This window comes from Hirundo rustica, chromosome 6 (genome assembly GCF_015227805.2).
Source record: "Hirundo rustica isolate bHirRus1 chromosome 6, bHirRus1.pri.v3, whole genome shotgun sequence".
Taxonomy (NCBI): domain Eukaryota; kingdom Metazoa; phylum Chordata; class Aves; order Passeriformes; family Hirundinidae; genus Hirundo; species Hirundo rustica.
The window spans coordinates 16,396,584-16,457,954 of record NC_053455.1 but is presented as its reverse complement, the minus strand read 5'-3'; the positions used below and the strand labels follow the sequence as shown (position 1 = coordinate 16,457,954).

The 61,371-nt window shown below is 38.2% G+C and overlaps 1 protein-coding gene across 1 annotated transcript; it reads right to left on the bottom strand.

The window, feature by feature from the left end:
* Positions 1 to 784: 784 nt before the first annotated feature.
* Positions 785 to 43,234, bottom strand: PPP4R3A (protein phosphatase 4 regulatory subunit 3A). Its single transcript, XM_040068819.2, has 15 exons — positions 42,078 to 43,234; positions 34,824 to 34,879; positions 24,526 to 24,624; positions 21,506 to 22,123; positions 12,656 to 12,733; positions 12,425 to 12,541; positions 11,820 to 11,936; positions 11,414 to 11,545; positions 11,223 to 11,325; positions 10,142 to 10,300; positions 8,800 to 8,969; positions 7,142 to 7,284; positions 4,481 to 4,671; positions 3,756 to 3,982; positions 785 to 1,671 (listed from the first exon to the last, which is right to left on the bottom strand). Exons 1-15 carry the CDS (start codon positions 42,217 to 42,219, stop codon positions 1,558 to 1,560), a joined length of 2,466 nt encoding a protein of 821 aa, XP_039924753.1. The 5' UTR covers positions 42,220 to 43,234; the 3' UTR covers positions 785 to 1,557.
* Positions 43,235 to 61,371: the final 18,137 nt, after the last annotated feature.

Genomic DNA, 61,371 nt, shown 5'->3' with positions numbered 1-61,371 from the left:
GTTGCAACACAACATGAATGCCCCAAAGCATGAATGCTTTGAATGCCCCAAAGGAAACCAGCTCTTGAAAACAGATGTCAGAAAGGGTCTCTCTCTTTTGCAAAGGAACCAAACAAACGCCCCTTCAAAGGAAGCACTGCTGTGCAAAGCCATCTTCTGTGAGGAAGCAGGATATAATGCCTAATTTCAAATTAGTATTATTTAGACTTTTGGGAAAAAGGGAGAGAAGGTGATCATTGATTTAGACCAAGTTAATTGCTGTTTTTCAACTGAGTATTAGAATAAAATTCAAAAGATGGTGTCCTTATAAAGAGTTTATCCTACAACCATCTTTTATTCATGAAAACTGATATTCCAAAGGGAGAGATTTTTTAAAAATACCACTAATGATACTTTCCTTCAGCTTAAATAATTTCTTTTTTATTTTTCTACGTCAAATGAGTCAGTATATTGGTATTCCTAATTAATCCATCTTGCATTTTGATGAGTTAGTTACCATCACTGTTCTGCATTATGAAATTTCAGACTCTTTGGAGTACTAATTTCCTATCTATAGGTTTAATTTTTTTAATCCAATTTCCCTGATTTTTCTCTCCAGAGTTGCTGCTGAAAATTTAATATAAAATATTAAGTCACAAAATAGTATTGCTTTTATGCACATTGTTGAAAGATTTTTTTCTCCAATAAAAACTATACCATCTTCCATAAAATTCTCAACACATTAAGAACTGTGATGCAGAACAAAATTACACAGTGTGAAACAGGTACCAGCACAACAGTGAGATTATATTACATCAAAAAATTTTAATGGTCCCAAATATATACTCAACAACTAAGCATACACTCAGGGGGGGCAAAAAAAATTATGACACAAAAGTGACCACATCTAGAATTCCACTCAATCTTTAATCAAGAAGGGACAAACAAATCCCCCACCTCAAAAAAAATTTCTGCAGTTTAAAGGGCAAAGGGAACAGATTTAAAAAAAAAGAGGAAACTTTATATTCAGCCCTCCCCCGCAGAGGTTTTTAAAACCTGTTGTAGCTTGAGTAAAATGTTCAGAATGTAGATTTCAAAGGCAGGTCTCTTTTATACAAAGAAACTGCTGGCATTCTTAACTAGTGAAGAATTATGGCAAAACCCGCCTTTTCTTCAGAAGTCTCATACATGGTCCAAGAAAGCATATTCTGATTGTAGCAACTGACCAGCCAATCCAGAGTTCCACTAACAAAACTCCTGCCCTGTTGGCTTTTTCTTTTTTTTTCTTTTTTTTTTTTTCTTTTTCTTTTTTTGTTTTGTTTTCCATTTCCTTCCCTGAGAAAAGGGCAACATGTGGTCCAAGCTGGAGAGCTCAAAGGCATAAGTCTTTCCCCTAAATGAAGTATTTCTCCTTCTTCTGCTCCTTTGAATTGGCACTTGATTGGCAGAAATCCATTTGTATAGGTTGATCTGTGTCATACACAGTAATTCACAAAAGATTGCTGCTTTGCTGTGGGTTTGTTGTGTTTTTGGAAAAAAAATCCTTCCCCAACTGGTAATGTTCTTCAGCAGTTGCCATTATGATGACTCAAGCTTTGCTTTCTTCGACAAAGGTAAAGTTTCCTCTTTATCTTCATCTTCATCATCCTCTTCATCATCATCAGGATAATCTACAAGCCCAACGAGACCTCCCTACAAAGACAGACCCAATTATTATAATTTAGAGAATATTTGTACATCAGTAATTCACAACAATTGTAACATGATGTTTGCAAAGAATATTGCCGTAAGCACACTGGTTCAGAAGGTTTAGAAAAAAGTGATGCAGAACAAAAATAAATCCTTCAGTATGAATGAAAATGACATTATCTGAGAAATGTTTAAATGAATAAATCCAAAATGGGGTTTTACCTGTCCAACTGGAAATATTTCCAGTTGAAATTTAAGTAAAAATCTACACGATTTTGCTAAGTGTCATTGCAGCTCCATGTGTAAAGACACAGTTTATTTTTACTGTGCACAGCTGACTGCACTGAGCAATCTGGAAGAACTTCAAAACCAAATGCAGAATACCCTTCAATTTGAATTTTTGAATTATGATACTTTTAGAACACAGTTTGTCTTCACAAAAGTTAAAGTGTGTAGGGACGAAGAATTTTTTTGAATAATATAACTGAATGATCTGTACAGGTTAGAAAGTTTAAATAACTTGTCAGCTGAAAATGAAAATGTATCTAGAATTGTTAGAAACTCTCTTGTATTGCAAATAGCCACAAATCTAAGATCAGGCAGCTCCGGACCCTTGAAGAAGCAGCATGAACTTCTGAAACTTCCTCTAATGACATTGCAATTTTTGAAACTTAACCAGCATTTGACTACAACAGCAATTTAGTCAAATACTTTACTCAAAGTATTTAGTATTTACTATTACTTATTCAGGTGCCTAATAATGGACACCCAAACCAGAATATTTCAGTCAACTGTATACCAAAACAACTTGAAAAACGATTACACATATTCTGTACAGTCACATGCACATAACAGTGAGTATACTACACCTAAAGCAACAACATCAGGTAATTAATGAAAAACCCAATTTCAACACTGTTTCTAGTTTGTGACAGCGGCACGTTTTACTCTGAAAGAAGATAAAAACCTTCTGCCTGAATCCACGAGTGTTTTTCAGTGCACTGCATGTTCCCCTTTGTAACCCGAACATTTTTCTTTTGTCACCACTACTTGAATTTGTGGAGTCAATACTGTATCCAGTATGTTCCATATGTAAAGACTCCATTTCAGACTCAAGGAATTACTGTCTGGGAGAGAAAAATAGACTCTGATAGACCGAATGGATTTGCAAGCCAATTCCATCCCTTTTAAAAAACACTTGACTAACTCTTGGGTTATGCAAGGAGTTTCCTCCACAGAGGGATTTAGAGGAAGTGTCCTTAAGGTTCTTCCATCAGCCAAACTCTTTTGATCCAGGTGTTTTCAAGAGAATGCAATCCAAATACAAACTCTTAAGCCATGCTAAGTAGGAAAAAAACCCCCAAACCCTAAACCCCCATTTACCTTCACCAGAAGTTGGGTGAACAAGCAGTATGGTAGCATTACAAAACAAGGATAAATCGGTGTTATAGCAAGACTATCTGAAAACTGACATACATACCTCACCTTTCAGAAATGGAAACACTTGTTATGAAAATAAATTCTCCTTACCTGAACTGCACTGTATCAACATTACCTTATCTGCCCATCAGTGCTGGGAAAACAGCAGTCACTCTCCTGACTCAGTTCAAACATTTTTATTAAAAAATCTGATAAAATCCAACGGTGTCCTAAAATGTATTTTAAAATGCTAGTTTTGAATATTCACTCCAAGTTACAACACTCTTTTTAAAGTGGCCTTCTTCTTCTTCTTCTATTTCAGAATGTTCCAAATTTGGCTAAGTTTCCAAAATACTTATTTTTCCCTGTCAAATATCCCAGTGCAATTTAGCTAAGTACAGTGTTGTCTGTATTTCACCCTAAATATCACTGCTAAGAGCAACTAGTGGCATGCTTCCTACCTGACCAGTCTGGGCATTAAAAGAGCTTTTATTTCTTTCATATACAGCAGATCTTGTTGAAAATGCTGAAGGCCAGACAAGAAGTACACACAAACCAAACAGTCTATTACCGCTCAACTTGTCAGGACTTACACAAAATTCAGATTGATGCAAAAGCAAATTCCTACTCTGCAACAATGAAGTCAACCTACAACCAGGCAAAATTACCTTAGTTGTAATAGCTGCCATCTGAGATGTGCTTTTAGAAACTGATCCAGGTGAGCCAGGGGACCCTGGAGAGCCAGGGGATCCAGGGGATCCAGGCAGATTACTTGCAGATGACTGGCTGGTAAGGTTTGATTTTGTACCACTGGAAAAAGAAAGCTTGAAACTCGGGCTCTGACGACCTGAAAGGTTAGTTTTCAGAAGAACTTCCTTTTCTTCACTCTCTTTCACTGGAAAAAAAAAACAACAACAAAAAAACCCACCAGTATTATTGAGTGAGACACTTAATTACAAATCACTTCACTGTTTGGGAAAAGGCTCAATACTTCAGATATAATTCAGTTAAGTGAATCTGTTTTCCACACTACTGTATCATGTACCAGTGGTTGTTACTGGCCAGTAATGAACACTTTTGTTCTACCAATGGTATCACCTGAACATTTATGTAGAAAATTTTGAGTTATAAATATTATATATATTCAATACATAACACTGAATTATGACCCAAATAAAACACAGAAAAACTCGACGATCAGCTAAGATTTAAATTCAAATGCTTTAAGAAATCTATAACACATTTTGTATCATTCTGCTTTTAAAGACAACAAAATTTTTTGAAGTGTGGTCTTCCAAATTAATGTTGCAATTCCAAAATAAATACATGCAAATTCTTCACTGCAGTACGAATAAATAATACAAGTTACACCATTCATCTTCTCATCACTTACATTTTTTTCTTTCCATGAATTTACTGATAGGGTCCATAATATCCTCATCATTTTTAGGCTTGTCAGAAGGGGGCACCACTGCCTCTCCATCCTCCATATCATCCTCATCAGTATTAAACCACATTTCCTCCTCATCCTCCAGGGTTCTTGCATCCCTTCTGTACCTGTGGTTTCTCAAAATGGAGCGCATGCTGCAGAATAGTCAATTTTAAAAGCTTAGATTCAGAAATCAACTTACACTAATAATTAAACTTCTACCTGACATTCAATGACAGCTTACAGATCGATACATTGCAGAGCAATAAAAATACCAGCAAATCATTCCCTAATGTGAACCTTTGTATATAATGTAAATACCATTAAATCTTCTCTGTATAAAGAATCAAAGTACAACTCTGCTAATAGCACATTCAGACTATTCGATCAGTACAAAATTCTGTAGCATATAAACAGCACTATTAAAAGTAATTTTAATAAATCTCACTAAAGTGTTGCATCCAGGCTTGGTTTACCAGTTTGCACTGGTAAATAAAAAGTTGTAAAACAAAGAGTTTAGAAATATAGACTTATTCTCTGAAAATACTTTGCAACCTGTTAGTATTCAGGGTCCAACAAGTTAAAAAAAATTAATAAAAATCTAACTTAAATATGACTCCTGTTTTAAGCAGATACATTTAAGATAAAGCTCAGCTCTCTCTGCCACATCCACCTGTTACAACATTTAGTCATTTATCAGTATTTTCCATTTTTCAGAGCCTTGGATATGAACTGCTACCTCTCTCGCCCTATTTGATCTATTATCAATGTTGGTTTATCTCAGCTCCACCTTCCTTTTCTCTTTTATCACAGAAGCAGTATTACGTCTTGGAGCAGAGGCACAGGGATGTGGCCCTTGAAGAATGAGGAAACTGGAAGAAACACTGAAAACATTTTCATTGCTAGATGTTGATTTTAACAGTAAGTTTCCAACAGCAGCATGAAACTCTTGATGAAGCACTTCACAATTTACTGGATGAAATTTCATGTTTTTCCTGAAGTGTCTGTTACTGGGATCAAAATGTTAATAATACAACCTAGACATTTGCATTACTGAGTGCAGGAAAAAGCCAGAAGGGAAAAATTAGAACACTACAAGCTATTGAGTAAAAATTCTAAGTGTACTTTTAATAATAAATCTAGTTATAAGTAAGTTGCTTGCCATCATTATCATACATCTATATAGTGCATCATGACTTAAGTGGAACTCTAACGAATACTTTTGTGGCCTGTGTAAACAACGTGTTGGGCTCATTCCTTACTGAACTTTGCTAAAATATGTAAATAGATTCTTGGTTTTTGTGCTTATTATCATTTCTGGATTTTCACTTTAAAAATTACATGCACTGTGACAGGACTTGTGCAGCCATTATATAAGATGTTGGAAGAAGGTTGAGCTACAGACCTCCTGAAGCTCTATTTTCTGTTGGATAAACTCATGCACCACAACCACTTAGCTCAACTTATGCCAAGAAAAAAACCTACAACTTTACTTGCTATACTGGATGGAAATTAGTGAAGAAAGCAGCTAGGTGTTCTTCCCCACAGATGCATTAATGTAAGTAAGAATCACAGCCTTGGATTTCACAGCTGTTTAAGTGACAAACTTAGCTGACTTAAGCCAAAATAACAACATCTCACTTTTAACACCTTAGTACTCAAAACTGCAGATCCTGCACATGCTCTTGAAAATGCTTCAATGTTTTAAAATAAATCTACACTCACAGTCTCATTTTAATTGTACAACTCTCAAATTTAAGTATTAAGAAACCTTGTGGCAGGAAATAAAAGTCTGAAGTTTCAAGATATCCCAGTAGGACTAATCAGAATTAATTTCAATGTGTTTTCAAACTAATTCAAGACAGCAAAACAAGAACAGATCTTGCTAACGATTCTTAAGAGTCATCTGTTCACACAAGCAGTCATTTTGTTTTAATGAAACATAAAACAAAAAATAAATGGAGCAAAAAGGCCAAAACTTCCTATTTTTATACATCTCAACCTTGTAACCCTGGCCAACTCTGTACTACGGAAGGAAACTTTTGCTCTGGCAAATGGAAGGAGTAATTCAAGCTTTGCATCAGATTGCTATTTACTTCATCAGCAAATCTAACAGGCACAAAAAAGCATTCTCCGAAAATTTCTTGTTATGTTCTATTCCTCAGGCATTGTGATAAAGCTTATCTAAATATCTATTCCCACAGCTAAGATAAAAGGAAATCTGACGTGCAAATTTTTGAAGGAAAAATCCACAGAATGGTAATTCACAACTGAACAGTCTTTCAAATCAACAGTGGAAATCTGTTATTTAAACAAATCAACTCAGTAGAGATACCTGGTAAGCTTCCAGCCTTATTAAAGTACTGCACATAAGTTTAAGATATTATAAATCAGCATTATGACTGGGGGTCCAGCAACTAACATTTGCTGAAAGTTGTAGTCTGCTACAACTGTAGCAACATATTTGAAAATCAAACCTTTATTTAAGTAAATTCAGCAAGGCTTGAGATGCAAGCAGGAGTCAAAATTATCTATATTTCCCAGTATAAGAGAACAACCCACCAAAAGTCTGCTAAGAGAATTAATGCATCTATATGCTATTAAGACCATTTAAGTGTATTTTACCTGTCAAGTTTTGGATTATCTTGTCTTTCCCTTTGTTGTTCAAATCGTAGTTTCAGTCCTTTGAATGTCTGCACATAATCTACGTCTTCCAGTGCCTTCCAGTAATTTTCAATTACATGTGCTGTTAATGATTTTATATCTTCCTATAGGAAGAAACAAACATAAAGTGACTTATTTTCATTCAATTTAGTTTATTTAATACAAGATAAAATGTATCTGAAATGAGAATGCTGTATTTATTAATTCATGAAAAGATGATTATCATTCATGTAAGTGTAATTACAAAAAAAATCTAGAGCTTCAAGTACTTGATTAGCAAACCAACATCAATTTTCTAGCAGTATCTCCTTCAAAACACTACAGAACCTAAAGCCCGATAAAAACTATACCAAACCCAATCCTAGACTGTCTATCCACTGTAACTGAGAGATATTTTTATACTGATAGCACAGTACGCAGTCCTTCAGGAACAGGCTGCTCCAGCAAGGGTTCACAAGTCCTGTCAGTGAACCTGCTCCAGTGTGGGCTCCTCGTTCCACTGGGCCACAGATCCTGCCAGGAGCCTGTGCCAGCACAGGCTTCCCCAGGGTCAGAGCCTCCTTCTTCAGGCATCCACCTGCCCTGGCCTGGGGTCTGCCAGAGGCTGCAGGTGGATCTCTGCTCCACCACGGACCTCCAGTGGGCTACAGGGGGACAGCTGCCTCATCATGGACATCACCATCACCATGGACATCACCACAGGCTGCAGGAGAATCTCTGCTCCGACCTGAGCCAGTGGCAAATTCATCTTGGAGGCAGCTGGCATTGGCTCTATTCAACACAGGGGAAGCTTCCAGCAGCTTCTACAGAAGCTTTAGCCACTGCCCACCACTGCCACTGCAAAACCAGATACCATTGTACAAGTCATAACCACCTATATAGATGAACTTTTTTCATAGCTTCAAAATCAGTTTTCAATCAACTCCTTCATGATGATCAGGACATCTTCTTCCGGAATTACCTTGAGTCCCAACTCAAAGAAAAAAGAGTTGATCAACACTAAAGATTTCAAGAGGTGACAAAGCATGGTGACTTACTCCTCCACAACTGTCTGCACCCTAACTTGGCCTCATTTACCGCACTTACAGTCAGTACAGCATCCTGTCAGAATCTCAATGCAAACAACAGCAAGGAAATAGTACTGTGCAGACAGCCAAACTGGCTTGAATATTTAAGAGACTCCCCATGGAAGGAACTTGGTAGCACTCCATTAAAATAATCAAAAGAGATTGGTATCTCTCCTGTATAATTCCATATTCCATTGAATTGACATTACAGAGCACAGCCTAAATTTGATGGGTTTGCAGCAGTCGCTTTTAATTGCATTCCTGTCATAACAAGCCCATCCAATCTGCATGATGAAATTTGATTAGTGCTGCCTTTGCAAATCTGGGTACTGTGAGTACAGTGAATTTAATCTTCAAGTAATGGTACTGTTTGAATGTAAGAAAGAACATGTACAAATACGTAACAGCGATATAAAACAAGGTTCATATGAATACTGTATTATATGGTCCCATTATGATAGCATAATTTAGGGCAAAAGCAAAAAGAAAAGTAATCTTGAATTACAAGACTAAACAATACAGTAATTATCTTCAGCATATAATAGCACTCACCACTCTGATAAATTCGAACATCTCTATTATGGCAGAGTTCATCAGATTATAACGGGAACCATTATTTAGAAATGCTTTGACCACGGGTTCAAACAAAAAACTTTTCATTATGTAGCGGTTGTAGAATTCATCCTTTAGCCCAATTATCTTTCTCTTGAAACGAAGGGCACCTGGAACACGTGTTGTCAAAAGAGTTTTTAAATTTAAAAGCAAAATTGCAGAAATTACTCAGCATTAGTTATGGCAATTTACAGCCTCAGTTCATATACAGAAATAAATTCAGTAGTTTTCTGCTTCTCAATAGTCTTGACTATACTGCTGAAGGTCACTTACCTGTACTATCATAAAGAAATCCTCCATCATAACTGTACAAATGAAAACACCTCTGTTCACCAAAGAATTCATATAGTATTGTTTCACTGTAATATTACTAATATAAAAATCTATTTTTGATTTTTTAAATTACTTATGGTAAAGGTAAAACATTTTCTCAGTAAAAGAACTCAGAAATTTGCTAATCATCCATATTACTCAAATGTTTGATTAAATTAGTGCTCTCTGATTAGAATATAAACAACCTCATTTTAAATTTGGTAAATGACATTTTATTCACACACAGAGTAAGGCAAAGGTTTGATTTACAACCAGTTTAAAGCTCTTTCTGAAACTCCAAAGAAATGTACACAAATGAGAGAATGTCCATGCATAAAGAGGAAATACACTATCACACAGCAGCACATTTTGCTTAGCAACCATGTGCACAGGTTCTTTGGTTACAAAATGTAAAAGGTACTTATTGTATGGTACTGCTCAGACAACTTAAGGCTTTGTTTTTTTAACTCTATGTGCACAACACAATTACAGAGAAAATCTCTTACTTGGCTCCAGAATTAAGTCTGCTTTGACACTACTGAGCTGAACATGGCCGAGAAACTACGACAGTCTGAAGAGCAGCACACTGAACTCCTGTGCAGTTTAATGCAGACAGGTAGTCATAGCTCTAATTAAGTACCTCTGATAATTTCTTCAAAAAACCATCAAAACTTACAATATTCTCTTAGTATATTCAATACTGACATACCAACTCTTCAATTCCCCTCTCCACTGAGATGAAGCAAAATCCTTCTTTTTTTAGGATAAAAATCTATATACAAATAGTATATAGATATATAGTAACTGATATATCTATAATCTAGTATGAGAAACACAGACTATAACAATAGAATTTCTGTATTCAGTCAAAAATTTTCATGATCTATGAACAGTTTTTTCCAGCAGAGTGAAGATATGTATCAGTTCACATTCACAAAATTTTAGTTTATTCCTTAGCTTTCAAACTTACACAATGCCAAGAAAGCGTGCTTTGAGGCCATGAGAACGAGTACCCTTCGCAGGATATCTTTGTTAATAATGTAGTTTTTTATGTGATAGGTATGATGTTCTACACAGAAAGTTAGCAATTCCAGTATTAATGCCAAGAGTTGGGCTGTCTGAAAATCATCTGTAATAAAACAAACCCAAAATAATTAAACATATCTTGAATACTGCCTTCAGAAGTTAACTTCAAATACCCTTCAACTACACTCCAGTAAACATTTCCAAGTTTTTTTATTTTCCCATAGACATTTTATGCAGCATGCATAAAACAGAAACTGAACCATTTTGTTTTGGATTTAGTATTTTCTATGAATACAGATATGGCAGGAAACTCTCTTAAAAAATGGAACCAATTACATTTTTCTTAAATTGGTGTTTGAAGGTTCAGAGTACAGAATTTATCCCTAACATAAGCAGTCAGGCTTAATTAAACAAATCACATTGTGATGTCTACACATCCAGATCATAAACTATTCACCCCGTATGCAGTGTCTTGACGAAGTTTGCACCAAAAAAGTGATCTAGAATGCCTTTTAACCAAAGTACTATCCAAAAAATATCTCAGAGTCTTTTAAGCCTTGTAGTAAGAACTGCCACTAGTAGCCAGCATCAACAATTACTTCATCACTGATGTCTGCTTTCTTGTCTGATGAAGAAACAATACTCTCAAATTCAGCACACCTTCCCAGGGGAAATGTTGCAACATTTCTAGTAATCCCTTACTTTAGGAAACCATTTAGACAAGTTTAGAAGTCTACGTCAGTGAACTGTCCTATGAGTTTCTAAAAATTATACCAGTATTTTATTTTTTGCTAAAGCCAAATTTGCAGCAAATGTTGTTCACTTCTTAAATGAGGTCCCTCTGCAGAGTTTTGTGCTTGTGCATTATTCAAATGACTAAATATTGAATCAGCATTTTACTAACTGTTTCATAATCGCAGACTCAATTTTTTTTAGATGGAAAATGTCCTTTGACAATTATTCTGTCAATGTTGAACATTGACTTTCAACAGCCTTGATGTGCCCAAAATCCAGAGTGTCATTACCTTTGCTAGGCTTGTCCTCTGTAGTATTGGCCAATAAAGGGGCTGTCAGAACATGCATACAATGCTTGTAGAAGAAACCCAAGAACTCTGTCTTTTCTGTTTTCTGAGGAATGAAAAAAATATATGCAATACATATCATCAAATACCCTAAAAACAATCAAATGTAATTTCATTTGAAAGTATTTACTTACATTGGCAGTGGCAAGCATATTTTCTGGATCAACTAAAGTTCGAAGCAAACCCATGAGTAGCACTGCTCCTCCAAGCTCTGGATCTGTGTCACAAATCATGTGCTCTATAATGAGGTTAATGAGTAATATATCCTAAGAGAGGGGGTAAAAAGAATTAATTCAAACGCTATTCCCTTGTGCCAAATCTGAAATTATACAATGCAACAAGTATCTGTGAACAGGTGAACTCATCTCACCTAGCAGAACTCCTTAAAACACAGCAGCTCAGTGTCCTGTCATCAATTTCCAGATTACTTCTTCGAAACTAGGGCTCATGCCATTCATAAAGTCATAAATATACACCAGTAACTTCAAACCTCAGTAATTTCAAAACCAATTCAGCCATTTCTGAGGACTCTCTACTTACATCATCATTCTGCTGCGCTTCCTGCATGACAAATTCTCGTACCATGGATGGGTTGTATTCAACCAAATAGGAGAATATATCAGTGGCTGCACTTCGTACTTGTGCATCATCCATACCCTGGAAAAGTCAAATGAAATAATTTGCTTGAAAGGGTTAAATGGAACCAGAAAACACACACCTTTAATTCCTTCTCACAAATCACACCTAACTGTTGCTAAAAATTCTAAATTTTAAAACGAAATCAACTCTCACTTCTCTGTAAATTTGACAACAGTTGGACAAAATAAATTTTATTGTTTCCCTGCCCTTTGATCAATTTCCCTATAATCTTAGGTATTTTAGATACCAAAAAGCAAGCAAAACTAGGAAAGCAAATAGGAAATCAAAAACTGAAGAATGTTAGGGCACTTACCAATGTCATACTGTAAAAGCTTCTAAATTTTACAGAAATATTTTGAACATTCTGAATCTTAAGCTAGGACAAACCAAATGAAGCAAACAAAAAGAAAACTACTTGCTGAAGTTTGTGCTTAAGTTACTTTTTTAAAAAAGCCTCTCTGAAGATAAAAAAAATCGTTATGACAAACAGAATTGAAATGACTTACCAATATGACTTCTAGGGCAGGCAGTATGCCCATATTTGACAAAGTTTTGAAAAATGCATCTCTGTTTTGAGGTTGCAGTGTTTGTGAGAATGCACAAAACTCTTTCAGAAAATTTACCTGAAAATCAAGAATATACTAGTTTAGTAATTAAAAAAAAAAAACAAACAAAAAACCAACAACTATTCACGTGTCACTCTGTGGGAACTGTCACATATTTTACAGATTTCTTACCAATTCCTGTCTTTTCTCCTCATCTGTGGCTTCATCTGTTAGTTGTGCAAACAAGTCTGTCAGAAATTTTTCATCTTCCTACAAAAGCAAAACAATACCATTTGTTTATCTGACAATATCAAAAGGCATCCAAGTATAATACTAAGTTCTTCTAGACCCCGCTTCCTGGAATAAAGAGAACATATGTTTCTATACTGTAGTTAATCACACCAGTATCAACTTTCTAATTCCATTTTCAAGCAAATTAATATGCATCTTGTTTTTGAGCTTTATTCATGTTCAGTATCACTTCACCCCCCAACAATTCACTCTCACAATTACGATGTTTCTTGTGTTGCCTCCCAGTTGCCCCTTTTCTACTTTCTAGTGCAACTCTCATTGTTTTGACTTCTTCAGCTTCCTTCCCCCTTGTCACATGCCAGTCCCCCTAAATAACACTACCCTTGGTCAGCTGTTTACATACATTTATAAACAACATCTCCCACACAGCCCTACACACACACTCCCATACATGTGTATCTTTGGGATGTTATTACATCTCTGAAGCACAACAAAAGCAAGGACACCATGAAGGGAAAGCTGCCTAACAGCAGGAATGAGGTGAGATTCCTTCCCCCTCAATGCTGTGAAAAGAGTGAATTCTAGAGACCAAATCAAAACAACCGTTCCCATTACATACAGAATTTATTGGACATTCTGGCTGACAGCAATCAAAACCCATTCCATTATTTTCACATGACTGTACCTTAGCAAAACTACAACAGCTGCAAACATATTACGAATGTGTATTAGATTGAAAGAAGCAGCGATATCTAGCTTTCCATAACCTTTACAGTCCTAACAACTAAGAGATTATGATGACAGAAATAAACCTTCTCCCATCCTTTTCCCAATACTATGCAGTAGTAAGGCAGCACTTGCTTGAGAAAGGTTCCTGTACATCAGGTACTAATACATTTTTTCAGAAAGCTGCCACTGTTGTTTCTTGTGAAGTCAGTAACAAATGCACACGCAACATCCCTTCATCCCAAAACCACAGTGCCAGAAATCCACGCTGCTTTGTTTATGATTGCGCTGCATAAAGCAAGACCATGAAAGTACTGCAGATACACACACAAAACCTTCCTTACGTTGTGAATTACCTCAGTACCACACCCCGGCTCACCACGCAGCCTTGCTGAGAAGGTGAGTACCTCAGTTCTGACAGCACACCATGCTAAGGCTGCTACAACACTGCCACAACACAATCTGCATCGCTACGTGGCACTGCTCAACACAGACTAACCCAAAACAGGTTGGCATGAGCTACTATATCTCACTGCTCTGTAAGTAAACCTTCTATCTAAAATATGCCATGTTTTCCCTTGTCTGATGCTGAGTTATGCTCCTAATCTGACCCACCAAACAATGAAAAAGAGTGATTTCTGGACACAAGTTCAGGTGCTGTGTGTGTGACTGCTTCAAAATCAAAAGAAAAGGAGAGAGGAGCGGCCTCATTTGAAGCAGACCAAAATTCACTTTGGAGGATCAAGCACAGGTGTAAATTTTGACTTCCAGATATCAACAGTGAAATATATTCAAAGTATCTATTAAGGTATTTGATTTCAAGAAACATACCTTAAGCTTTGATGGGAGAATGCAAGGATGTTTGACTACCTGCTATCCAGCTGTCATATGGTTTTGTAAGTTTTCTGTTCTAATATTTAACTCATTAGACATCACAAGTAACATAAGTAACCCATATAGACATACTGATATATTTAGTCACTGAAATTAAAAAACAAAACAAAACAACAACAACAACAACAAAAAACCTCCAAAAAACAAAACCCCATAAAACCCAGTTCTTTTGAACATGCAGATTCTTTTCCATTATTAACAATGCATTTAAGAGAAGGCCACACAGTTTGCTTTCATTTCTCTTTTCGTTATTTTGATCAAGATGTAGAACTAATCTTATCTATGAAAACGATTGAGAAGACGCATATTTCATGCCTATCCACAGTTGGAAAGCATAACTCCTATTTCCATTCTCACTGTGAAAGCAACTTTTCACCTCTTCCATGATATCTGAGAGTAAGGGCAAGTCAATATTACAGGACTATCTTAGAGTGATCCCTGTGAAAAAATAATGGAAACTTCAGCAGCAGATAATCATGGCTCTTACACATGTAAGAACAGTAAGTAGTGTAATTCTAAAAAAAAAAGAAAAAAAAAGAAAAGGTGTGCAATATTCCCCAAAGCATAAAACTGGGGGTTTATGTTGTGGAAGGAGGAGAGACTCTGTACTGGTGGTGATATGTGGATCTCATTTATGACCCCCTTTGATATGTGGATCTCATTTATGACCCCCTTCAGTGTCCCAGAGACAGAGTCAGCTGGGGAAGCTGCACATCTGGCACGACGTGGCAGAGCAGCACAGGCAGGAGCTGGCTGGGCAGGAAGGTGTGGGCAGGACACCAGCTCAGCTCTCTGACCAGATCCTGCCACATCCCTGCCCTGCCCAAGATGTGCTTGGACGTCTGCGGCAGAGGGCGACCCACTCACCCTGGCACTGGGCTTGCAAACATACCAGACGTGTAGAGGGAGCGTAAAACTGGCAAGTGAGAAAGACTTCAATGATGGCACTCAATGTTTCTGGAAGAATTTGCAGTTCAGTACACAACTATTTTTCAGCATTCCAAATGTAGACTACAGTACAGTATTTTACAATTCTGCATTAAATATAATACTGAAACATTCTCCATGTCATGTTCTCTCCCAAACCCCATTAAATACCTTTTAAATTAACAAGATTACCTGAAATCTCTAGGCCCCAGAACAACCATGACCTATTTAAAATCAGACAAATTAAGATGAATCTGAGTGACTGAAACATCCCACCCTTGCATGGATAAGGTGCAGCAAATGGCACTTATTCCAAGGAAAAAAACCCAGCTTATTACTAACTTTACACTTACAGCTTAGCCCACAAAAGCTTTTAGCCTTTATCTCATTCCAGATGCTTAATAAAGGCAGATAGGTTGCTGTTCATGAGAAAAGACCCAATCCTCTCACATATATAGAAAAATTGCTATTGCAAAGAACAATCTAAATACAAGTTTCTCTCTCTCAAGCTGTAAAATTACTGACAAAGGCAATATATCTAAAGAAACATTCCTGAACAATACTGCCAAGATCCATGGAAATGCACAGTCTGAGAGCAGAGCTCACATATTTCAGAAGTCACAAAGCACCAACACAGAATGCTAGAATTACACTAATTTAAATGTGGGGTTTTTTTTTTTTCCCAACTTGCAAAAATCCCTCAAAGTATGTCTGTGAACACAGTGCAAATGCAAAATTCCCTGCAGTATGTTGTCTTTTCACACAGACAAGTATCAAAACACATTTAGCTGTACCTTGGAAGCTGTGAAGGTCACAACTGTTTTCCAAGAAAACCAAACTGCAAACAATAGTTTATGATGTAATTGTGGATTCTAGATACTCTCTCCAGGCACAGAAATTATTAGAAGTGCAATACTTAAACTATGTGTAAACCAGACACTAAGTATACTCATTTATGCTTTTCAAGACCTAAGTAGATGCTTCTCCTAGATTTAATGCATTGCAAAGCCATGAAGATAAAAACAAGCCAGGCCAACTACTCACTCAATCATTTATGACTTTAGAAACAAGAAAATACAGAGATAAGATAGGGTCACAAAAAAGGACACTATTTACATGTGTGATTCAACTTCCAAAGTAGCCCTCCTCTTGCTCAAAGGCACGTAACAAAGGATTCCTCAAAACCAGACCTCTTAAATGTAATTAACATGCAGTTATCAGGTATTTTTGTGTCTGTGACTACACATAAATGACATAAAACATACTTTTCCCCCCAAAAAACCAAGAAACTCAACACCACCTAAACTGGAAAGAGAGCACACATTCCATCCTATATTCCACCTCAACATTCATTTTGGGCAGAAACAGTATTTTAGCCCATAAAGTGAAATTTTCATATTATTAGCAAACAGATAATTACTGCTTCAAACACACGTTCCTTCCTGCTACTACCCAAAAGATTTCTTAGTTTAAAATCTCCTTTATATCAGACTGCCTTTCCACACATGCCTTCATCATGCACTACTTTCACTTGAGTCAACATGCTGGAAAAGTAGTGAGATCCACCAAATCACTTTTGTAGTTTCTGAACATGTGGAAAACAATTTCCTACAATGAACAAGTTAATCCCAAAAATCACGAGCATGCACCACTTGCAAATGTCTTTCACCAAGTCATTTCCCCCAGAAAGTGGAATCCTTTTATACTTTATTGCAAGGTGAATTGTGCTGAAAGTACATCTCCAGTTATTCCAGAGACAACTACTGTAAGAAAGCAGACTGGATTTGGGCAAAACTACCAGTATGTATGAATACAGATCTTCCTCTAGAACAACTACAGATAATTATCTTTGCACCCACAGGACTGTTAATAAGAAGCAACGATCTGTAAAACCACTTTCGTAATTAAAACCTGCCTATCATTACACATAAATACAGTAAAATATACAGATGTACCTAAACACCTGTGATTTTTTAGCTCTTGAAAACGGATATAGGGACTATCAGTAATATGACTTCTGTATTTAAAAATTCTGGTTTACCAGTACAATAATACCATCTGATCACTGCTCTACCAAGCACAAAAACTATTTTAACATATGTCCTATTTTCCCCTTCCACTCTCCACTTTCCTGAAAATTAAAGACCTTGAAGTCTAAATGCACATACCCAAAAGTAATCCTAACAATATTCTTTATTCTAAGAAGCTAAAGACACTGCATGATCTTGCTGGCAAAAAGAACACACCAATGAGAAAATGGGGAGAGAACAGAAGGAAATAGTGTTTGCTCACTCTATGGCGCAGTTTTGCAAGTTTTTTTGTTTGTTTTTATTAATGAACTCATTTATAATACAAAGGGAAAGAACTGGTGGCCTCCAGTGTGCACATTAGTACGTATTTTTTTAAACTGCAAAAGAGCGTCATATAAAGCAAGAAACACCACTTACCTGTCCCACCCCCACTCTCAAAACTTGGCCAACTCCATGTCCCAGCAAGGTTTCTTGGTAGCTATGACATCTCAAGCCTAGAACAGGCTGGACCCCAAGCAGTAAGTGCATTTTAGGAGGGGCTGAAATTGCAAAAAAATGTTATATACCTCTTTCATATCTTACACACTGTGAATGACAAAACCTGTAATTGAGTAGATTTTCACAGCACTTAATTCTGCAGGCTGGGAATGCTGTTTTCATTTTACTAATCATCATACAACAACGGGATCTAGTTTAGTGAGATATTGACATGCTGACCTAAAATTACCTATCTTATAAAATTAAACCCCAAACATACTAACCTCCAGTTCTCAGAAAAGCCCATCAATATAAGCACATTTTTATAAAGCTTATGAGAAAGCTAACCTTCCTGAAGAAGAAGAGAAGAATATGGTTCAAAACATTAATGCCAAAGGTTACCTACTTTCTATTTCTGGTTTTAGCCCCAAAGGGCAACAGTTATTTTACCTACCAAAGAAAGCAAAATGATTGAAGCAAGTATCTTCCATGACTACAGAATTTATCTTTTTTAAACACATGTAAAGTCTCTCTAATAAAGCCAGAACTCTGAAGAATCAGCATATTCTCGTCGACAGTATGAATTATAACTGAAAAACTGACTTTAAATGTCAGCGACCTTTAATGACTGTAAATGGCTTATCTTGACAGTAAATGCCTTAAATAAAACACAGTGGCAGTTTTGAGTGAAGTCACTCAGCTTGTCAAGAAGCATAAGACACAATCTGTACAGTCTTGCAAAGTCACTTCTCTGAACTAGTCTGGCTGAGTTAATTGAGATGAGAGCACTGTAAGGTGCCATTTTGGTTAATACACAGTCTGCCATGGAAAGGCCTCATTATAGCTCCCTTTTTTTCCATGATGGAGGTAAGAGTTTTTCTTTTCTTTTCCTTCACAGCAGAGAGAAAAGAACAGAACAACTCAGTTATACACACAAGAGTTGCAGGATATCATGGGACATCACCTACTCAGGGAGTTTACTTTTATTCTGCCAAGTGAAACTTCCCAGAAAGACATCTCTTTTGTCAATGGTCCAAGTGAGACAAACTACAGTCAAGAGCAGAGGCATTAACAGCCTTTATTATGCATCTACTAAGAACCTGAGACTCCTCCATGGCTTCCAATAAACTACCATGAGGCATCCCAGAGTCTTTTCAATTAATGACTTCTAAAAGAAGAAACCACTTATTATGTACACATATAAGGTTAGTGAGCACTGAGATCCCAGAAGAGCTAAACCAATGAATGCCAGGAACTAGAGAGAACTGTACATCCTTCATGAACTAACAACCCCTCCACACACACAAAGTACTGTAATACCAGCTACAGGAATTCACAATCTTAAACCACACACAAAGGAAGAAAGCCCTTAGGAATTAATTATACAAGTGAAATCAACAAAATCAGTCTTTTAATTCAGTTCTCAGAGCATTATTTATTCTGTGTAAAGAAACGGGAAGGAATAGTATCATATATTTCACACACAGACTGTAGGAATGGGGGGTGAAATGAAACTAGAGTGCAGAGATTACAGAAAAGTGCAACCTGGCCTATTGCTCTATGAATAAATAAATGCCAGGTAAGTAAGGCTGAAACCTTGGGTTACAGCTACACTGCAAGAACTTGAAAAATCAATCAATCAATCAATCAATCAACCAAGCCTTTTAAACTCCTAGAAACGCAATGGACACATAACTTGTGAGTCTTTTTTAATTCCCTCAAAACTGAAAATTGATCAACAATGTCAAATTATTTCTGACAGATTTTTACATATAAACTCAGGGAGTTCTCCCTCCTTTCTAGAGAGCTGTACAGTGAAAGTACTAGGAAATGCAGTATAGCACACAGTGTATTATCTTTCTTGTGTGCTGTCATTCTGGGATCCTCAAAGCTGTGGAAACCCTTCAACAATTCCAAATATTAATCTAACTTTGAAATGCAATGTTAATTATTCTGGCTCAAAAACATATATGAAGTACACTTTATTCTCAACCATGGAGAACAGCAGTGAAGATAAGTTCAAAAATCTTCAGTCACACAACAAATCAAAATCAGATCTGAGCCTTTATTTCAACTGTAAACTGCAACTAACAAGTCTGGCAACAACACAAAACTTTGACATTCTACCTTAAACCTACCCTACATCTATTAACCTAACACAAGTTGCAAGAGACAGAAAAAAGGAAACTCATCAGTCTCTAGTCCCAGTAAAGTTATCTCGGAATGTCTGGCAAACACACCCTAAGTGATTTTGCAGGATCAGGCCCTCTTTTTCCCTACCCAGTTTCTTCTTTGAAGCTCAAGATCCCTCTAAAAATCAGCCACTGTCACCAAGACTCCTGAAAAATTCTTCCCCTTCTCCTCAAGTCACAATGTATAATCTTCAGAAATTTGCTTCTAGCAACCTTTGCAAAGAGGGTAAGACATTTTTCAGACAACAGTCATACTGGATGCTCCAGTTGAGACCCCTTAACTGACTCTTTTTCAACATCCTGTCCAAGTCAGATCTGCAAACTTCTTCAAACTGGCAAAATGATTAAGGCCTTCTGACTGTTTCAGATAAGCAACTGTGACTTTGTTAATCAAGGACACACGTACAGACGTGAACCGTTTGGTTCACCTGGGCATAAGCTGGGGCCTAGTACTACTGAAGATGCCTGAGGTGTTTCACCTGACAGATTAAAGCTCCAAGAGGGTGGATTAAGTAGTATCAGTATTCAGATAACTGAGTGTGGTGGAGGAAAAGTTGTGACACCTAGTTTTGACATTTATTAGCTCTAGGAGCTTGCAAAAGGAATTTTCACTCTCCTTTGCTATATATTTTCCATGAAATTATAGGATACATGCTGAGAGTCAAACTGCAGATAAATATGATTAAAGTAATCAGTAACATCTAACGCTTGATCCATTTCTCCTGATCGGGCAGGCCCTACAAACACAGTGACTACCCAATTACTAAACTCTGGGAGAAATAATGATAATTAACTCCTACAAACCAAAGTACATGTAACACTTAGCTGAGTTAGCTGAAAACTCCCCTTACAGAGATGTGCCACCAACTTCTAACACCGTCCGGAAAGCTCATGGGCTGGTGCAGAACACCCAAGACATTAGTAAGCTATGTAAAGCATCAAATAATCTCTTTACATTTGCAGTAAAACGTATTTCATGAAAAACTGGTAATTCCTAGCACCGTTATTTAGGGATTTATTAAGACAAACTAAGAAAACACTGAAGTATCTAAAGTGGTCTTATGTTCTTAATCTGTAGTTTCCAAACAGCTAATTTAGTTTACTTCAAAATTAGCAACAGCTACACCATGGTAGGAGGTTATATTGTGAAACTTAGGCAAAGTGATTTTTTTCATGGTAACATGACAAAAGATATCCCTAAATCTAGTGACTGAAAAGTCCCAAAATACAAAAACAACAATCCTCAAAACTCCTATTAAAATCAAAAACAAAGAGTACTGTTCATTCCAAAGAACCTCATCCAGTATTCTACACGTTTGCTCCATCTAAATAAGTTATAGAGAATCTAGTCCAAATCCAGAAATTAAAGAACAGGTATTTGACAACTCAGTACTCAAACCCATGCCTTTTCTGTCACACTCCACAATCACTTACAGAATCACAGAAGTGAAGGTTCCACCGAAGCACCTCATTCTTTCTAGGAATAATCACTTGATTGTCTTTGCCCAAGCAGAAGCAAGAGACTATGAATTTTTGAAACTTACCTGTAACATGCCAACTATTTCCACCTTATTAAAAAAGATGAAAGAATGAAGTGTTGATAGCATATTTTCCTCAAAAACTGAGGGAGTGGGTAGGACCATATCTTGAATATACTGTACTCTGTATGTCTGATGTATTTTTTGCTTCAGCTCTGGATCAGATATAGGTATCACCTCTTTAAATTTTGCTGTTTTAGTCAGAAATTCCCTGTGTTTCCGTGACTGTGATAAAGACGGATCATATTCTAGGCATCCAATTACATCCATTATACATTCCTCGGAAAACATGACTTCAAAAAGTGCAGTTCTGTTCAAAAGGAAAATTCCCTTAATAATTTCGTATAAGTGGTGTAGTCCTTCAATGTTTTCCAAGTCTTCGCACACATGAAAAATTTCTAAGAGCTTCTTAATATAACCCTCATTTTCCAGTGCTAGCGCGAGCTTTTCACGACGTAACGGTGAAGGCAGTGAAGATGCCACAAGTTCTGCGATTTCTTCTAGTCGGCTGAGTTCACAGGATGGCAATTCTAGACCTGGTGATGACATATCATCAAAGCGTTCCTCCTCAGATTCATCAACAAGATCCTGAGTAATATCAACAGAAGGGTCTTTGCCTTGAACCTGCAAAATAACGTGTCAAAAAGCTGAGTTTAACTTTACTGTTACTTGAATGCTTTTTAAAAAATACCATTTAAGTATCACACATTTTTTTCTTTGTATGGGCAAAATAGAAATGCAAATCTAGTCTGACATTGAGTATAACTGGTTTGGAAAATAAAAGAGATAATGAGAAGATTTCTTCAAATAGAAAGCTTTATAGATCTGTTTCTACATTAGACATTTAACTTTATTTATTTTCTAACAATGGGAGGAAGAATAAGGAAAAAAACTACATTTTCTCAGTACTTCAAATAAATAAATTCACAGTTATTAATATGGATGGCAACTTCTTAATAGACTACTGAACTGTTTGTTTCCAGTCTTTACTCTCTGCAGACAGATTTTCAAATGCAAATCAGTGTTACATTATTCTAGTGATAGCTTTAAACACTTATCTATAGGCTATTAACTGCTCTTGATGCTTTTCAAAGCTTCCACTACCTCAAACTGAGGAGAGAGGCCAGTCTTGATAATTTATCTGTTGTTTTCAGTTCTGGAGAGCTGCTAGTCAAAATCTGTTACTGTGCACTCTCTAAATACACAACAGAGACACATAATCTTACGAACAAAAAAAGCTCCAACCAACACTGACAGAAGAATAGTGGAAAACTGACTGACAGAAAAATAATGCACAGGACTTGCAAAGATCTCTCCAGAGATATGAGGAAACCGTGGAAAGTATGAATTAGTAAAAAAAGGCACAGATGCTTGGGCACCAGAGTGTATCAGCTTTAATGACATCTTAATTTTAGCATCTGCTTGGAGTCTGATGTGTCAAATTCAGAGAAGCACTGACGTGCAAAACAGAAGAAGGTACTTTTTTTTTTCATCTTGAAAATCGGCAAAAACCCACTGGGAGAAATAATGCTTCATTTCTAACAGCAAGCCAATACTCAGCACGCTGCTAAACCCCACATTTTGGTCTGCTTATACAGCGCCAACCACTTTCTCTATAAATGGTATCAGAGCTTTCCTTTTAGAAAAAGTTTTAATGACTGAGGAAGCTTAAGCCCTGTAAAGTACACTAGACACAATTACAATAGCATGGCCTCAAAACAGGAAGTAGAGACACTGGTTTCCTACAAAAATATTAGATCTTTACAAGAGGGTGAGGAAACTGGGCTTCTTATCTGGGTGTTTCCTAAGAACAAAACTTCCCCCTTTCCCCACTTTGTTTCTGTCCCCAGCTTTTGGGCCATTGACTGCTAAGGTTCTTGGAAATGTTTCTGTATTTATTTACACACGTGGTAAACTGCTGGGAAGACTCATTCTTAAAAAAAGGAATAATCTATACACATGTAATTGTGAAACCAGCTTTCTTTTGCTTTGTTTCTAAAATCAGTAAGAACAGACTTCAAGACATAGAGTGGGGAGAGCTAGATGTTTTTAGAGAACAGAAAGAGTTTAGAGAGAGATTTAGAGTAGTTTAGAGAAAACCCACATAATACAGCACAGAATTAAGAAAAGTTGCAATGTTTGGAAGGGAAGAAAAAGCCTGAATGAGAACTGAGAAAGTGAACTAGTATCAGTGAATATATTAAACTCTTCCGGGTCAATAGTTAATACCTGAATAAATATTATTCACAAACAACACTAATTCAGTGACTATACGGTCATCTGGTAGTGGTAAAATATATGTTAAAATATATACATGCTAAACATGTCCCTAAACCAGGACAATGCTACATATCCATTGTTTGATTTCTTAAAACATTCTCTTTAAGGTGATGATATAGGGCTGGAGCTATCTTCTACTATCAGATCAATCTTTCATAGCCTGGAAACATATACATGGAAAAAAGCTCTGAGAGAAACTCAATGTTCCCCTCACCTGAAACAGAAGAATGAGAAATGTAGAAAGAGAAATGTAAATAAAATACAGTTCTATCATATATACCACATATAAAATTACATATTGCAGTATATTCTGTAAGAAATACATTATAAAACTCACTAAGAGCTCACATACATTCTTCTCTCTACAATACAACTTCATCACTAATCTTTGCCCTTATGGCTGCCCTGAAAAGAGCTAATTATGACATTAATTGTTAGGAAACAATTGAGTATTTTGAGTTACACTTCCTTGGGCTAAAATAGAGCTAAAAAGTTACGTTGAGTAGAAAGACCTGAAAATGCTCTAAAAATGTACCCAAAACTTAGACTAGGTTTGTATGAAAATTCTGGAGGAAGGAAAAAGTTTTCAAATTTAAAAATGCAAAATTTGGGAGAGCTGGCTGAAACGGTAGTTTTTGCTTTCTATCTACTGTTGTTCAAATTCACCTCTCAGAACAGCCTGTAAGTTTTGAACACAAGCATTAAGATGAATTAGGTTGTCTCAATCTTACATTCATCAAACTTACCTGACATATTTTTTCCCATATTTCATCACAACCTGCTTTTTCTTGAAAGCTAAGTGCCAAATCATAATTTTCAGCTTCAGACCACACAATCAAGGTATCCTTTAAAAAGAGGAAGAGTATTTCAGGCAGTATATTTCAGACTTTATTAACCTAAATAGTGTTTAAAGAGTAAAATTTTAAAATAAAAACAGCCTAACACCTAATTATGACACGACAGTATTACAATAAAAATGCAACCATCACAATCCATAATTTTTTTATATGCTTATATTAAAAACATTCCTGCATAAATCAGAAGTTGTTCCAGAAAGATATAAAATGTTTTCATTCTTACTTTACGTAACTGTAATATTGTAAATCTCAAGAAAATGAACTTCTACCTCAATGCATTCTCTAATAAAATACAGTAACAAAAGCAATAGATTTTGCGGGGGTTTATGTTAGGGTTTTTTTAAATGTTTCAGTTGGACCACATAAAACTGTATTTTTTCTGTAGGATCAAAGTTACAATATATTTTTTTCATTTTTGTAGGCCCCAGGAGACACTCTGCTAATGCACAGAACAGCTGTTTACAAGCTAGTCTCAAGATGGCTACAAACTTCAAAGAAGAGAAACAGCACAGTTCACTGCCTGGGACTACACGCACCCACTACACTGAACCACGCACGAGAGTTTTACTTATTCCAAACTACAATTCTGGAAGGAAGTTTGGCCCTAGATTTCTAGAAATTACTTGAAACCATGGTTAGATATGTTCACGTCCCAGACACTGAAGCTCTCATCTACTTAGGAGGATAGTTCAAGAGTTTATCAGAGCCCTCATATTGCATGCAAAACCAATATATGACAGTGGAAGCTGATGCTGCAAACAGCAATGTCACGCACTGACAAGGTGTTTGATCAAGTAGCTCACAGAGAGTATACTAAATAACTCTTGGAATAACCAATCAGAAAATAAAACTAAATCATTAAAAGAAGAAAGTAAAATCAACGCTGTTTACATGTATTGAATGAAGTTTCGTTGTTAGTCTTTTGTCTTCCTGTAACAGCTGAAATATAGCCACAGTAAATACACATAGCTGCATGAAACTGCATTATTTCAGCCAAAGTGCTAAACCATGCATTCATTCACTAGGACAACAGACACAAGAATTTTTCTTATACATAAAATACAGAGTTTCTACTTCATTAAGAACAGATTTTGCTTAGAGTGATATTAAAATGAATACTGACAATAAAAAGAAACCTTACATTTAGATTTTTCTGTGCACTTACTAGAAAACACCTTAAACTAAACTATAATCTAAACAGCACAATCAGCCAGCTCCAATGGGATTGTCAAGCAATACAATATAATCAATTTGCCATTACCAGAGCAGCTATACTGCTTCAGAGGTACTAATGGCTTTACCTTGTAAATGGCAAATAGTTTACCTTTTCCTTTTCCAAAGGGTTGAGGAAGAGGTGGTACACAGAAGAAAGGGATTTAGGAAGACCACCTCCAAAATACAAAAGGAAGAAAAAAAAAATCATAATTAATAGTTTATTCTCTACAAGACAGGTCATGGAGCAAATTCTCTGGTAATAACAGATTGACAGCACCTGGTACTGCTGACTCCAATAGAGAAAAAAAAAATAAAAAAATTAGTTTACAAAAATCTGAAAAGTGAAGGTCCCAAAAAATAAAAGTTTTTTCTTTATCATCTTTTAAAACCAGTATGTACCTTACTGCATATTAAGTGTAGGTATCCGGTTCAAATTCTGATACATTTATTTCTCCACCTGTATTTCCACTGCAGTAATTTTCAAGGCCACTCTCTCCTTAGCTTCACACTGAGTAGTGCTTATTTAATTAAAAAACCCAAACAACCCTAACAACAAAATTTAAGTACACTCCAGCAGTACTTGCAACATTCCCATCTAATTACAATTCCATCCAGGTGAAACTGGTTAGATTTCTAAGTAAGTCATTTCCAAAAGACCAAAATGTATTTTCCTCTTGATAAACTAACACATGGGGCACAACTAACAAATGGGGAAACGACTAGAAGAACACTAGTATGGGCAGTGCTATTTACATTAACTGCTTAAGTTTAATAAACAAAAGCTCTAAGTCCCTGAACAAAATCCAGCAACAGATCAAGACAGAGAAAGGAAGGCAGGCAGAGAAAAATGAAAGGGAGATCAGAAAGTTAAACCTGTTTTTGCAAACTACAGTCACAGATGTAAAGACGTGTATTTGGCCACAGCATAGCAATTTTTCTCTTTAGTAAGATCATCTACTACTAAACATGAAAGTTCAAACCTCCACAGAGGCTGATTTTTTTTTAGTTATTTCTTCTTTGGAAAGCAAAACAAAAAATTGCTTAAAGAAATCATTTGAGCAGCTGAACCACCATGTTCCAGTTTGTTTTATCAGTATTGGCAAAGTGTTTTCCAACTGCCAACATTAAAATTTGAAATTATTAGTATCTGTTGTCATATTACACAAGGGCTTCATGTATTATGGTTCCTCAACAGAAATCTATCAGTTGCTACTCTCTGGATCTTTAGTAAACTGTATTTGCCTGTACAACCTTTCTTGCATCAAAGCACTTTTAATAAGACATGAAGCAAAAAGCACTTCACTCCGTTGTACAATATACAGTTTTGGCTAACTTTAACTATTAAATGCGGGCAGTTGTGATTATAATTTCATTCTGTTAATTCTACAAAGCTTATAATCATAAAAAAGAACAGTACAAGACTTACACATGTATGAAGAAATGACTGAAAGAAATTCTAGATGGAGTTAAAGATAAAAGAACACATCAATGACAGTCTACTTTCTGTTCATTTTACTGAAAGAAATCTTTGTACATGCTTGATCTGACATTTCCTCAGCCTAAGTTGAGCCCAATAACTAGTCTGGATCTCTCAGCTATGGAATTGGAGTATCTGTTGCTTTTAAATGTCAAACATTACTTCTTGAAACTCCAGAAAGCAACTAACATTTCTTAAGAATGCCTCCTCCATTCAAAGAGAAAACAGGAGTAAGGATAAATCTGCTTAGTAATAGTGTCTATTGGTTAGAGATGTAAGGAAGTAAGTCTTGCACATTACATCTTGATGAGCATAAAATCTTCAATTTTAATTTGATTCACAATAGCAGTTCTGGCTCAGCTGGATCAAAGACTGTTCTTGTTGCATTTCTTATCTAGTTCTTTTTAAACAATTAAAATGTGAAACAGCAGTATTAAATCATAGCTACACCATGTTAACTGTCACAAACCTGGACAAAGGTTTTACTATTGAAGGATTTTATACTGAGTTCTCTGCGAGAACCTCAACATTCCAGCTCCTCATATTCTCAAGATGCATCACAGTCCTTGGCAAGATCTTTTTTAAACAGGATGATAATCAGGAGCTATTTATGTGGAGTTCATGATCTTATTCAAAGATTAAAAAATCATTTGCTGCTTTGCAAAAACAATATTTTGACAGTAGTGCCAGTTGGATATGTCAGCACTATCTTAGCCCATACAAAATTTGCTGTCTCTTTAGGACCATTTATATGAATTTGCTTTCTGTTACAATAGTGCTCATTATGATTGCACACAAAATGAGGACTTTTTAAATTTAACCAAAAGTTCTGACTATGGCCTCATTTTAGGAGACCTATGTACTTAACATTCCCATAAGGAGGTATCAAACATTTCCATCAGTGGAGGATTTGTATACTCTAGTCCTAATAAGGGCACAACCCGAGGCAATTTGGAACACAACTGGTGATTCCTGTGCTGCTTCTCTCTCTGCTGGCTGCATCAAGGCCACATGAAGCAAGTTCTGGTTAGTTAGAGGTTCTCCAGAGGCACCACTGTGTGCTACAATTTTATTTCAGACATCACACCTCAAAAGCTAACTTGCAATAATTTAACCCAGGAAATAGCAGCAACTGCACTGAAGAATAGGGTTTAGTATCTACCCTATGACTTCTCATTTTTTTGAAACTATTGCCAAAAGGCTTCTGACTTACCTCAAGAGTAAAAAGTTTTTGATATACACTATCAGTCTAAAGCTCTTGTTACAGCACTCACTAAAGGTCAACTTTTATTAGACATTAAATGAGTTTTATTTAACTACTAGAAAGCTGATTAGTAGGTGTCTTGTACAGCACTCCCACAGATCTCCAAAGCAGCCTCTGGGATTTCATCATGAAGAATTTCAGAGCAATTAGGATTTGATTCTGCTAGGATTAAATTAACAAAACTGTTACTGTTTGACAATGGACTCTCACTACCATTCACATCCAGGGACAAGTCTTCTCTGTAGCTCCAAAACATGCTCTTGGCAGCTCTATGAGAGTGAATCTACACTCAAGTAGTGATGCCCTAAATTAGCTAAGTATTTCATAAATTCTCACTTTCAGTCATAAAAAGCAAATTAATCTCTTCCTTTTAGTCCTCACATGCTTCAGGCTTATGATACTTTCCAGGCCCATATGAGGTTCAACGCAGCCAGGCTCTTTCTTCCCCTCTTGGACTGCCTGATTGCTACTTCCTTATCTAATTCTTTAGATTGTTCAGTTACAGACACTTCCCTGGACATGCCAACCTACCTTTCTTGCTATATTTACAACATACTGCTATATAAATATTTACAATCAAAAGTACTGCTTCAAATTTCCAAGTTTCTCTTTATGAAATGACTTTAAAAGTCTGTGTAGTGCAAGTAGTTTAAATACAGAGTCAGTGTGGTAGGTCGTGGCAGAATCTTCAAGCTAAAAAAACCCTGGCTATATAATATCCATACTATCCATGCAGTATAAATGTAATGTCCATAATAATTAACAAAGATCCAATTCTGCATTTGGTTTCAAGCACTTTTTCACCTAGAACCTGGTTATCTGGATGTGCTAACAATTTATTCAAAAAAAAATGATTAACATGCCAAAGGTATACTCAGATTGTGCTCTACTAGCTTCTGTGAAAGCTCAAGAGTCATACACAACTTATGTGGTGGTAAGTGGTTTCACAGCTGCATTCCCATGAATCACATGGAATATAATCAGTTTATTAGTTCTGCAGCAGAAACTTGACTTACTGGTCATACTCAGCAACAGCAGAAAAACCAGAATACACAGGAAAACAGACATGAAGGAAAAGAAAATCATGTTAATTTCAAACAGATGAACTGGCCCACCCCAAACGCAGGAGCAGCCCGCCCTCCCCCTTGTTTATTCCCTCACCCACAAAGCCACACACTTTTCCTCACTATCTTGGCTACAATATGCACAAATTTTATTGAAATAGTTTCACTGCTGCCTTGGTTCTCATGACAGCAAGGTTATGAAGTTCATCTTCTCTGAGCATTCGGTCAGTGCCCTTTTGGCTATTTTCAACACTTGGCTTTTTTATTAATTAGTCTGCTCTCCATTATCCAAGGATGGCCACCTTCAAGTTACATAGGTAGCAGATAGTACTCTGGGTGAATTTTAGCTTTTTATTCTTGTGAGGAACTGCAAAAGAGACTGCAAAAGCAAAGGACACAAGACACCTCTAGGATAGAGGCAAGCCTCTGTAGGTGGAAGCTGTAAATAACTCAAGTCTTTCTTGTATCAGAAAGGGATGCAATATATACTTACTTCATTGCTGTGTTACAGGATGCACATGGATGCATCCAAAAAGGCTGAGGATACAAGTCTTTACTGTTCTATTTTTAAAGCATTGCCAAAGTACACTGAAAAGCTACACCCCAGTCCACACCCGTATCAGGTTTCTCCCTACAGAAATGCTATGTGTATAGAGGGTTTTTTAATAATTTAGGGTGGCATAGGAAGAGGTGTTGTCCTAATATACTAGCGCAATCATTCCTTTTCTGAATAAGGATCTCTTTTTTAAGAACAGCATCTTTGTCATTAATATTCTGAAATTTCAACGCCTTAAACTCTGCAACCCACAATTAAAATATCTTCTACTTTTACTAGAATATTAAGAAAACAACCAACAGAAGAGAAAAACTAAGTATTCAACATGCGACTCAGCAATGTCTTGTATAATCAAATTCCACTTACTAAACAAAATGTGCTTTTAAGGTGAATGCTACTACTTACCCAATAATTAAATCCAGTAATATTCCATGGCAAAACTATAGGACCATTATTGTAATGTTTTAAAATAAAAACACCATCAAAACGTAACACAGAGCTGTAAACAAGAATACAAATCAGGTGCTCATGTGACAGTACTGTGCAAATTTTGCTTTTTCTGAAGAATTTTCTGCCTAAAAATAGTACTTTAACATAATTTTTTTTTTTTTTTGAGCCACAGGACATTAGTTTCTCAATTTGTTTTCTTTCTAGCTTTTTTCCCTCATATGGCTTTCTTTCTTCTAGTTCTAGTATAAATAGTGCTGAGTTTACCAGGAAGCGCACAGTTCAGAGCATCAATGAACTTCCACTGGAAGCAATTCTGTGTTGCAGAATCAGACACATAGATCTTTCTTTTCGAACATGGCAGAAAACAGCTCTTCATTGTGACAGACTAATTTATTTGACAACTGAAAAGGTAATCAAAAGACTGTCTCTGAATTTCATGCTTTAATGAATTATTTCAAATCTCCAGATGGCAGGTAAGTCTGGAAAGACTGGGAACTAGACTGTGCAAACTGAAGTATCTCAGGCTGATGTATGAAAAATGAATCCCTGAGCAGGACTCAAGATCTCACAAGTAATCTTTCTCTCCAAAGGCCGAAAGTTGTATTTACCACCACAAATGGCAGTGACTGCTTTCAACACTAAACACCAAGAGATATAAAGCAGACAACTGGGACAAAATCATACTACAAGCTCAGCTTCACAGGTATAGTTTTGTCTTGGGTTATGTAACCTTAAAATGTGTATTCCATTTCATCTGTTGAAAGCTGTTTTTTGGGAGATGTTTTAGCCTTCTCTTGTAACTCCAGGGTGGAGGGGGGCGGATGCCCCATTCTGATAATGGCCCAGCCAATAAAACCAGGTGGGGCAGTGTTTCTTATCTCTTCCACCACCCCTCCATCCTCCAGATGAGATCCTTCTGATAATGGGCCATTAGGGCCCACCAATGACATGACACATTCCATCATCCCATCGGGAGATGCTCCACACAGTGGGGGAGGAGCCAACTGTTCCCAGCTAGATAAAAACTGGGACTGAAGGACACAAGGGATCCGGTTTTTCCACTGGATTCCTGGAGGAAGACTGGACCCATCCTACCACCACTGGACTTTCTACAGGACCATCTCTGCTCCACAGAACCACATCTGTCACTCCAGGGGACTTATTTGGACTGCTTCCAACACCCTGACCAACAGGATGGCAGGTCATATCCCTGACTCTGTCAGGGTTTTCCCAGGATTTTTGTTTGTTTCCTTGCTTGTATTTTTGTACTACTTCATTTGTATTTTCTTTTTTTAATATTGCTAGTAAAGAACTGTTACTCCTAATCCCATATCTTTGTCTGAAAGCCTCTAATTGCAAAATTATAATAATTTGGAGGGAAGGGGGTTTACCTTCTCCATTCCAAGGGAGGCTCTACTTTTCCTTGGCAGACAACTGTCTTTCATAACCAAGAAAAGTTTTTGCCAGGATTTTGGTTTTGTGGTTTGGTCGGTTTTGTTGGCTTTAGTTTCCAAGGGAACAGAGGCAGCAAGGCAAACTTGTCCTTGGGTCTTCACACTAGTATTTTGATAAATAATTGTCCAAGCCACGCAGTTATTAAAACACACATATGTAAACCATGAGATTGCATAATTTGTGGCATCAACAATTAACGAGACCATCTACTTCACACTAGCACTAACAGACCAGCATAGGTAGAAGGTTCTTTCACCAGTGGGAGGACTTCACTGTTTATCACAAATGCATCTATAGGTATCTATCCTTTAGTTGAAGGATCCAAAGCAACTGGCATAGCAAGGCTCCCCAAGAGTTTAGTACACATTATCTCTACTTGCTTCCAACCACAGATGGTTCCAATCGGTTCAGTAAAAGACTGTTTCTTCTTTCAAGCCTCATGTCAGCCTAGACAAAGTCAGAACTCATCCATTTATTCCATTAGATATTCAAGGGTCCACAGGCTGCATGCTGTGTCACGGCAGAAACGGATGTGCTGCCATGTATCCCTTAAAATAGCAGGGAGGTTCACCCTCACAACAAAATTCTGAGATAAAAGCCTGGTAAGATCATAACACTACACAGCCACTTTGAAGTTTTGAGTCTTAGATTTCTGGGAGATTTTTCTTGAAATTTTCTAAGTGTAACTTAGTCGGGCAACCTCAAAAGCACGTCTTCTATCTTGGGCCGCAGTTTCACTGAGTGAAGTGACCTAAGTGGACTTCTGCAGTCAAAAAGAAAGATCTCACTCCCTCTTCCATCTCAGTTCCACAAGTGGATCTTGTGTAAGGTGGTTTGAAAGTTCAGCCAGCATAGAGAGTTACCAGTTTTTGAAGAGGGATTTAAAGTACCAAGTTGATTTTCTTGTGGTTTAGTAAGTTTAAGCCATTCAGAGCTCTAGGAGCAGAGCTGGGAAAAAATGTACTCTTTCTTTCAGCTGCTAAGCTCCAAGCTTAGCTCAAATGGAATCAGGTTTAAACTCTGAACTTGCCTTTCACTAAGGGAAAGAATAAACAGGCTTCACATAAAAGAAAACAAGCTACAGAGTAGATATAATACATACACCAAGTAAGATTTGGTATTTCTAAGGCTCAGACTGGAGCCCCATATTCAGTCCGTATTAGAAACTGGTTTGCTTAAACAATATGAACAAACCAGCTGCAAATATAAATTTCTGTCTACGCAGCATTTGAAAGCTTTAAAAACAGCACTCTTCCTTCTCCAGCACAGAGCATGTACAGTGCTATTCTAATGGGACAGATTCACATTATTTTTATTTCTCTAACCATGTTTTCACAATGGCCAGTATGATTTATGCAGCACTAGATCACAATGCATGTCTGACCCAGAGTGGGAAATGCTGTTACACAGACCAGCATGTGTGGTGGTTTGCACCAATCTTGCAATTTTATGCCTACCTGAAGTAGGTTTCATGTCTGATGTGGCATAAAGCCTACTGACACAGAACTCACCCCTCAGGGCTCTTTTAACCAATTTAAACCAGCAAAGCAAGTGTACACCAGATCAGCACTTTATGCCATAGAGCTGTGAAATATTCAGTGTCACTTTAGGAGTTTTAAAGCTCAAGTTACTGTATCATAGAGCCATGACCTCAAGCTAGTCAGGATTCAGGATTACAGCTAAAATTTAGTCTGCTTAGCATTTTCCCTGGTCTTGTCCTCTGTCCCTGGAATTGATTCTCCAAACTCACACTGGCCTTATCAGCAGTTCAGTATGGGCTGCTTATACAGTGTATTATGAATATATCAAGAGAGAGATACAGGTTAAATTTTTCAAAGAAGTGTATTTTTAGCCCATACTGGTATTCCCCATTCAGTTCAAAATACAATCCTACGAACAGCTGCAGTGACACAACTACTGGGACTGCCTGTGAACAAAACAACAGTGGGTCCATGCCCGTAATAAACTATTAAAGCTGAAAGACTGAAGAGTGTTTTAATACATTAACTGTATTTAATGAGATTTTAGTCGGAGCCGACAGAACAGGCAACAAAATACAATCTGGTTCAGTATCTTTAAACCTGTAAGGGCAATTCCCAGCATCCATGCAACAACCACAGCAAATAAAGTACAAAACCTACACAGTTCACTTCTCACCCATCTCAGGAGCATTCTTTAAGGGCTCACAATGTATGGTTTAAATACTTGAAGCAATGTACAGACTGAAGGTGAGAAGCTGCTTTTATGGACACAGAATGCTTTGGAGTTACTTCCAAGACAAAGGTTAACATTTAAATAGCTTTAAAGCCTTCTAGTCTTTCCTTGAATAAAAATACATTTAAAGTTATAGCATCTGAAATATAAAGAAGAAGAAAAGCCAGATGATACTAGGTTTCAGATACTATAACCCTCAGAACCCTCAGCTACTTTGTGATTTTCCCAACTGTTTTGACTATCCCTCCCAAAGCAATTTCTGGTGCAAAACAGAGAGCAATTTAGCTGTATAACTTCACCAAAAGAGCAGAGAAATAACACATGATCAGGTAATACACAAAAATGGTGCAAACTACTTCACCTATTTTTGGTACAAGAACATAAAATATAATTTGCAATAGAGGCAAAAAAACTTACTCTTTTGCTACACTGTTGGTTGTATACTGTTAAAGACTCTGCCTTTGAACATGAGAAAAAGAAAAGTATGTTTACCTGTTGCTTCTGGTACGCAGTGTTCGGATTAATTTTGGACTCCAAAAGAAGAGAGCCTAGAAAAAAAGAGTTCCACTTATTTATATTTGTGCTAAAATTTTAAATTCTACATGAATTTTCTGATCACCCTTTCCTTGAGCAACAGTAAGTCTCTTAACCCCTACCCTTGATATTTGTATTTCATTTGTCCCTCAGAGATATGGTTCATACAGTACAGAATAATGCTCTGAGGACTGAATTTTAAACCTTATTCTGAAGAATGATTTTTCCACAGAAAATATTTTAAACATGATAAAGTCTGCAAGTCAGCAAATTGCATTCCAGAGATTACCTATGGTTGTTTTATGGGAAAATTCTAATCATGTGGTATCTGTTCTTAAAGGTTAACAAAAACACTTATTTTCCTGGGAAGTGTATCTAGAAACTAATGCTTAGAGCAGTAACCATTGTGACTGCTAATACCAGAAAACTTCACACAAACTCAGGAACACTGGTTTCATAGCAGGTTTTACGGATGTAAGACACAGAACAGCTATTCCATTTTCATGTCTGCATCTTCTTTCTCTTCCTTTTGCATGTTAGCATTCTTGTCACATTTAAACAACGTGAAACGTTGATCTAGGCAAAAACAACTAATTTTATTCTTGGACCAATCACTTCCCTCATCCACCTTGCTACTCAGCTGCACTAATGCCAGTGCATGATAAATTTACGACTCTGCAGAGCTTCACTCAGCTCACATGAAGAAATGCTGATAAACTGACTTTCACTGTCAATCATATCATTAAAATGCAAGGCTGCAAGCCCCCTTTTAAAGTGGCATTTCTCCAGTTACTTACCTGGTTACATTTAGAATTTAAGGAAAGTGTTAACTTCTCAGTTTCATCACTACAGTTCTAAGGTAAATGTGTCACTAAAATATGGGCTGCTCTCCATCAGTTCATCCCTTGGCCTGGACTGATAGCAGGGGCTGCCCTGACCCAGGTGCAGCACCTTGCACCTCGTGAGGTTCACAAGGGCCCCCGCGGATGGCATCCTGTCCCTTAGGCACATCAACCACACCACTGCAGCTTAGTGTAACCTGCCAAACTGCACTCAATCCCCGTCTGACACTGATGAAGATGGCTAGCTTGGGGGATGTGAGGGCAGAGACTGAAGAACCAGATCACAGAACTTCACTTGCTGTACGAGTGGTGCATCATTAAAGAATTACATAAATATCAGAACATTCCACTCTCTGATAAGAAAGGTTACTACTTGACGAATTCAGAAGCTTTACCAATGATTTCTATATCCACTAGCTTACTATGTATGTGATCATCAGATACAATTAAGTATTTTTTTTCAAATTAATGTACCTGTGAAGGCTGCTTGTTCCTAATTTTTAAATCTGTTGCTCTACAAGAGGCAACCCTCACTAATGAAGTTAGCTTAAGAAGCAATCGCCCTGTCTCAACTGCTCTTGGAGTAAAAGCTGTTTACAAACTCGGATACAAATCAACAACAAAATTCAAATAAATACCCCTCAAGGGAAAACAAGACACACACAAAAAGCTCTCTTGCCTCAAGCCCAAATATAGTATTCAGGGTTTTTTGAGTTTTTCCAGCTTTCTGACACGCAGCAGCACTGTTAACAAGGCAGCTTATTTGCCTAAGTGTGACTGCATAACTAAAGAAAAAAATAATCACAAATCATAGAGTGGGACAGAGAAGGAAAACATCTAAGATGAGGTTTACAGACAAACCCAATACACTGCTCATACTCTGGCCATAGTCTCAAGCTTTTGAATTTTGGGTTTGCATAATGATCATCTAAAACCAGTATTTCCTCTCCCATTACAATCATCAGATACACAGAGTTAGCTGTGCTTTCAAAGTCCCAGCTTCTACTATATGAAGTTTTAGAATATTATTTGTGCTATTAAATGGGCTGACAAACTTCTAGAAAGTCTTTACTGTCTAGAAAAACTTAATACCAACAAGTATGACCTAGAATCTTCTAAGAATCAGAAGTAATTGATAATTTCAACATCATATTTTAATAGCTGAACCCAGATCTACAGACATGTAAATCCCAGCATTAGAAGAATATCATACATAACTTGAATGCCATTTTGACAAAATATTATTTAAAAAACTGAAAACAATTGAATGCAGACACTTCATCTTCCAAGCTACAAGCAGACAACAGAATGACTTCTTCACTAGACTTACCAAAAAAGAGCATTTCTTCTTTACTAAACCTGATGCTTGCAGGAAAGACAAATCAAGCATTTTAAGGCTTGAATTGCTTCTCACTACCACATGATTCTACTTACTCCTCACTATTCTGGACAATAACTAGAAAAATATTGATCTGGAGACAGAAACATACTAAAGGGTAAATTGTGCCCTATAACTAATAACTGCCCCAAATTCATCCTTCTGGATAATACGATGTTCCATTTGTGCAATAACTTCCCCAAAAAGGTTACAACGAGTCAAAGATCAGTGACTAATCTACTAGTTAGCTCAGTGAGTTTATTTCATACACTAATTTTTACAGGATCAGGCCCCTTCCTGGTATGAGGCAATGTTAAGTTTTTGTTACTTGCATGGGGAAACCAGGCAGCAGGAACAGATATCTGAAACACAGATATATTCTTTAGAAAAAGGTTATAGAAACATAACACACCACAAATAAACTTGCATTCAAAGTCATTATCACTTGTTTGGGATGCTTTTGTCATAAACATTACTTTCTGGGTAGGTATTTTTCCATTGGTACTATCCCAGAAAATGTTAAGACTATCCAGTCTACCTCATAAAAACACACCAACAAAATTTTATCTTCACTGACCCAATGACTCTATTCAAAGCTGGATAAGACCTGAAAACTCACCTTAATGCAAGCTATGTTTCAGTAAATGCTCCAAAATTATGCAGATCTAGTTATTTTTTAAATTACAGCTGCAAATGAATTCGTAAAGGTAACTGCAAAACACTGAAGCCAAAAAATAGTATCTGAAACCACCTACAAAAAAAAAAAATCCTGACTTGGAGAATTCTGTTACCTGCCACTGTAATGCAATACAGCACAGCTGGGGGTTTTTGTTAGCAGAAAACACCATTCTGTGCTGCAGAAGCAACGTGTGTAGAGGGAAAGACTTGCTCAAAAGAGATTTCATACAGATATTCAATGCTATTTTCAATTTTATTTAGAGACATCTAATATCCCGATTCAACAGTCTTAAACGGCAAATTTGCAGCTTTGTTTACAAATATACATATGGAAGAGGCCAGTTAATCTGGAACACTGCTGCTCTCCCACCAAACTGTTACATGGAGCCCTCCTCAAAAGGAGAAAAAAAAGGGCTGCTCATTACCCCTCACCAGTATAAACATGTTTACATTTAAAAGAAAGTTTCAATTTAAGAGCTATTTCTTGCAAGATGCACAGAGAGGTTTAAGTTCTGCAATCAGTTCTGCTGCAACTGAATTAGAGAAACTAATCCTCAAGAAACAGCTCAAACTGAGGCCCAAGAAAGTGTTCTACAATTCCAAGAGAATATTCCTGAGTCTAAGAGACTTCTGGAGGGTTAAACCCAAATATTAAGCAAAGGGGAGAATCAGGAGAAAAGAAACAAAAATCCCCCAAGTCATTTGCCCCCACGCTTTTTTTTTTGTTTTGATCTAAGATAATTATGTATTGCTTGCCTAAAAACAAGCCCCTCAAATCAGTACCTTGAGTTTGAAGAAGGTGAAAAAACTTAAGCCAAGTTTTGGCTAAGACTGCTAGTTGTACAGGTTTACGTGATACCCGCACTACAGAAACAGCAAGGATAGGTGCTTGCCCTGGGGCAGAAGCTGTTAACATACAGACTTCAGAAGCAGCAAACTACAGCTCCTGAATGAAAATTATGACAGTTCCTAAAAGAGAGCTCACAAATACGGCCTGCAATGGAGGGGTTAACTTTCACTTATCAAAAAGTTTAGATACAGGACCAGTAAGTTTTAATTAAAGGTTTAAGCTTTCAAATTAACACAAATTAATTGAACAGAAACGTTCACTTTAGAGGTCACCTCAGTCGTCTGGGCTCAGAACAAAAAGAAGGTGATTTGAAACCATGCAGTAAAACCCAAGAAGCAGAAACACATTTTAAGAAAAAGGTAGGCCACAGTAGCCTAAAATACCATGTCAGAAATGGGTAAGAAATCAAAGGCTTCTGATTACACACAGAAACTCACACGGTAGGTGGTAATTTGTAAGAAAGTATTTCACTCTTGCTCCCTGCAATTCAAGTAGAATACATTACAGCTAGGAATCACACAGAGAAACTTTTCAGGTTTCTAAGTAAAAAGTGAATAGCTTTCAAAGTGTAAAAAATATTACAATTTCATAGTTCAAAACATAATATATCTGATATGAAAGCAGATTATGGTACTTCTGTTCTAGAATTGATTATTCCAAATTGTCTGTGATGACTCTTAACAGTTTAGTGCCTGGCAACATTAGACATGCAGCTACCAACACAACTCACTCATCTAATCTACATTATTTTCCTTTATGATGGTGTTAAACACCAGCACAAGTTAAAACACCACTCGTACCAATAAAAACCTCTTTTACTCAGTTCTTATTCCTCCAATTCCAAACGATAGCTTATGCTGGACATTGCATACTGATTGCCAATTCCCTTATCTGAACATCCTGACTGTGCTATAAAATCAAGCAGCCTACTACACCAAGTCCCAGCTGCAACCTCCAAAGACTGAACCATGTGCTAGCCCACATGGTCAGCCAAAGAAACCACTGGTAATTCTGCTGTTGATCTGTGCACAGCCAAACCGGCCCTTTAACAGGAATGGGAATTTCCCACACAAACAAGGAACTACTGCTCACATCCCCAGGACCTCCCCTACTCAGGAAATGGAGCCTTCAGCTTCAGGCAGATCCCGAGGTTTTCTGTCAGCTTCCTGGAGTAAGCCAGTAAGAATGTGTCAGTGTGCACAGGATGAATCTCAGCTCAAAGTCTAGGAAAAGCTGGTTTAGAAATGCAGGAAGGAAGAAGTTTCATTGTGGAAAGAGGAGGAGCTGACAAAGACAATACAAGAATGCAATGGGAACTTAGAGGCAAATGGTGCATAGGTCGGTTCCTACTACTTGTATGTCTTTGTTAACTGGGAAAAAGTTAAAAAATCACAGTCAACTATTTCATTTAGTTAAAAAAGCATGCAAGGAAACACAAATTGCACAGTATAAAACACAGGTATGGCATTACCTTTTACCATATCGCTTGCTCACATGTAAAAATGACTATTTGCCTTCAAAATTAGCCCACAAAAAATAGACATTGGGAGTCAATAGAATATAAATCAAATTTTATGAGGTGTTTACACAAGCGAGAGAGAAAAACTAACCTATTAATAGAGTGCACATTTACCCAGGACTGATACTACCTACTATATTAAGAACTTTAACTCTGTGTATTATTCAACACTTTGAAGAACAAAGTATGCAGTTTGAGAGAGGTCTAAAGTGAATATGCTACCAAATAAACATCTGTGTATTAGGTGCAATTAATACGTTTGAGAGAGTTCTGCTTTGATTAGAGTATATTAGCTATGCAAGATAAAGCAATGACTGAATTTTAGTTTTTATATCAATTTGTATCTTCCTTCTTACAGATGTCTATTTACAAGAGCTGGTAACAACAGCCCAGCTCAGGTTCTAATCAGTCTGAAGCACACAAATCCCACTGAAAGTTAAGAAATTGATCTTAGTTCGGATGAGCTGTTTCTTCACAAGCAGGTTAGCAACTGCAGTTATTTTGATTTCTTTTCTAAAAAAAATTAAAAACAAAACAAACAAACAAACCCAAACAAAAACCCAGAAAATTTTTGATGTATAGGAGATATAACAGTTTTTAAACATGACCCCAACAGCCATGTAGGCAGCCAGGACACACCAAAACATACTGTCAAAATTAGCCTAAAAATTTAGTGATCTCTTTAATTCCCTCCTCATGTTGAAATTAAACTAAATTTATTCCCGTTCTGAATGTTTTCTCTTGCACTGTGAAGCGGCTCAAGGTTTAAATGCATCTTCCTCACTGTAAAATAAATAAAAACCAGGTGTCAGTTTAACCGTTTAAAGTATAATCAAGAAAGTACAAGATCTCTCTGGCGGCTTATTGGAAGCCCAATTACCAAAATCCTGCTTAGGTGACTGATTCCTTCATATCAGTTCATGATCTTTGCTGTAGAGATTACATATTGTACAGTTTATCAGAACTTTCTCAGAAAGTAAGGATTAATGATTCTCAAGTTGCTTCTCATCCTACTTCCTACAATAAAAAAGGTTAATAAATAAAATTACAAGGTCTGTTGACAGTCACAAGCTACAACTAGATCTACAAGTCACTAAATACAGTAGCTATACCTATAATGAAGTAGTAAGTCATGCACTGACAGACTTTAAAAGTAAAGTGGTACAAACTTGATACTGTGAAGTACACATTTTAAAATCTGACCACAGCAGTCGTGAACTCACTTAACCAACAGTCAAGACTAACCCAAACATGTAGCTACAGGGCTAGACATTACTACTTAACATATATTACTGACATACGTTGCCAGAAAACGTGAAAGAAGTTGATAATCCATAATTTTAAATTTATTTTCAGGAAGACCTAGAACTGCTGAAGAACTGAGAATTCCTATTCCATTAAACAAAAAAGGCACCTCTGAAAATGCTGTTCTGTCCCTTATATTGTCTTTACTACCATAACCATACTTTGAAAACTCTTGATAGCTGTTAAAATATCTTACATAATTCTAAAAGCTAGCAAAGAAAAGGGCAGGTGGAAACAGAAAGGTGTTAACCATCGCTGGATCTTCTAAAAACAAATACTAAAACCCAAAATCTAAGTTTTGAATAACTTTCATGAGGGGATCGCTTCCAGAATCATCCAGTGATCAGTTCTGAAACCAGACCAGTAGGTATCCAAACCCATTCAAGATTTACAAGATCCAAACGCATTTTGCATGCAACAATGTACATGCAGTAAGCGCCTACTATGCTTGCACTTGATGGCAATCTTCTGTTCCTTTCACTTGGCCTAGCACGAATGAACCCTGCTCGGTGCCTACTTGCTTGTAGGAATACCATTTGAATTATGCCGCAAAACATTAAGGCAACGGACACAAAGCTACACGCAGCTCCTTTTCTGGGTAGGACGAGGAAAGATTGTACCTTCAGCCGCACACACTTACCATCACTCTCGGCCCTGACTAGCAGGGACATGCCCTTGAGCCTCTCCACGTAGCAAGAGGACACATGCCCTGTGCCTCGGTCGTCCCACTGGCGGTCCTCATTTAGCGTGTAAACCTTCACCCTCCGCCGGGTGTCCGTCATCCTGCCGCCTGCCACACCGCAGCCACCACTCTGGCTTGCAATCGCTGGAGGAGCGGAAGGCTGGTCGGGGGCCAAGCCCCCCTTGGGGAAGGGGAGCGGGAAGGAAGGGAGCAGCCCCACACGGGCACGCCAGGCAAGCTCTTCTTACTCCTCTTCAGTGCCCCAACGGGATCCTCATTATCGAGGGTAACAGAGGATTGGGGAAGAGGGGGAAACAAGAGGTGAAGATGTCAAAAGGGGAGCCGTTCCTTCAGGTACAGTCAGACGCCGCACAAAAGGCAAGTAAGCCTAGGCAGGGAGAGCCGCGGAGAGGAGAGAGGCTCTCTGCAGGGCGAAGGGCAGGCAGGAGAGGCGGTAAAGGGATCCCGGAGGAGAAGGGGATCCACGGTAGTGGAAGCAGCGGCGGACCGCAGCCGGCCCAGCGTGACAGGAGCGGGCGTTCCTGGAAGCCGGAGCCCTGCCGAGGAAAACAGGGGGGAGGCCGGTGAGAATCAGAGGAAGGGAGGCAGGCGGGAGAGGGGCCGCTCGCCCTGGCCTGTAGCCCGGCTCTATTGTGCAGCAGCTGCCCAGGCCCGAAGCCCCTCGCTCGCCGTCCGTCAGCGCGGGCTCCAAGGAGCCGCCCTCCTTCCCGCCCGAGCTGCCCGGGGCCTGCGGACACCGCCCGACCCGGGACGGGGTGAACGGCCAGCCGAGCTCAGCGCCCCGTCTTCCCCATGGGCTCCGGTCGCAGGCGGCGGCTTCACTCCCAGCCTGGCTCCGCCGCCATGTTCTTCTTCCTCCTCCTCCTCCTCCTCCTCCCGGTGCTGCGGCGCCTCAGTCCCGACTCCCCAGCGGGTCTCGGGACGTGGCTGCGCTTCCAGGCGTTCGGCGGCCCGGCCGGCAGAGAAAGGCTGTGCCCTGCGGAGGGAGGGGGCGATCGGCAGCGGCTGGTGCGGCCCGGCTCCCTCCGGCCCCGGCTCCACCTCAGTCACTGCACGGCCGCCATCTTGGTTTCACCTCTCACTGGAGGCGCGGGGTCTCCCAGCCAGCGGCGGCACGGGCCGACCGCCGGCGTTTAAAGGGCCAGCGGCTCCGAGCGGGGACGCGCATGCGGCCGTGGCCGCGCCGCTCCCGCGGGCCGGGGGCAGGCGCTGGCCGACCCCGGCTTTGTGCTTTTATTTTTATTTTATTTTTTTTTTCTTCCTCCTGTCGTACCTTGTCGAATGATCCCAAAGTTAAACAGCTTTTGGTTGAATATCTCTTAGATCTCTGCAGTCATAGATGGGATCAAACAATTTCAATAACAAACAGAAGCCGTCGAGGCTCTGCTTCTGCCACTGCTGCCAACATCTGAGCATATGTTTGACAGGTTTCCCTAAAATATGTGAAAACACCGGTGCGTTTGGGACCCCACCAGTACCAGTGCAGGAGAGAGTCCATTTCACAGTACGTTCTAGATACACAGTGTACATGACAGATCACTGCAATATATATTCTGTTATTTTATGCTTTTGAACAAGTCTTGATACTTGTTTATCAAAGTGAGTTGTATTGAGGGTTGACTCAAAACCACAGATCTGCAGCTTTCACCAGCATGATGTATCACAAGGAAGCCTCTAGTCAAGCCCTGTTTTCCTTTGTCCATCTCCTGTTTTGTTGCCTTGTGAGAAAGACAGCTTTGGTTGCAGGATTGCTATGCAGTTTCCTGAACAAGCTCCCCAGTCCCAGGGTCACAGCAGCAGCCTGACAGAATTCAAGAGGTGTTTGGACAATGCTCTCAGGTACATGCTGCGACCCTTGGAATGTCCTATGCAGGGCCAGGAGCTGGACTTGATGATCCTGATGGGTCCCTTCCAAATCAGAATATTCTGATTTCTGATGTGCCCAGACAAAGCCATTTGGCCTTTGCTCTGACGCCCAAGGGCTGGCTGAAAATACAGAGAGTGTTGTTTGGGTGCCTATGACAAAGCTGAAAGTATGTTGTGCCTGTTCTCAGCATGGTGCTCTTGGCTAAAGCAGAGACAGGTTTGAAGAGACTCCGATGTCTGGGAGCTGTGGATTGTGCGCTGGGCTGAAGGGGAAGCACCACACAGCATATGCACAGAAAGACGCTCGCTGCCTTCACTTGGTGGCCTGGGCAGCTCCTGAGGGGATGCTCCTGGGCAGGTGCTGTGCCAAAATTTCCCTCAGGCCAGCCTGGAGATGGAATTTTGTGACTTCAGAAAAGATTGATGTCACTTAGAAAAAACCCTGTAGGACCGTTATTTTCATGTACCATTTACAAATTGTACCCTCTTGTGGCCATTAGATTAAATAGAGACCACACTGCTCTCTGCACTTGCGGGGGGTTTTTTTGTGGTTTTTTGTTTGTTTGTTTGTTTGTTTGTTGTTTGTTTTTGTGGCTTGAAAACAAGAACTTAATCAGATTTAAGTTTGCAAGATTTACTTTATGAAAAATTTGGGCTCAGCTACTTTTAATGGGCCTTGTGTTTTTTTGATACCAGTGTGAACAATGCTCGGTCCAACAATAGTGCCTGCTTATCAGGTTTTCACCCAATTCTCATTATAATTTGGCAAAGGGGTTTGATTTTTTCAAACATTTCCGCCCCAGTCATTCCAGAAATAAAGGTTGGGTATTGAGAGCAACTTCATATGCCGGAAAGTAGTTAGGAAAGAAAGAAAGAAAGACTCTGTTTCTTTTTCATGGGGTAATAAGTTGGAAAGCAAGTCTGTCAGGTCACACCTCAGTTCCTTCTCTCTGTTTCTACTAGTTCGAAAGTTTGTGTCCAGAAAGAAATATCTTCAGGCATCGGGAGAGGCTGTTATAAACGGAGTTAAAAGGTTTAGGCCTCTTTAGTTCCTGTAAATAACAAAGGACCTAGCCCTAACAGAAATTTTTGCCCACCAGGAACTGAGTAATAAATGATGAGATGGAGTGTTGAATACAGGTTTAAACTTTCATACTCCTAGGAAAGTAACTACACATAGATCAATGCAATTAGAACAAGCTGAAACCAGGTTTACCACAGAGAGCTACTTTCTTGCACAGCAGTCAAGAATAAAGAACAAGGTAACTTTTTCTTCCAGTGACTAATAATTTTGGGAAAGAAAATTGCATTCTTATTGTGAAGAACTTCAGGTCACACATACAAATTTGGTCTTATGTACTGAGGCATTATTAGAGCTCCTAAAACTCCTAGCTAACTATTTTCTGAACAATAACAAAAAATTATGCCAGGGAAACTAACAACTTCAGACTTTACTATGCTGATGATTATTGCTAGAATGAAAGTCTGTGCTTGCCTGAGTATATAGATCTAGCTCTACTCACTATGTGCAAACAAGGTTACAATCCATACTACGCACACATGGACACTCGCTATGTCTTCTTGTTCCCAAGGCATGCATTCTGACTTGTGCCCCAAAAAGCTGTGGAAAATGAATGGCTGAGTGAAAAGGAAAAATTAAATAGAAAAAATTATCATAATAGGGGGAGTCTATAAAGAAGATGTCTATGAAGGAGTCAGAATATTGTGATCAAGAAAGAGGAGAGATTCAGAAAAATTATGTTTCTAGTTTAGTGGGGAAGCAAACACAGCAGTTTGAAATAAATACATACTGTAGACAAAAAGCAAAACTAGCAATCATTACAAGTTATGAAGCACAGAAAAAAATGGAAAAGGATGTCAAGAAATTTGCATGGTTGGTAGTTTTAGGAACAGCTCATGTTTCCTAAATCTTAACACTGTTATGGGCCTATTGTATCAAGATTTTTAAAAATGCTGATATTGATTTAAAAAATATATATAATTATTTAATAAATAAATTTGTTTTAGACTTGAGAGAATGTGTGATGTATTTGTATCATATGATGATGACTAAATGCTTTTCTGGTCATTATTTAGAAGGATATTAAACAACTTTTCTTAGAGAGAAACATATTTAAGTATGCAAGTCTTAAAAAACTTGAATTTGAGAGTCCTAAAGAGGCTTGCATTTGTGATCATAGGAAGCATGAAACCTTATTAACTTTTAATAAAGCTTAAATTATTGCAGAAATTCTGCAAGATATGAAGACTGACTATAAGTATTCAAATTGGACAAGTGAGAACCCAGATAATAGTAGACTGATTTATCTGATATCAGTCACAGACAATAAATGCTCACACAGAATGCAATAAAGAATTACAAGCTAGGCTTATAGCAGTAGCAGTGGATGTGGCTTTACGGAGAAAAAAATGTTTAATTTATTGTTAAATTACAAAGTTGCTCATAAGAGTAATGATGCAGATGTACACGGATAGTTCTCAGGTATTTTTCTGTAAACTTAAAATTGTGTTCTGTGAAAAAAGCTCACATTGCATGGGTCAGATTTGAGGTGACTGGCATAGCTCAGAGGGAATTATTGATCTCTGGAGATGATCCTAGATGATCGTGAGAAATCAAGAGTAGGACTGATGCTGTTTAGGATTTCTTGTAATGTTTAGAAAGTCAACGTAAAATCTCTGTGCATAAAAGCTGTGTATGACTCAGAGAGCTTGGAAGAATGACAAGAAATGGATAAGCTCGTAAGGGTCAGAAATAGGTTCACTTACTGGAGGTGCTGATGTAGAAAGAAAGCCTGTAAGAAAGGCTTAGCCTGGGACAGCTGGGAAGGTTACTGGCAGCTGCTTCTGGCTTATTCCAGCTTTACAAATGTCTGTGAGCTTGTCAGTGCTTCCCAGTAATCACTGCATTTTTAAGGCAAGCAATGACACTTTCACTTAAAATTTTGAGCTGTATAGAGTGTTTGTTCAAGACCTGGTGGATGATCAGCTCAGGCAGTCAGGTTGTGGCCTGGCTGTGTTCTGACCCACACCTCCTAAACGGGGCCCTTCAGATACAGCCAACATCACCTACGGCAATAAACAGTAAGGCAGCTCTCAAAGAAGCAAGGCTGCATAGAGTAAACAAGCAACCCAACACAAACTTCTGATACGGCTCCTGTCTCCAATATCCTCTAATACGCCTTTTGGGCATATTGTAAACTAGTACACTGTAGAAGAATGAAACATCAGGAATAAAAGTAGCTTTAATGCTACATTGTACATTTTTGATGTCCTCATGGTTAACAAATTTTAAGAAATTGAAACAGATCAGAAAGGACTGCTCTGAAGAGCTTTAATTTTTTGCAGGTTCATTTGCTGCACTCCAAAATCTCAGATTTCTGCAGCATGCACTTTTTTTTGCAGCCATACCCTCTGAATCATGTCCCAGATGCTGCCGCTCAACTTTCACATCTGCCACAGATCCCTGAGAAGCTGTAGCCCCGTTCTTGCACCTGAACCACAAATGTCAACCTGTGAAGGTCAGCAGTTAAGATCCTGTGACTCTTCCTCCTACATAATGTGCATATGAATCCCCACAGCAGAAATGCAATCTCTTTTCTTTCAACCCCTATAGTTGTCCTAATTTTCACAGTACTGAAAAGACCCTTGTCTTCCAAGTGGAACTTCCTTCTAAGAGTTCTCTGCAACTGCACAGTTATGCAAAGTCTGTATTTGTTTTGAATTCCTGTATGCCGCTCTGGAAATGCTATGCTTTATCTAAATATGTAGGCCTCATTATCAACAGACTGAAGAATTTCAAAGCACTGCTGATACAGAGAACATGCCTGGGTCATTTATTCATCCAGCAGTGAAAATTCCCCTCCTTCTGCAAGGGGAACTCCAAGACATCTGAATTGTTCTGGCTGTCCATATACAGTACATATTTCTGTTTTTACACATATTATTTTACCTATTGACTGTTTTTTTAAAAGTTTTAGTAAGAGTTTGAGTTCTTTTTTTTCCTTTTTCTATGTCAGACTTCCTATTACTAACTTTTGCTCCCAGGAGTTTGGTTTTGTGGTTTTTTTTTTTTTTTTTTTTTTTTTTTTTTTTTTTTTTTTTTAAAATAACGTTTCCAGCACTTCATTCATAACTCAGACTACAACAGGCTTCTTTTAGGCCTATACATTTGATAGTCTTTTGAGAAAGCAATAGAGAGAGAAGGAGGAAATATGAGATCCACATCATAACTTTGTTTCCAGGAAGCTTTGAAAGTCCATTAGAAACCCATAAGGGTTAAAAACTACCCCTTTTTTTTATTATATCTCTACCTAATCACCTAAAAATTACTATCTGCTGCAATACTCTCATTCAAATAAATGCCTCATTACCTTAGGCACACGCTGAGGTGAGTGTGAGAACTGTTGAAGCTGTTTCCAGTTTGTATAAATAAGAACTACATAGGTAGATTTAGAGTAAAAAGGGGTAAAGATCAAAAGGGATGGAGAAGGGACATTGTCAGAGCCAGAACAAGACAGCAGCACACAAACACAGGTAGGTGGACACTCACCCTTACACGCACATAGAGTGTCAGCAGGTTGGTACTTCAATTGAAGCAGTCATCTGGGATGACTGGACTAGATGCGTAAATTTAGGGTCAGGTTCCTGGACAAAAGCTAGTGGAAGTGACAATACATCTGTAATAAAGTGTAATAAATATAAAAATATGTCAGAAACCTGAAAAAAGATGTCCTGAAAAAAAAGGAGACAGCTAAGTTTTTTGAAGAAAGTAATTTAGAATCAACCATTGTACTGACAGCAATTTAAATACAAGTTTGGGTTTTTCAATTTTAAAATATATGAGTCACTTCAGTGTTTGTGACTATGATGGTCTTAGAGATGCAAATAAGACTTGCCGAGAACAGGAATGATTGTGGTGCAAGTTGCAACTAAGTAATATAAACATCTAACTACTCGAGAGATTACTTTACTAACTATCTTAGCTGGTTCGAGAGTCTCCTATTTTGCACATGAAGCCAACAAATCAGAGGTGAGAACCTGACACCAGGCTCTGTGGAAGAGCTCTGCAGTAACAGAGGCCAAGCATTTAGGGAGGGAAATGTGCATTGTCCTCACTTTGTCCACCCCTTCTCTAGCTAAAAGCAAAGCTAAGTAGACCAAATGTGAAACTGGAGGTTTTGCTATTATTGTTACTTAGAAAAACAACCTAAATTGTCATGTAATGGTTTTGCCCCAGTAGGCAACATAGAAATTCCTGATTCTACATTCTCAGCCTAGCCTCCTCTTTTTTCATATAGTCACCTCTCTTCTGGTTACACCAGAGATAGGATTTGGGCTCACACCCAAGACAGGATTTGGCAAACATCTGTAACATCTTGAAAAGCATTAAGAAAGTCAGCAAGGGTCAGTCTCGGTTTTTGTTCTGAGATTCAGGTGGTTTCAGAGTCTTTTTGCCTTCTGCAAAGCTCTGAGCCAGAAGCAAGAAAGAGACGGAGTCTTCAGGTTCTGATTTTTCAAGGTTGCATGCTTTGTTTATTGTTTCTTATCTTACAATTTTCTCAGTGCCCAACAAAGGTCTGTGCAGCTGCTCGGGCATCTGATGACTCCCCCCGCACTCGGCTGTTGCTCTCTCTTATACTAATTGTTACGTATTCTTTATTTATCATTATTTGCCAATACCTATCACTTACACTAAAAAGGCCATCCTTACTTTGACCCAATCTCTTTAAACTACTTTGTGCCACCATCACTGTAGAAAATGGAGTGAGGGAAGAAGAAAGAAGAAGCAGGAGACAATGCCCCAAATCCTCCATCTTGCTCCCATTCACTTCAATACTAAAACCCTAAACCTACTGTTTTTTCACCCTGTGATAAGCTAAACTACTATCTTCCATACTCTTGTGGCTTGCAATCCTTCCCACAGTGCAGGAAGCCTTTCCCATGGACTGGGATCAAAGCCAATGTCCCTCTGGGCTCTGGGCCAGGGTCCCAGACCCCCCTGTGCAGGTCTTTGACCCTCCAGGGCAGCCAAAGGAATGCCCTGGACTCCGACATGTCAGTTGTTCAATGTCCCCTCCAATAAGAGAACTAAGGAGCAAGAAGTCCAGCAAGTAGGTGGGATGGTCAAAACAAGAATAATTGTTCTTGTGTCACAGCTCATTGAAGAAAGTGACAGAATGCTCTGCTGCAAGGAAACATTGATGCTCAAGTCAAACTCAGTAGTCCAATGTCCTGATCTACCACCAGGGTCTCTTGCAGAGCATGGGTGGCCTCGAAGCAGAGCTCTCAAGTCAGACACTCCTGTGACTAAAGGGCAAAGGCATTAGAGGCATGTGGGGATTATCAGCGGATGTGCGGGAGGAAGAAGGTTGGGAATGGCGTGTGCCAGGAAGGTCTGGTGCAAAAGGGGTCTGGCAGCTTTCACGCCCCAGGGTGTTGAAGCGTGGGGTGAGTGCAGTGACACGGCTCTGCTGTGCGCTGGCTGGTGCAGGACATTGGGGCTAAATCCACAGGGAGAGTGAATAGTTCTAAATAAATACAACTAGGAGCACACTTGGACATTACTACCAAAGACAATGTAAGTGAATACCATTTCATTAATCATCACTGCAGCTTGTCACTATATAGAAATCAGTTATTGTATTTTATTATTAGAATTACAGATGTTAAATATTCACTAACAATTGTCTAATTAACATGCAGGATTTATTTGTGATGTTTATGGCTTTCAATAGTGACAGAACCCGAGAAAATAATAATGAGAGAATGTATAATCCATAAGAATGTAACAGTTTTATGTGTTTATTTGTGTTTAATACTGACTAAGAGTATGATGAAAATACTTTAAATTTTCTGAAATCTTCTGCATAAAAAAATCCTGTAAATATCTCTTCTCGGGTTTGAGGTTCCCTCATGCCAAGACATTCTCTACATTTCAGATATGCGGTATAATACAGCCATTCAATTTAATATGCTTGTATGGGGACAACAGAATTGCCAGCTGACATCTGTTGAGGTCCCCTGAAACAGCCACCCTAGAGCCTTGATCACCTAAAGATCTTACAGCATTTTGCAGCCATGAGAGTATTCTGGGGCAACTAGAGATAAAGAAAAACAAGATTAATTCCAGCCAGTAAAGCTGAAACCTTGATCCCTTCCTGCTTTCCTCTGTGCTTCTCACTTCTCATAATCCCAAATCATTGGGATTATGATTTACACTTTCCCGTTGCCTTTTATATATTACATGGACCAGCCCTAAATCCCTTCCCTGACCTTCTCACCGAGGAAACCATGGATCCAATCAAGCTCATCTCCCACCTTTACTCATACAGCTGCCCTTGTTATATCTCTATTATGTTCCTCCCAATTCCTTTCAGCATACCCAAATGAGTCGTGCTTATGTTATGTTCTCACCTGCCATCATGCTCATAGCTAATACTGGTTTGAAATCTCTGCTGTTGAGACCATGTTCCCTGCCATAGGACTAATCTCTGTGCCTGCAACATCCCGCACAACTTGGTTCCCTCTCAAGCCAAATACATTTTCAGAGGTTTTTTCCTATCCTTCTCTTTCATGTTTTATACTTGCCCTGAAAGCCTTTCCCTATCAATTGGCATGTATCAGCCTCTGGTTTATCCCACGTGTAGTGCTTTTCTTCTTCACATTGCAAATATTATTCCAAATTTTCCCAGGAAGTGACTTTCTGGGGATTCCTGCACACAACCTTGTCATTTAGTCCAGTATAGCCTCTTTGTTGGCATGAGGAATGGCAAGGGGGAAGGAAGATCCCTGACAATATCGCAAAATAACTGTACAGAGAATTGTAGCCACAAACTATAATGAAGGCATGGACATGGGAAAAGTAACAGTATGGAGGAAAATCAGAAATATGAGTTTAATAGGAGATACAAGTTTTGTTAATCAATTGCATTTTAAGCACAGGACATATTATGCAATTTTATAGAAGTATAACTCAAATCCATGCATTTCACAAAATGAAACAAAAACTCGTTAGCAAAACAAGACTTCAACCATTTAAGGAGGAGATGTTTTTGGAATGACAATTAAATGGCACTTTTTTAATAGTAGTACACTGAATGATATCAGAATTGGGAACTGTGCTGTTCCTTGCCTCCAGCTATCTCAGTTCAGATCTTTCATAGCAGAACAGAGATCCTGTGGGATTTTTTTTCCTCCGAAACACTGTACTGAAAATAACCCCCTAGGAGGTCATAGGGTTACATGGAAATTAGCAGTTTAATTTATTCATCCTAAATAGCAAAAGGCATATTTTAGCATATATTAAAAATAGACTCATTTTATGCACTTTTTTCAGTCTAGTGTCTGATTTTGCTGTTATTTCTGCACAGTACATTCTCCTTAAAGAAATTTGTAGGCTGTTATTAACAATTTCTTCAGATAAACTTGCATCTAGGAATAGACAAGCTCATGGTTCTTTTGCAAAAATGAATGTGCAAGGTAGGAAGTTCTTCTCTTTCTGCATCAATTCCTAGGCACCACCTAATGGTGTCTTAGCTTTCTTAACAGCAGTTCTTTGAGGAGAGGAAAACCACCTCCATCTTTTCTATCTTTCTGTAGCCACAGTTCAGCAGTCAGTGGAACTGGAGGAATGCAATGAATTGACTTCCTACATGTGCTGCCACTCTTTTGTGTTATAATATATGCTACCATATCCCAAATACACAAGGTTTCTGGGATAATCACAGTTATAGATTTACCCTATAGACAGCTGTGTTGTGAAAATAAATAACTTCCAAAGCAAAGATAGCCATTTAAAAGAATGCAATAAATACCATGTTTGCACTTACAGATACATCTGCATAGCAAAATTTGCTCCTCCTGCCTACTAATCTAGTAAAGGGACTTGTTTGAATTTATCTTGGAACCAGACATTTCAAAACCGGCTTTCTCCTTCTGTAATGCTCCTGCAGTAATGACCAGGAGACCTTTTCATTGATTCCTCGGTCTCTGAAGAGTTCATATGTCTGCATTTTATGTAATAAAAGCCTGATTTTGTCAGTTTTCAGTGTATGTGGCAAGGCCATATTTTCACCAGAGTACATGGGAGGAGCAGCTGCCAGTTATGAATTGGTAAAACTGGTAACAGAAATGACGTGGACAAGCATGATACAAGCAGATCACAGCCACATGACAGGCGCTGATGTTATTTATGTGCTTGCATATTTTTAGCTATTGGCAATGTCTGTCACAGTAGAGAGGGGAGGTAGATACAAATGGAAAGAATACTTTGAAAAGGGTGTTATTTTTATACTGAGCTTCTCATATTGCTCAACTGATGTTGCCTCAACATGACACTGAACACAGACAGAGAAAAAGTGTCAGTCACAAGACTGTAAGACCTGCCACATTGGTCAGATCAAAGGGCCATCTGTTTCAGCATTCTGCACAACTAAGTGATGCTTAAAAGAAAGTGTTTCCTTTTGTTTGTTTCAAATCACTACACAGCTTTTCTGCTTCTGAGAAACAATGAATCACCATAGTTACACGACTGATTTTATGTTCTCTCCACCTTTAATCATCTTTTTTCCATGAAGAAACGTGCTATTCGGTTTCACTTGAATAGAACCTATTCTTTATTTCTGACCTCTACTGCTTAACTTATCTGTATCTTATCTAGTGCTACTACACTGGTCTTGGAGATCAATAATCAGAAATGCATGCATTTGAGATTCAAGGTTGGTACAAGAGCATCATAGTGTTTTCCTGGTTTGTTCTCTATTCATTTCATAGGGAAATAATTGTAATGCTCAGTTTGCCTTTTCTTGCCACAGAAACAACACAGGGCATGGTGTTGCCTATTCAAATAACTACCAAATCCCTTTCATGAGTAGTTACAGCTAAGAGCTGTTGGGGAGGAAGAAGCCAAAAAACCCTATAAATATGATTGTCTATATTCTGAGAATGAGAAACCTGTAAGTGAGATAGAATTGAAAGTAAGTTTTGATGTTTGAGATGTATTAGATACTGGATGTCTGGGAAAACAGTTATGTGACCATCTGAAGGTTATCTGCAGCCAGACCCAGGTCAAATGGAATGTTCTGTCTCACCCCTCAATGTATGGTTCATCCCACACCTGTAACCCTCCCCTGAAGTATCAGGTATCTGTAACCCCATTGGCCCAAGGCTTGTTCCAGCCCACCTTGAAGACCCCTGATAAGGGGTCCCAGGGGGGCTGGATGGTCTCTTTGCTTGCACCCTTTCCCGAGGACTTGCCTCTCTTGGAATTTCCTCTCCCTACTTCTCCCTTCCCCCACTTTCCTAGGCCTTGCCACGAGCTGCAGCCTGGCAGCTCAGAGCAAGGCCTCCACATCCCTTACAATAAACCTCATCTTCTAAAACCTAACTCCAGAGATCTCTCGTCTACATTTATCTACACCGTCCTGGAGTCCTCAGCAGCAGGAGGAAGCAATTTCTACAAAGAGCTCTCTGATTTGTATTTTTCTTTCAAGTTCCTTGTGTTTGAATTTGGTAAGCATACATAGTATGAGAGGTTTTACTGTCTGGCTGCTCAGCATTGGTTAAAACTTTCTTCAACTCCTTGCTGTCTGCTTTAGTTGTGACTTTGATGCACAACTTGTTATCTTTGCAAACTTTCCTGCTTCGGTATACACCTTTATACTGTAATTTGTGAATAGCTTGTACAGCAGGATCTGGACAGCTGTAGATCCAGTGGAGCCCTATTCGCTTTGTTATTTGTGGAAAATAAAAATTTTTTTGGATCTCCCATCCAGTTGTTTGCCCACAGATTATCTTTGCTCCCATTCCATAGAGGTTATTTTCTGCAGAAATTCTTAGTGAGGTAACTTTCTCAAAGAATCATTTTACAAATCCAAGTAACATAAAAATCACCACCTCAACCTCATGACTACTACATTTGCTATGAAAATTCCTTTCTCAAACACCATATTGATTGTTCCTTCATAATTTAATTTACTCAAATTTTTACTTGTTCTATTTTACAATAATTTAAATTAGTTTGCTACTCACAAAAGTCAGACCTTGGGGACTGCTGTTTCTCAGATAACCTCTGAGATTAGTATTTTTTAAAAACTGGTGACATTTGTCATCTTCTGTTCTCCTCGTTGATTGAAATGTTGGGTTAAACAGCACCGTTTTCAAGTGAGGAATTTAATGTTTAAAATTCTTGAATGACCTTTCCATGCTCTGGCAGTCACTTACTATTTCTTTAACTGATTCATTCGACAACCGTTCCTTATGACAAATCAGCATAAGAGAGTTCTCAGATTATTTTTCACTTCTTGAAATGTCCCACTACCCACCTAAGATTTCCCTTCTGTATCAAAGTCATTCAATTCCATCAGAAGGCATTCTTAGAAAGATTGATCTCACCCAATGCGTATAGTTTGATTTCCTTCAATCCTTCTGAACTACGTCTCATGAGATATTTGTAATTAAATGCACATCTCTATGGAATCAAACAGAAAAGCTAGAAACAAACTGACTGTTTGGAGGATGACACGAAGGAATATAAGAAATAACAATAAAATAACAAGATTGAACCAAAACCAGAAGAGGGACTTTTCCTTTATGTGAAGTTTCATAAAGAATAACATTTTTTGAACAGTTTTCATTATGTAGGTGAATGCTTTGTTGACATATATTAATATGCAATCCAAGGATGGAGAAAAGATAACCAGGGATTTCAGTAACATTTTATATAACTATTTTTTACACTATGTAAAATAAATAATTACTTTTTTTGACTCAGTCTAAACATAACTCTCCCATTTCCCAAAACTATTCAGAATAAAATTTGTATTTGAACAACCATTCAGAATAAAAATTGTGGAAGCAAAGCTATTGATCAGAATTATTTTTTTTTCTCCCTTAATGGCTTGCAATGGATGCATTTTGTAAATGTAATGACTTTGCTGCAAACAGAGAATTCCAGTGTGTAGCTATCCATTTAATCCCAGTCCTCTTTTGCATTCACTTCCAGTAGTGATTGATTGCCAACAACAAGGTTTATTAAACACACTTGAAGCATTAGATAAGCTGTGAAATTGAGCAAGAAAGCAAAAATACGTATTTAGGACTCTGTAATTTAAGCAAATCCCAAGGAAAGAAAAAAAAATTAGTTCAAATTCTAGAACTCACTTCTATTCAAAGCTATGTGAATGGAATATGGAAAATGTCTTCATCATAACTGTGCCTACTCCCTCCACGACACCAGTTATTGCTTCTTTGCCAGTTTGGCTCACTGGCTAACTAGTCCTTTATTGTACTGTAGCCGAGGAAATGAAAGTAACTGTGGAAGGATATTTAACATTTCTTTTGTCTGTAGCCCTCCCATCTCCACTTATTTCATGCTTTAAAATCTGTACAAAGTGTAAATTTGAAAGTTTCCTTTCTGACTTCAACTGCTCTGAGCTTTCCAGCCCTTAGGTCTAATTCGTTCTTACAAGGCAGCTCCCTCCCTCTTTTTGCTATTTCTTTTTTAACACACACACACCCATTCACCCACACACCCATCCACCCCCACACCACACACATTTCTTTTTAAGTTTAACCATGTTAATGCATGAAAGAAAATACGTGCAACTGTAAAGGAAATTCTCACAGCTGGTTTTCTTTGCTTTGATCTCAGTGAGGATTTGGGTACTAAAAATAGGATTTATCTGAGTTTCAAGAACAAAAAGCTGAGTCTGGGGGTCAGAGTCTGCCTTTCTGTTTGGCCTTCAAATTCTCAGTGTTCACAGAAACACAGAATAAGTGAAGTTTGAAGGGACTTCTGGAGACTACCTGGTCTAAATCCCCTGCACAAAATAGCGTCCACTAGAAAGGGCTGCTCTGGATCTTGTCCAGTTAGGTTTTGAATATCTCCAAGGATGGAGAGTCCCCAAGTGGTATTTAAGCATCCTTACAGTAAAATAGCTTTTTCCTTATGCTTAAATGGAATTTCCTGTGCTTCTTTTTGTGACCATTGCCTTTGCCACTGTGGTTTTTTCAACCCTTGTCTGAGCATTACCAAGCCTGCTGTGGCCTATGCAAGTAACCAGCTCCCACGTAAGTTAATAAGGATCCAAATGTAAGTGGAGTGGCACATCAACTTCCTAAGGAGATCCGTTTCCTTGGCACATGGAGTTAGGTAAAAGGAATCCTAGGTGCCCCTCTTCAGTTTTAAAATGTGTGTGTAGCTATTTTAGTTTTCCAAAAGCAGCTGTTGCTGAGTGTGCTGGTTGTTTGCAGTACAACTCTACCAGTCAGAGCACTCACCCAGAAAGTTCAAGCCCGGTGTTCAACTTCCTCCAAAGCCTGAGTCCCAACCCTTTTCTCAAGAGACAGTCCTGACTTTTCCTTATAAAGAGCAAGGATGTTACTGTCTCCATCTTTCCTAGTGCAGAAATACTTGTTCTTAGGCATTTACACAGGGAAATGAAGCCAGTAATACAGCCTGTGTGAGGAAGCATGGTGGTTCAACCTGTAACACTGCAGCAGGAAGTGTCCAAGTTCCTGGCTGAGACTGAGGCTGAAACTGGTTTTGATTTCCTTTTCCAGTGACTAGTAACAATAGTCTCAAGACCAGAGACCTGAGTTCAATGATTAAACTGCAAAGTCATTATGCACTGAATGAGAATCCAGAATGAAGGGCTCATAGAGAGAGGATTAACTCATCAGGTAGCTATTGGAGGGAAAAAATTCAGCCAGAATTCCAGCCACAGCAAACAATGCAAGACTATCAGAACATTTCTAGAGTAGACAAGCATCAGTGGCAGCAGCAGAGTTGCTTGTTTTTCCTTTAAGAGGCAGGAAGGTCAGACAGGTATCACTGAAACTAATAACTGGGCCTGAAACTAATAAACTGACTATTGAGATTTCAGCATTCTTGAAGGGTATGCATACTATGTAAGCATCTTGATGGGTCATCTACTCCCATCATGGTCAGCTATAAATTCTGGTGTTACTCTGATCCATCAGCAGGGTGCTTGCTCAGTATAGGATAGACTGCTCTGTCAAGAACACCTCGAATTCCTTCCTGCCTCCCCTGATGGGTTAAGTGTAGCTCACATCACATCAGATGCATGGGATAGGATTTTGTCTCCTCTGGGAGCTGAGATTTTCAAAGGTGTTCTTTGGGATCTAAGAGCATAAATTTTGCAAATTTCCCGAAGGGTCCTACATTCATAAATGCTGTAATCTTTAGGAAATATGTCCATGAAGTATCTTTTCCTCCTGATTTAGAACGTTAAGTTCTAGTATCTAGACATAGGTTTCCTTAGTGATTTAACACTGCTAATACCATGTGCTTGTCTTTTCAATAAATTGCCAGTCAGGGTAAACTACAACTTTAACTAGGGAAGACCAATTACTGCAAAATTACCCTTCTTGAGTCTGGGTGAGAGATGTTTATCTTAGTAATTAAGACAATCTCCTCCTAAACAATTCATTGTGCAAACTTTTACTTATAGAAAAGACATACCCCACCAAAATCTTTTTTTTTTTTCACACAATAAAAACAATTATCAAACCATACACATTTTTTTTCCTTAGAGTAAGATTCTATTTATGTACTGACCTCTGTTACTTACATTCACATTGGTTCTGTGCTATTAATTTGACCTATTCAGTAATCTGGCACCAGCTATTTAAGAAGTTGTGTATGTGAGTGAGGGGCAGTAACTGTCCACATGGAATAGGAACTGTTGCCTTGCTGGAAAGGGTTGTTTACAACAAGGTTCTTTTAAACCTCATCAGGACTAGGAGTTGACAGAAGATAAAAATGTTACAAATTTACTAGACTTGTAGTATTGGTAGGTATGGAAATCACCTTTCAGTTAGAGCAATATAAAAAGAGTCAGCTTCTTTCTGAAAGGTACAAAATCCAAGAGGCCTCTGCCTCAAACAAAGTAATGGGGAAAAGTGGAGTACAAACTATGCCCAAAGAGTAGAAATTAGCTGAAAGGGAGTGTTGCCTCGGGGAAGGTGAAGTAGAAGCAATAAGCAAAAACTCAAGAGGAAAAGGAGAAATTAGCCAAGAATTAGCAGAATAAACACTAAGGAAAATGAGGTATGGAAGTGACTTGTGAGCTCATAAAAGACTTTGAAGTACTAATTATTATAGTTGACAACATCTTAACATACTATAGAATAATGGAATTGTAAAGGTTGGAAGAAATCTTTAAGAATGAGAAGTTCAATTGTAAACCCAGCACTATCACTTTAACCTCTAAACCCCTAAACTTTATCACCCAGCACTGGATCCAGATGCCTTTATAGGGACCACTAATACTATTGTGATTTCTTAAATTATCAAATGACAATGTTCAAAGCATATCACAAATAGGAAAAAAATATTAGGGCCTATTTATTTATAGACAGTTATAACCACATTTATATGCATGCTTGAAATAAATGAGAAATATTTATGCATTTAAATCCAAATTGTTATGTGTTACAAGCTCAGCAGAGATGTGAGGCAGGAGCTGCTGCTCACAGAGCAATAGGTTCTAACATCCTTTGCTATTCACAGCTGACCAGGCTGCCTGTAGCACCCTGGGCTGCATGGTGACATGATTCAGCAAGGATTTCTGTAAGTCTGTTACTGCTGCTCAAGGAAGGCAAAGCCAAGCATGATACCAACAAGCACTGACTGCTGGACTCAGTCGGGTTTTGGCAGTTCAGCTGTGTAACCAACCCACACACCCCTGCAGTGCAGGAGGGGTCAAAGCAGGGCAAACCCCAGTGAGCCCAGGGAACAATGTAATATAAAGGAAGCTGAACTCACTTCAAGATCAGGTAAACTGGACAGTAACCTTGGTTTTAGTTACAGACAGTTGCATCAGTGAATCATCAGGTTCCAAATATTAATAAAGAGCAATGCCTTTGTGAGCCAGCCAGACCCACCCTGGGGGATGGGTGTGGGAGCGGTAAGGCCGTGCAGAGGTAGCTTGGCACAACATAAAGCACAAAAATTGGACAAATTATACATTTTTAAGAGAGCAACTGGCTTGAACTGGCTTTCATACATTTATTCTTTCCAGGTGACTGGGGATGCCCACTGTCACGACTGAGCACACAGGGTCCAGTAATGAGAATCACACTACAACAGAGATTTAACTACAGCTGAATATTACAACTGCTGTATTATGTTTGTGCTATGATTTCAAGTGATTCCTGTATCACTCTGCTAATTGAACTGCCATGTAATGCCAACTATACCAAGTAAGTAAATTTGATATTAAACATTAAACACTTCTCATGTGGAATATATAAAAGCATCCAGTCAGAGAGTTGTTGGGCTCTGACAGAAGTAAATTTTGCATCTATCAGATGTAGGATCTTTTGAATCCTGCTGATGTCTCAGCTGAGGAGAAGCTGTGATCTGGGAGCTGCTACTAATTGTCAGAGATGTAAATACTTTGCATCTGCTAAAGGAAATGACTTTTTAGCTAGTATGTTTTCAGGAACTTGCATTCCACATGAAGTTTGCAAACAAGTGGTGGACCTATTCTGGATAGGAAACAGTAGTATTGCAATACAGGACCACAATTCACAACTTGACATAAGGGAGAGCATTATTAGAGGGTATTAATGCACCCTCTACTGTAACAAATTAATGACTCATATCCAAATGCATCTGCATCTTACTGGGATTAGAAATGCCAGTGTCCTCTAAATCCTTCATAAAAGTTAACATATTTTTATGCAGGGACTGCTATCCTCAGATTTAATGGGAAACTTCTCCAGAACATTTATAATCACAGAGGATAAATAATGTGCACAATGTCCCACTGAGAAGTCTGTGACTACCAGAGCTGCTCTAACTGGCCAATAATGACAAGAAGTATAATTTTCTTACTGTTCTGGATAATTCCCTAAGTAAAAAGTGTGTGTCTTTCATACTATTTTTAAAATTTTTGAAGAAAAAATTTCTGCAGTCAAAGCAAAAAGGAAAACATCAGCTGTGGATGCCAGGTGACCTGCACAGATGAAACAAATTTGAGAGTAGGTCCTCATAATGCAATTATGAGCAATTACTTACCCTCTTTCTAGTAAAGAGTTCATACAGCTTTGTCCATATATATTCTGCAGCTATTGCCACAGTTATTGGCAGAAGGTCCTGAGCTGTTCAGTTAGTGAAATGGCTGCATCAAATTCAAACTAAGAAGCACACCAAAATTGTTTATAGTCTGTGTCTATGCATAGACATAGCCAGGCTATCTGCATGCACTCCTTATAAGAGTACCCATAAAAAGCAGCAGAAGTTGTTTTTTCTTTGCTAAAATGCACAGTAAATTGCCTTGTGACATCTGAGACAGCTGTTTCGGAGCACACACTCATG

Coding starts and splice junctions, on each gene's coding strand:
- PPP4R3A (XM_040068819.2), bottom strand. CDS start 42,219: ATGACGGACACCCGGCGGAGGGTGAAGGTTTACACGCTAAATGAGGAC. Junction 22,124..24,525: donor TATGGGAAAAAATATGTCAG/GTAAGTTTGATG, acceptor GTTATTTTGCAG/GTTCAAGGCAAAGACCCTTC. Junction 11,326..11,413: donor ATATGCTTGCCACTGCCAAT/GTAAGTAAATAC, acceptor TTCATTCCTCAG/AAAACAGAAAAGACAGAGTT.